This window comes from Nuphar pumila, chromosome 2, assembly GCF_984573655.1.
Source record: "Nuphar pumila chromosome 2, dmNupPumi1.hap1.1, whole genome shotgun sequence".
NCBI lineage: Eukaryota > Viridiplantae > Streptophyta > Magnoliopsida > Nymphaeales > Nymphaeaceae > Nuphar > Nuphar pumila.
In genome coordinates, this window is record NC_143250.1 from 43,615,569 (window position 1) to 43,687,657 (window position 72,089).

The 72,089-nt window shown below is 36.7% G+C and overlaps 2 protein-coding genes across 2 annotated transcripts; both read right to left on the minus strand.

Annotated features, from left to right (window-relative positions):
* Positions 1-16,706: 16,706 nt before the first annotated feature.
* Positions 16,707-17,591, minus strand: LOC149845361 (uncharacterized). The gene has a single exon (XM_089987698.1). The coding sequence runs from the start codon at positions 17,589-17,591 to the stop codon at positions 16,707-16,709; it is 885 nt and encodes a 294-aa protein (XP_089843824.1).
* An 8,055-nt stretch (positions 17,592-25,646) lies between these two features.
* Positions 25,647-29,724, minus strand: CSLD1 (cellulose synthase-like D1). The gene is made up of 3 exons (XM_089987706.1): positions 29,126-29,724; positions 27,956-28,748; positions 25,647-27,392 (listed from the first exon to the last, which is right to left on the minus strand). The coding sequence occupies exons 1-3, from the start codon at positions 29,722-29,724 to the stop codon at positions 25,647-25,649; spliced, it is 3,138 nt and encodes a 1,045-aa protein (XP_089843832.1).
* Positions 29,725-72,089: the final 42,365 nt, after the last annotated feature.

Genomic DNA, 72,089 nt, shown 5'->3' on the forward strand with positions numbered 1-72,089 from the left:
TATTTGATGTTTCTTGTTTCATTGATTAGTCTTCACACTTGATTTTAATGTTTTGAGTATTACTTGTTAAATGATTTTTACTAAGTATTTTGAGTGAATAATAGTATTAGATCTTAGTGTTATATCATTAGTTAGTATTAGTTAATCAATTAGTTAGTAGTTACACTTAATTAGCATCTTTGTAATTAGAGGACTGTAGTATTTTGGGACTAAATTCACTTAGTGTTTTGTAATTAGAATGCATAGTTGTATTGTAGTCAGAAATACTTAGTTAATTTGTAGTTAGTTTTACTTAGTTGCAAATTGCTATTAGTTGTTTTTGATATTCTATTTAGCTCTTAAAATTACTTAGTGAATTGTCATTAGGTTTATATAGTTCATAGTTAGTTGGCATATATTCACATTGTAGGTTTAGTATAGTTTTATTTGTCATTAGATTTCATTTGAATTTGTCATTTCATTTCGTTCATATTATCTTTCTGTGTTTTGATCTCTTTATATAGTTTACGTAGGTTTATAATTAGTCTGTATGTATGTTTGCTCAATAATTAATGTTTTAGGATTTATTTTTGCATAGCATGGGGGCAAAATAGTCATTTGCTATTTTACGTAGTTTTTCTAATTGTGTTTTTTAGTGTCTTTCTAGGTTCCTAATATTAGTCCAGAGTTAATTGTAGTGTTAAGATAATTAGTTAGGAAATTAGCTCTGGTAATTTCTTGTTTTACGTAAAATTAGGGTAGCAATTAATTTTTTTATTAATCTATAAATAGTTATTTTGGTTTCTCTAAATAGTTTTACTAACTGTGTTTTTGTGTTTTGCAGATGATACCAAGCTTCAGCTCTTCGCATACTCCATAAAGCTTTGGATTCATCTCGTTGTTTCTCTTTTTCATAACTTGTTCAAGTTGATTTCCTTGTAATATTCTCTGTAATTGAACAAGTTCTATATCAATAAAATGCAAAGTTTAGATTTAATTTGAGTGTATCTTGTTCCCTATGGATCGATCCGACGATTATAATGAACAACAATATGACATCATCTATTTAAAAAAATATTGGAAACCCATGCGTCGTAATCTAGAGATTGAGAATAAGCAACATGGAAATGTTGGGAACCCATGCATCCCTCCTGTCCCCCATCATGTCGTCTCCCAGCATAGAAAATACGTTCATCGTATCCCTCCAACTATAACAACAATTTTCTCAGTTGCAGTACATGATGAGGAGTGAACACAGCTCACAAAAAAGAAGGTAGTCTCTGCCACAAGGTTGAAGATGTTGGAGATGGAGAATAAGAAGTTACAGAAGCAAGTGAGGAATTTGGGAAGACAAATGCAGTCACAATATGATACACTGGTAGAGATAATGACCAGTGTTTATAATAAGATCAAGGGAACCAAGAGGCCACAGAGGAAAGAGAGTCCACAAAGAAAAAGAAAGAGACGATTTGTATGTCGTAGTCCATCTGAGTCGTCAAGTGCCACTGAATAAACATTATATATTTTTTTTATCCTGATATTTATTTATTATAATTCTATAATTCATTGTTGTAATTCTATAATTCTTTTTTGTAACATGACATTCTATAAATGTATAATTCTTTTTTAATAAGCATAACACACAAGTGCTATTGAACAAATCATTGTAATGTTCGACCTTCATAAACAAAATCGAAGAAGCATTTAGCGTTGCGTACTATGCAAATTATGAATTGTTTTTATGAGCTTTCTTCATACGCAATTTATATAAACATTGATAAAAGGCTGAAATGATTTGTACATATAAAAACTACGTACTATCACGATTTGCTTGATTCTGATTGCCTTGCAACCAGTTCTATAAGAGATCACGGTTTATTTTTTAAAAAGGTGTTCCATCACGATATGTACAGCCATCCTACCAAAACCCATCAAATAATCGAACCAAATCCGTTTGAATATCCTATTGCGATTTGCCTTTATGAGCTTTGTCTAAGCGAACAATATGTTCCATCACAATTTACACAATGACTGATTCATAAATGGTGAAAAGAAAAATAAACAAATTGACACGATGTTTAGACTTAGTAAAGAACAAATCGAGTTAACTTAACCGATACAGACGTCATTGCATAAATCGCTCTGGGACAATATCTGGTATAACAATTCAGATACAATATATGTACAATGATTTGTCTTATCATGATTTACACAATGACTGATAAAAGGCAAAAAGTAGAAAGAAAAAACAAATTGACACGATATTTATTGGTGAAGTATAAATCTATGTAACTTGATAAATATAAATCGACTTAGAACCACAATTCTTTAAGTTTCATAATATAATAATATTTTTTCTATCACGATTTGCTTTTACGAGCTATGTCTATGTGAACGCTATGTCCTATCACGATTTACACAATGACTGATTCATAAAAGGCAGAAAAGAAAAATAATAAACAAATCAACACGATGTTTAGACTTAGTAAACTACAAATCGAGACTTAGTTGCAAATCGATTTCACTACGATACATGCTATCGCGGTTTACTTGATACCGATTATCCTATCACGAATTACTTTTACGAGTTTTGTCTATGTAAACAATATGTCTTATTGCAATTTACATAATGACTGATTCATAAAAGGTGAAAAGGAAAAACAATAAAAAAATTGACACGATGTTTGAACTTAGTAAAATATAAATTGAGGTAACTTCAACAATACATCATGACCAATGGTTTGGCTTAGATATAATACATGACCATCATCATCAAAGAAAACAGACATCAGCATCACCCCCACGTCTAAATAGTGATGTGCTTCAAATACAATCCAGGTGTGAATGAAATTCAGCTTGCTAGTGCAGAAAACTTTGAGGCAGAGCTGACGAAGCTACGTATGGTATGAATTCCAACAAACAAAGAAGATGGAGCCCACACGATTATAGCATATTTTTCGTGAAGTATATCAAAGATTTGGCATATATTTTTCCAACTGCGAAGGATGGTTTGTGAACGATGGAGGGTCCGACAATAGGAATAGATCAAATAGATGGTCATCAACATCACCCCTTGTCTATCATGCAGAATATCTATGTTTGCTCTGGTATGACGACAATGATTGAGGATGATTATGGTTGTTATATTCTGCTTAAGCTTTGATATACTTTATGACAAATATACCACAGTCGTATGTGTCATGAATATATCGATGTATACATAGAAGATAACCATCATAATCATCATCAAAGATTATATAAATCTTTCCTCACAGTGTGAAACAACTATGGTATCAACATCAAACCCCATCTATCAAGCACAGGTAGAAGGAACACAGAAGAACAAAGAAGAAAGAAAAATACAAGGAAGAAGAAGAACAAAGAAAAGAATAAGAAGAAGGAGAAAAAAGAAGAAGAAGAAGTTGCGTTGTCATAGAAAACATGAAGATAGGTTAAATAGATTAGTGTTTTAGACCTGGACAACGGGTCGGATAGGGTTTTGCATACAATAGGGTTTTACACAGATCTATATTAGGATTTTATAAACATATCGATATCGTTCACAAAGACAAACAAAGTCATATCGTTATCACAATAACTTCATAAATACAAATCAATGTTCTGATAATTATTTTTTTAGATTCTATAATTCTTTGTTGTAATTCTATAATTCTTTTTTGTAATGTGACATTCTATAAGTGTATAAATCTATTTTAATAAGTGTAGCACACAAATGCCACTAAACAAATTGTTGTAATGATCGACCTTCGTAAATAAAAATTGAATAAGCGTTTAGCGTTGTGTACTGTGAAAATTATGATTTGTTTTTACGAGCCGTATTTCTATCGCGATTTACACATTGATTGATAAAAGGATGAAACAATTTGCACAAACATTGATAAGAGGCTGAAATGATTTGTACATATAAAGGCTACGTGCTATCACGATTTGCTTGATACAGTTTGACTTGCAACTAGTTCTATAAGAGATCTCGATTTATTTTTTATAGAAGGTATTCTATCACGATCTGGACACCTATTTTTTATAGAATTTAGGGTTTAGGGTTTTATGTCGTAGGGATTAGGGTTTTAGGGTTTAGGTTTTGGGGTTTGGGGTTTGGGGTTTAGGGTTTAGGGTTTAAGATTTAGGTTTTAGGGTTTTATGTTATAGGGATTAGGGTTTAGGGTTTTAGGGTTTTAGGGTTTTAGGGTTTAGGTTTTGGGGTTTGGGATTTAGGTTTTAGGGTTCTATGTTGTAGGGATTAGGGTTTTAGGGTTTGGGGTTTAGGTTTAAGGATTTTGGGTTTTACGAGATTATGGTTTAGGAATTTAGAATTTAGGGTTTAGGGTTTAGGTTTAAGGTTTTTGGGTTTTACGAGTTGGGTTTAGGAATTTAGAATTTAGGGTTTAGGTTTTAGGTTTTTTGGTTTTTACTGGTTTAGGGTTTAGAGATTTAGAATTTAGGGTTTTGGGTTTTGGGTTTAGGTTTTAGGGTTTAGGGTTTTAAATTTAGGATGTACATTGGGTTTGGATTTCATGAGAGCTAAATGGGTCTACAACCAACACAATCCAATCACCCCCCCCCACCTAAACCCATAACACAATTGGGATTTACGTTGACGAGCTTTGTCTATGTGAACGATATATCCTATCATGATTTATACAATGATTAATTCATAAAAGGTAGAAAAGAAAAACAATAAACAAATCAAGACGATGTTTAGACTAGATAAAGTAAAAACTAAGGTAACTTCATAAATATAAATCGATTTACAACTTGATACTGATTTAAGTAACAATTGCAAATCGATTTCACTGTAATGATTTATCCTATCACGATTTGTGTTGACGAGCTTTGTCTATGTTAACGATTTGTCCTATCGTGATTTACACAATGACTGCTAAAAAACAAAAAAGAGAAAGAAAAAATAAATCGACGCGATGTTTATTGGTAAACTACAAATCTATTTAACTTGATAAATACAAATCGACTTATAACCAAAAGACTTTAAGTTTCATAATATAACAATATTTGTCCTATCGCGATTTATTGTTATGAACTTTGTCAATGTGAATGATATGTCAAGAAAAATAATAAACAAATAGACACGATGTTTAGACTTAGTAAACTACAAATCGAGACTTAGTTGCACATCGCTTTCACTGTAACGATATGTGCTATTACGATTTGCTTGATACGTCCTATTGCGTTGACTAGTTTTGTATTAGGCAGACGAAACAATGTTTTTTAATTTACATAATGCGCAATGCAATTTATTTGTGCGCAGTTTTTGAAAAGTGGGTGGTATGTGAAACGATGTTTTCTTTATATATGAATAACACGCCGTACAAGTTCAGGAGGGTGTTGCTTCACTTTGCTTCATGATTAAGGAACAGATGAACCAATGTTTTCTTTATAAAAGACGTGTTCGTGAATCGAACATATAACCTGCTTCATCGCAAAGGGGCTATCGATGTCAAGGAAGGAGATGATGATAACTACACGGCCAACGATGTCGAGGAATGAGATGACGACAACTATACGACCAATGATGGTGAATCAGACGTATATTATCTAAAGCTCGTGATGAGTTTCTTCAAAATTTGTCTCTTTTATAGTGTATATTTGATTTGTGTTGTGTATTGTAGAAAGAAATTTTAATATCGTTTATTGAATATTTTGCTAATGTCAGTGAAACATCCATAAAAAAAGGTGCCTGAAAAGTTTGCAAAGGGCTCCAAGATAACATCAACCGGCTACAAAATGAATTTGCAGAAGAAAATACTATTAGTAATTTTGTACGTATGAAACCACTATTAGTTGTATATTTACTTATGCCATGGGTATGTATGTTATCACGTGCATATTTGTTTCAAACAGACTATATATGATTTTTTCATTTATATTCAAAGTGATGGTTATTTTTGTAAGCATTATTTTAAAATATTATTTTATCGTTAAATACGTTTTGGAAAATCACCGATCAAGTAATAAAACCAATTTCCCACGTAAGTGGTGAGTCAGATCGATCCACAGAGAACATGATACACTCAAATTAAATCTAAACTTTGCATTTTATTGATATAGAATTTGTTCAATTATAGAGAATATTACAAGGAAAACAACTTGAATAAGTTATGAAAAAGAGAAACAACGAGATGAATCCACAGCTTTACGGAGTATGCGAAGAGCTGCAGCTTGGTATCATCTGCGAAATACAAAAACACAGTTAGTAAAACTATTTAGAGAAACCAAAATAACTATTTCTAGAGTAATGCTAAATTTAATTGCTGCCCTAATTTTACGTAAAATAAGAAATTACCAGAGCTAATTTTCTAACTAATTATCCTAACACTACAATTAACTCTGGACTAATATTAAGAACCTAGAAAGACACTAAAAAACACAATTAGAAAAACTACGTAAAATGGAAAATGACTATTTTGCCCCCACGTTATGTGAAAATAAATCCTAAAACACTAATTATCGAGCAAACATACATACAGACTAATTATAAACCTACGTAAACTATATAAAGAGATCAAAACATAGAAAGATAATATGAACGAAATGAAATGACAAATTCAAATGAAATCTAATGACAAATAAAACTATACTAAACCTATAATGTGAATATATGCCAACTAACTATGAACTATATAAATCTAATGACAATTCACTAAGTAATTTTAAGAGCTAAATGGAATATCAAAAACAACTAATAGCAATTTGCAACTAAGTAAAACTAACTACAAATTAACTAAGTATTTATGACAACTCCGCCTGTGTATAACTGTTTAGTTATACACTGTCGGTCCTAAGCCCGGATAAAGGAGGAGGGTTGCGGTAGGCCTGTGACAGCCAACATAAAAACTTTGTCATATCCTATGAAAATGAACCAATATGAGAATTTCGTTGGGGCGTTCCCTACTAAGCGACGCGCTGTACTCTCGAGGCCCGGAGGCAGTGATAAATGGGCAAGGGTTGCTAGGTCGTCGCCCAGAAGCGACGCGTCACACCGGCGCCCAGGTGTGGTGTCAAATAGGCAAGGGTTCCCTCACTTTGTTGGACGGGTGGGGGTAAAGAAGTTAGTCCAAGACCATAAAATTAGGTTAGCCACTTGGAACATAGGGTATTTAACTGGTAAGTTGGTAGAGTTAGTAGATGTTATGTGTAGGAGAAAGATTGATATTTTATGTCTTCAAGAGACCAAATGGGTAGGTGAGAAAGCTAAAGTGATAGAACCTTGGGGATATAAGATTTGGTATACAGGAATAAATAGGAATAGGAATGGAGTAGGGATTGTTATGAGTCGTCAGTTTATAGATAATGTAGTTGAGGTCCGTAGGAAGGGTGATAGAATTTTACTTATTAAATTAGTATTAGGTACAGATATTATTAATATTATTAGTGTTTATGCACCTCAAGTAGGTTTAGATGATTCCATTAAGCATCAATTTTGGGAAGATTTAGATGGAGTAGTACAAGGGATATCTTATGGAGAAAAGCTTTTCATCGGCGGTGACCTTAATGGACATGTAGGCATTAGTAGGGATGGATTTGAGAGTATCCATGGAGGCTATGGTATAGGAGAAAGAAATGAAAGTGGAGAAAGGATTTTAGATTTTTGTCTGTCCTATGATATGATCTTAGCAAACACTTGGTTTAGGAAGAGGGAGTCTCACCTCGTAACATTTAAAAGTGGGGTTAATACGAGTCAGATAGATTTTTTCCTACTTAGAAAGAGAGATAGGGGTTATTGCATCGATTGTAAGGTTATACCGGGAGAAAGTGTAGCTACACAACATAGAGTCTTAATTTTAGATCTTTGAATTAGACAATGCCGCAAAAGGGATAGACATAGGATAGATCCTAGAATTAAGTGGTGGGCACTGAAAGGAGCTAAACTAGGAATGTTTGTAGAACAGGTAGTTAAGGAAGTTGATTGGTGTCTCGAGGAGGATTCAGAATCAATGTGGAATAAGATAGCGGGTGGCATGAGAAAAGTGGCTAAGGAGGTATTGGGTGAGTCTAAAGGCGGTGCACCACTAGGTAAGGATACATCATGGTGGAACGAGGATGTCAAATTAGCTATTAAGGTTAAAAGAGAGTGTTATAGAAATCTAAGTAAGAGTCGTGATAATGAGAATTTGGAGAAGTATATGATAGCAAGGAGGGAAGCTAAAAAAGTTGTTCGAAACGCGAGGGCTAAGGTATATAAGGAGGTTTATGACAAGTTGGATACCAAAGAAGGCGAGAAGGATATTTATAGGCTTGCAAAGATTAGAGATAAGAAATCGAAGGATTTGGGTATGGTTAGATGTATCAAAGATGAAACACAAAGGGTTTTAGTCAAAGATGAGGAGATTAAGGAGAGATGGAAAGATTATTTTGATAAGCTATTTAATGATAGTCATGCTCAAGATCTTGAAGACTTCTTCATTCCTTTTCATGAGATAAATCGTGACTTCATGCGCAAGATTCAAAAGAAAGAAATTGCAGAGGCTTTGAAGAAAATGAAATCAAGAAGGGCAGTTGGCCCAGATGGTATACCTATCGAGGCTTGGAAATGCTTGGGAGAGAAAGGTTTAGAATGGTTGACAAATCTTTTTAACTTGATTTGGCGAACAAATAAGATGCCTAATGAGTGGAGGAAGAGTACTTTGGTGCCTTTATATAAGAATAAGGGTGATATACAAGATTGCACAAACTATCGTGGTATAAAACTCATGAGTCATACTATGAAACTTTGGGAGAGGGTGATTGAGTCTAGGTTGAGGAAGGTTGTCATGATATTGGAGAATCAGTTTGGTTTTATGCCTGGAAGATCAACTATGGAAGCTATACATCTTCTTAGACAACTTATTGAAAGATATAGAGAGAGGAACAAAGATTTGCATATGGTTTTTATTGATTTAGAAAAGGCATACGATAGAGTACCTAGGGACGTTCTCTGGTGGACTATGATGAAGAAAGGTGTTTCTCTCAAGTACATTAGTATAATTAAAGATATGTATGAAGGAGTAGTAACCAATGTCCGCACTTGTGGAGGGGTGACAACCAATTTTCCGATAACGGTTGGGTTACATCAAGGATCTGCTTTAAGCCCTTTCCTATTTGCGATAGTGATGGATGAGCTTACGAGATCAATTCAAGAAAATGTACCGTGGTGTATGTTGTTTGCTGATGATATTGTTTTGATTGATGAGTCTAGAGCTGGGGTTAATGCTAAGTTAGAATTATGGAGGCAGACATTGGAAGCTAGAGGTTTTAAGTTGAGTAAGAGTAAGACTGAATATATGGAATGTCGGTTTAGTAAGCAACGAAGTAGTGATGGGAGTGTAGTGAAGCTTGGTGAGCAAGAAATACCGGTGAATGATTATTTCAAATATTTGGGATCCATCATTCAAAAGTATGGAGAAATTGATGGAGATGTAAATCATAGGATAAAGGTTGGGTGGATGAAATGGAAAAGTGCAACTGGAGTGTTGTGCGATCGTAGAATGCCATTGCGGTTGAAGGGAAAGTTTTATAGGACGACTATTAGACCCGCTTTACTATATGGTACGGAATGTTGGGCTGCCAAGAGACATCATATTCAAAAAATGAGTGTAGCTGAGATGCGGATGCTTAGATGGATGTGTGGAAATACAATAAAAGATAAGATTCGAAACGAGGAGATACGTAAGAAGGTAGGTGTTGCACCCATTGAAAATAAGATGCGAGAGAATCGTTTACGGTGGTTTGGACATATTCGGCGAAGGCCTAATGATGCTCCAGTTAGAAGGTTGGAGAAATGGGAAAATATATTAGTTAAAAGAGGTCGGGGTAGGCCTAGGAAGACTTGGATGGAGATGATAGGAAAGGATATGAATGCTTTGAACCTCACCGAGGCCATGGAATTGGATAGAAATGATTGGAGGAAAAGGATTCATGTGGAAGACCCAAAATGAATTTCTTTTTTGGTTCATATCGTTGACCCCAATTGTTTTGGGATGAAGGCGTAGTTGTTGTTGTTGTTGTTGTATTTCTGACTACAATACAACTATGCAATCTATTTGCAAAACACTAAGTGAATTTAGTCTCAAAATACTACATTCCTCTAATTACAAAGATGCTAATTAAGTGTAACTACTAACTAATCGATTAACTAATACTAACTAATGATATAACACTATGATCTAATACTATTATTCACTCAAAATACTTAGTAAAAATCATTTAACAAGTAATACTCAAAACATTAAAATCAAGTGTGAAGACTAATCAATGAAACATGAAACATCAAATAAAACTAAAGACATTGCAGTGAAACTCGGTTTCCTTCAAACAGTGGAACTTAGCAGTAAACATTTTTCAGTGAAGTTCAGCTAATTCCAACAGTGAAGTTCAGAAAAGAGCTTCAATAATACAGAAATCAGTAACATTGACACATTGAAAATCGCAGCAAAACATATACTAAAAATCTCAGCCACATTCATAAAAACAAACACTAAAACAGAAAAAAAACTAAAGCAGAGTAAAGCAAACACTAAAACATGAATCACTATGCTTAAACAACAGTAAAAAAAAGAAAAACAATGCATAACACGAAAACACTAAGTAACAAAGAAAAAAACAAACACACACACAACTACTACACTTACTCTCTGCTTAACACACTATTATCACACACAACACTCTGAACCATACGCACACACACAACTGCTATACTCTCACACGACTATTATACACCACACAACCCTAACAACACACAGCATACTCGGTTAACACCCAACACACTAAAACACTAAAACATAGTGAAACACAGTAAACACATACAGATCAAAACCGAAATAAAACAACATAAATGCAGAAACAAAAAACAAAACAAGCACTAACATTAAAATTAAAACAAAAATAGGAATGAAACATAAATCAAAGCTTCAATCGAAACAGAAATAGAGAAAGAAAACAGGGATTGAAATTCAAAATGAATCGAAACAAAAATCAAAACAAAAACAGAAATATGACTGAACTAAAATCCCTCTACGTTGTTGTTTTGACACACCCTCTAGGACACTAAGGTTAAAAATTCATTAAAAACGTAGTATACAAATAGAAAATAACCACAACAAACAGGTTTTACACTAAAAGAGAAGAAGAGAGGAAGACGTACCTCGTGAGGCTATTCGACGAGGGTTGGGGTAGACGGGAGCGAACTGAGCTAAGGGAGATACATCCAATCGGTTTTCAATGATGTTGCTACAATACTTTCGTTGCTGCCTCTTGCTACGGTGAGGAGTGAAATATGCCGAGCAGTGGGGTGTGAACCGGTTGAACTAGATGGAAAAGAGAACCAAAGGTGGTGGAAGTTGGTTTACCGTGGAGGGGCAGACAATACCCCAGCCATAGTGAACGCTTTCTACCTCTTCTTCACCTGAAAAACACAACCACAAAGCATTAATACACAACAATGAGGAAGAAAAGGGGAAGGAATGAAGGAGAAAGAAGGAAAATGGAGAGAAAGTGGGCGACTATAGGTGAATGCATGTAATCCTCATGCCAAAACCCAAAAGAGAAGGCATAGGAGCATGGTGGCTGGAAGAGGGAGTGGGGGAATGAGACTCAAACTCAGCTGGTGCAAATCCCAAAGCAAAGACACACATTAGGGTTTGAAAACTCGGTTTTAAGGCTAAGGGTCCTCTTTTTGGTATTTCCAAAAAGAGGATTAAAAGGTTTTTATTTGCTAGGCACCTAGTTTTTGAGGGGGTTTTAACAAAATATTTCAAAAATGGGTTTGGGTCTGATTTAGGTTGGATTTGATGAGTTTGGTACTGATCCAAGACCCATCTTGGACAGTTGGATCCAGATTTGACTCAATTTACCCTGAGATTCGAACCCGTGTACTGAAAATGTCATAACTTTCTTGTTTTAACTCTGATTCGAACGAGATTCGAACCATAGCTCATTCATGTTCAATTGCATCTAAATGTGGGTTCTAAACCTCAAAATGATGCTTTAATGCATGACTCTAATGTAATCTTTGATACACAATTCATGCTTCATCAATACCCCCATGTTAGAATGATTGCTAGTCCCTAGCAATTTGCACTACCCTGACAATGAAGATACATACTAACTCAATAAAATGTAAATTTTTATTAAACTATCTAACTCACTTTCGTAGAAATCACAATTGCATTTAGCTTATGCAACAAGCCCTTTTTGAACCCGTAGGTTACCCCAATGGACGAGCAAGGTCTCATGAGGGTTTGCAGAGATGCTACCCACAAACATCAGAAATCATACAGAATTTCAAAATTTCTTCTAAAATGCTAGGCAATTCCAGAAATCAAATTTGGCAGACATTTCATGTAATTTTCCAATTCTCAGAACATAATTAGAGATTTTATGCCTCCACGATAAATTTTTCCTTTCACTCTTCTAAAAATCGCATTTATACATGATTGTTTCTCAAAAAATTATTTATTATCATGCTATTGTTCCTTTTTCATCACTTGTATCTTTTTCTGCACTGTATTTCACTCTACTTCTAAGCAATCAATTTTTCTTTTCATTAAGCTCTCATTTTCTTTTTCATTGGGTTTTCAATTTTTCCAATCTTTCATATTCTTTTCTTTTCTTTTCATTCATTTACTTTTCATTTGATAGCTTGCGTGTGGTTTGCTTTTGTGCCCTGTGCAATGTTAATGCCTTCTTATACCACTATATGTATGTCGAGGGTGTTAACTAGGCACAAAAGTGACTTCCTTCATTTACCCCTTCATCATGAGGTTCAGACACTTCAACTTGTGTCTGATCTCAGCTTCTAAGGCTCACAAAGTTCTCACTTTCCTTTTCAGGCAGAATTCAAATGCTTTAACTAGCATCTGAACTCATCTTACTCGAGATTGTGAAATCATCCAAACAATCTAACGCAGGCTCTTTTCTTTTGAGCTCGAGCTTTTTTTTATATTTTTCATTTACTTAGTAGTTTATTTCAAACTGTGCTTACTTATACTTTGTGATTCAAAATTATCTTTTCACATTCAAATACAGTTTTTTCTTTGAACTTCACATAAACACTCACTCTTTTTAGATTTGTTTAGAAAAAATTTTCCTCATGGGGCTTTTAAAAATTTCTAACATGGTCGATTATGTCAATAACATTCATATATGCTAAAAAAAATTCTAAAATGCCTAATTTATGAGTTTTAGCTACTGATACATGATAAACATGACAAAATAATGTGTATCTACTGAACCACCCCCCCATGCTTGAATGACAGTCTCTAGTGGCATGCAGAGATGTAAAAATGCAATGTAGATGCACACTAAGAGACTTGAAATCAAGACATGAGAACAGATAGATACAACCTGATATGTGGGGCATCTTGAGTTGAAGCTTGACTGGATCATGCTCCACCACTAAGCATACGTTGATGCTTAGTTTTTAGCTGACCTTGCCAATTGTTCGCTTTAAAGGCCGCGTCCTAAATCTGGTAACCTATACTCATACATTGAATGTCAGATAAACCTGCATGAATTAAAGCAATTATAAGCTTATATGAAAGCAACAGTTGAACAAATATAAATGCTAAAACTGAAGAGCCTAATTCTGCTATCTACATATGATACATTTTTTCGCTTAGACCCTATTCTTTTGTGAGATCCCAGACCTCGCACTCACCGGCCTGTAAGGTATTTGAATGTAGGGCTTCAGTCTTTGCCCATTCACCTTGAATGTGCCTCTGGTACGTGAGTCAAATAGTGTCACTGCCCCGTGCGGAAATACTTCTCTAACAATGTAAGGTCCATCTCATCTTGAGATTAATTTACCTAGGAACAAATGCAAACGAGAATTAAACAACCGAACTTTTTGATCCGGCTCAAACACTTTTCTGATAATATGCTTATCATGAAAGGCCTTAGTACGAGCTTTATATAACTTGGCATTCTCGTATGCATTATTCCTGAGCTCTTCTAGCTCAACGAGCTGCAATGATCGCTCCTTGCCAACTTGGGTGATATCGAAGTTAAACTTTTTGATTGCCCAGTAAGCACTATGTTCCAATTCGACAGGGAGGTGGCATGCTTTCCTATAAACTAGATGGTACGAGGACATGCCAATAGGGGTTTTATACGCAGTCCTATATGCCCAAAGAGCATCATCTAAGCGTTGGGACCAATCCTTGCAGTTTGGGCAGACTGTCTTCTCTAAGATTCGCTTGATTTCCCTATTAGAAACCTCAACCTGTCCATTGGTCTGCGGATGATAAGGAGTGGTGAAATGATGATTGACAAAATATTTTCTTAGAAGAGAAGCTACATGTACATTCTTGAAATGCTTTCCACCATCACTTATCATCGCACGTGGCACACCAAAACGACTGAAAATATTATGCTTAATGAACTTAAGCACAACTCTATGATCATTGGTCTTGGTTGCCACAGGCTCGACCCACTTGGACACATAATCAACCGCCACTAAGATATACAAATTGCTGAATGATGGCGGGAATGGGATCATAAAATCTATGCCCCAAACATAAAAAATCTCAACAATTAAGATTGGGAGCAAGGGAATCATGTCCCTCTTGGACATATTCCCTGTCTGCTGACAATGAATGCACTTTCTGCAGAACTCATGCGCATCTATATAGAGTGTGGGCCAAAAAAATCCAGACTGCAAAACCTTTGCAGTTGTCTTCATACTATTAAAATGCCCTCCACAAGCTAGTGAATGACAAAAACTGAGGATGGACTCATACTCCTCCTTCAGAATGCACCTTCTAATGATCTGGTCTGCGCAATATCTGAACAACTCTAGTTCATCCCAATAGTATTGCATCACCTATGATAAGAATTGCTTTCGCTCATTCTTATTCCAATACACAGGAATCTACCATGAAACCAGATAGTTCACAATATCTGCGAACCAGGGTAACTACAATGTTCCAACGGCCATAATCTGCTCATCGAGGAAAGAATCACTGATCGACCTCTGATCCTGAGTGAAATCCATGATCAGTCTCGAGAGATGGTCTGCTACTATGTTCTCACTTCCCTTCTTATCTCGAATCTCGAGATCAAACTCCTGTAGTAGCAAGACCCATCTGATGAGCCTCGGTTTGGTGTCTTTCTTGCTGAGAAGGTACTTCAATGCAGCGTGATCAGAATAGACAACCACCTTCGAACCGAGAAGATAAAACTTAAACTTATCCAAAGCGAATACTACTGCGAGCAGTTCCTTCTTTGTCGTGGTGTAGTTCATCTGAGCATTGGCCAGAGTCATGCTTGCATAGTATATGACATAGGGCTTCTTGTCAACCCGTTGTCCTAAAATGGTCCCCATCACATAATCGGAAGCATCGCACATAATCTCAAATGGTAGCGTCCAATCAAGAGATCTCAGAATGGGTGCAGTGGTTAAGGCCTCTTTGAGTGTCTCAAAGGCCTTCATGCAATCATCATCAAATTCAAAGGGTTGATCCTTTGCTAATAAAGAGTAGAGCGGTCGAGAGATTTTGCTAAAATCTTTGATGAACCGCCTGTAGAATCTGGCATGCCCTAAGAATGAACGCACCTGCCTAACAATGGTGGGTGGAGTCAATCGTGAAATTGACTCAACCTTCACTCGATCAACCTCTATCCCTCTTTTGGACACAATGTGTTCGAGCACAATCCCCTCCTAGACTATAAAATGACTCTTTTCCCAACTCAATACTAGGTTTGTCTCCACACACCTACTCAGTACTCGAGTAAGTTTCTAGAAGCAATCCTCAAAGGAAGAGCTGTATACAAAAAAATCATCCATAAAGACTTCCATGACATCGTCTGCCATGTCAGAGAAGATAGCTATCATGCACCTCTGAGAAGTTGTTGGGGCATTGAAGAGCCCAATCGGCATACGTCTAAATGCAAAGGTTCCATATGGAAAGGTAAATGTGGTTTTCTCCTGGTCGTCAGGATGGACAACTACTTGATTATATCCTGAATATTCATCCAAGAAATAGTAGTAGCTCTGTCCGACGAGTCTTTCTAGAATCTGGTCAATGAATGGCAACGAAAAGTGATCCTTCTGTGTTGCGGCATTCATCTTCCTATAATCAATACAGACTCGTCACCCTGTGATGGTCCTCATCGAAATTCTCTCCCCCTTTTCGTTCTTCATAATAGTGAGTCTAATTTCTTCAGCACGACCTAAATCAGACTGACCCACTGACTATTAGAAATGGGGTATATGATCCTAGAATCCAACCACTTGACCACTTCATTTTTCACCACTTCCTTCATATTGGGGTTTAATATTCTCTGCATGTCACGCATTAGTTTGGATTCTTCATTACAATGAATCTAGTGCATGCAGAATAAAGGATCAATCCTTTTCAAATCCGCACCCCCCCAACCGATCGCTGCCTTGTGCTCTCGCAAGATGTCTATCAGTCTTTGTTTATGCTCCTCTGTGAGCAGTGACGAGATGATCACAGACAGAGTCTCACTAACGCCGAGGTATGCATACTTGAGTAAATCTGGTAAGGGCTTCAACTCAAGTTGTGGGGGAGACTCTATCAATAATTTGGTTGGGGTCTCAACAAGTGGTGGGAGAGGCTCAATGCTCCTTCTCCAATGATGGGATCCTGATGATGCTAACAACACATCTATATTATCTTTACAACTATCATCTATTGTATAATACATATCAAGGGACTCCTCTGCCATGTAAAACTTTGGATGTGCCTCAACTAAATCCTGAGTATATCTACTTGGAAGCACTCTGTATCTCCCACTGGACTCATCGCAGCATTGAAGATGTTCAACCTGACCTTTCGGTTGCTGAATGACAAGTCCATAGCTCCGGTTCTGCAGTTGATGCAGGCACTGGCAGTTGCCAAGAATGGTCTGCTCACAGTGATCAAAGTCTGGTGTTGGCTATCAATTCCCTCCATGTCAAGGATAATGAAATCGACCGAAAAGTATAACTCGTCTACTTTCACTAGCACATCTTCCAAGACACCTCTCGACACCTTGTCTGAGCGATCTGCTAGCTGGAGTGTAATTGGGGTCATTCTCATTTCTCCTAGCCCAAATGAATCATAGAAATATATGGGCAAAATGTTTACGCTTGCGCCAAGGTCGAGCAGTGCGCGTTCTATCTTGATATTTTCTATGGTGGGTGATATAATCGAGGCTCCTGGATCCTTGAGGTTTGGTGGAGTCTGGTGCTGAAGCACCGAACTCATATGATCAGTTAGAGGGACCTTGGTGGGAACTCTTCCTCTAGATTTCCTCTTCTGGGTATAGAGTTCCTTGAGAAATTTGGCATATGCCAGCACCTGCTGAATGACATCAAGCAAAGGCAGGTTGATCTGTATATGCTTGAAGATCTCAAGCATGTCTTGGACCTTCGTGCTTTGCTTTCCTCTGCCAATGGGAGATTCTAACACTTTGGGATAGGGTGGCTTGAGAATGTACATCTGGGGGTCCTCTTTTTTGTGAGAAGGCTCACCTCTATCCTGATTCTGAACTGGGGTTGAGGATTGAGTCAGAGAAGATGGTATGATCGGTTCTGGCTCATCTATCCTCGCTCTACTCTCGACATGGTACCCACATTCGCTCCTAAGGGCCATAACAGCTTTGACCTATTGTGAATCTGTGATGTACAAGTCTTCTGTCATTGGTTCCTTGTCCTTTGGGTTCATCACGGCCTAATTCAACAAGCTGCCCTCAGGTCTCTGACTTATCGCTTTTGCTAACCGCCCCATCTGTGATTCTAATTTCACAATGAATTGAGTATGAGAACTCAAGATCTGGTTGCACTTCTCGAAGGCATTCTGATTAGAGGTTTTCACCTCTTGAAATGTCTGGAGAAGTCTTTCCTCGAAAGAAGTCTGTTGAGCAGACTCTTGTGAGAGCTGAGAAGAATAAGGAGTGGTCTGAGGAAAGCTCGACCTCTAAAGTGCCTGAGTAAACGATGGCGGCCGAGCAGGCTGAGAGGGGAGAAGCTGGGTGAAAGTCTAGGGACTCTTCCATGAGAAGTTAGGATGGTTACGCCACCCCGAATTATATGTAGATGAATATGGGTTGTTCGGGGGGTCTAGCGTAACCCTGTGCAACCTGAACTTGTTCTTACACAAATTCAGGGTACTGAGCTACCGAAGGGCACTCAGTAACGTGTGCCAGACTGACACACAATGCACACACCGAATGAGGTTGGGATGGGCTCGAGAGAAGTTGGTCCAACTTCTGAGAAATCATATCCACTTTGCTTTGCAGCTCAATAGACTGACCAATCTCTAAAACACCACCCCGCTTTAGTCCGTTGGGTGTGGCTCTCTCAAAGCGACAGGTAGAGGCATGGTGCAAAGAGTTCTCAGCCAGAGTATCGAATAAATGCCAAGCCTCATCCTTGTTCTTCAACATAAAGGTCCCTCCACATGATGCATCGATCATCTGACGATTCCGGTCAGATAATCCATCGTAAAAACTCTGCACCAGCTGCCATCTCGACAGCTGGTGGTGAGGGCATTTCCTAAGGAGTTCTTCCATCCTTTTTCATGTCTCGTGAAATTGCTCGCCATCCATTTTAGAGAAACTGGTGATGGCTTGTCTGAATTGGTTCGTCCGACCGATGGGAAAGTACTTCTTCAGGAACTCCTGCTGAAGTTGATCCCATGACCGTATTACTATCGTATCCAAGGATTTCAGCCAATACTTGGCTTTATTATTCAGTGAAAATGGGAAGAGGGTCAATTTCAAAGTATCGTCCTCGAAATTCTGGATCTTCACAGTGGAACAAATTTTGAGGAATTCATCTAAGTGCCTGTAGGGATCCTCATGACTAAGGCCGTAGAACGATGGTAACATCTATATCACACTAGACTTAATCTCGTAATGTGGCGCCCCTATAGATGGTCTTCTAATACATGACGCCTGGGTGTACTCCGTAGGCAAGAAGTACTCCCTGAGAGGGTGCATTGGAGCTTCGTGTTCTAGGTCCCCCATTTTGGTTTGGCTCCGAGGAGAATGCAAAATTCTCTCTGGATCCTCAATGAAAGGATGAAGCGGAACACCCAAAGTTCTACGCCCGTGCATACACTGGCACTAAGTCCAGATGTGTGCAACAAAACCTAATCTATCTAATTTCCTAACTATGTAAGTATAAAAGCATAAAGCACAGAACACAAGCAGAATTAACTACATATAATCAACTACGCTATGTATACTCAAATAGAATGGAAATAACAGAAATAAATCTATGCCAAGTATGCTTAAGTACAGAAATAGAAATTCACACTACGTTAATCATATATTTACTAATTAATCCTATTAACTAGAACAATCAAAATACGACTAACTAAACAAATATCAATAAGTTGCACTATTCAAAGTAAAAGAGTATAATCGTCGTTCCCCGACAATGGTGCCAAAAACTTGATGGTTATTTTTGTAAGCGTTATTTTAAAATATTATTTTATCATTAAAAGCATTTTGGAAAATCACCTATCAAGTAATAAAACTAATTTCCCACATAAGTGGTGCTATCCAATTGTTCTCTAAAGCGTTCATGCCAATTCACGTTCCTGGACCCACCACTATTCATCTTCCTTCTCACTTCTACAGGCTGCTTTGAGATAAACTATCCAAAGCCAGCTTGTAGGAGAACTTGACTACCATGCTACAACTCGGCTTCATAATTGCTAAACAACCAAATATCATAGTCAGATAGTCTCGCAGCCTGAGCAACAACCTCTTGGTCCTCGTCCTCCCCATCTCCATACGATCTCTACACAACCTGTGCATTGGAGATTATGGTTTAGGTATAGACATAATTATTCATGCTAACGAATGCTAAATATTAAAATGATTTATACTAATGAATGTTACATATTACAACGATTTACAATAACAAGTGCTAAATATATTACAACAGTTGTTACTAATAAGAGCTTTGTATTAAAATGATTTACACTAATGAATGCTACATATTTCAACGATTTACAATAATGAATGCTAAATGCTAAAACGATAACGCTTTGTACTAACAAACAAAAAATCCTGCAACGATCATTACTTACGAATGCTAATGATTATAATAATTTACATGCAATAATGATTTGTACTAAGGAATACAAAATCCTGCAACGATCATTACTTAAAAATGCCAATGATTACAACAATTTACACAAATAAAAGTTAAATGCTAAAGCGATAATGATTTGTACTAAGGAATACAAAATCTTGCAGCGATCATTACTTAAGAATGCTAAACATTAGAACAATTTATACTAACGAAGACAAAATCCTGCAGTGATGATTACTTAAGAATCCTAAACATTTAAACAATTTATACTAATGAATGATAAATGTTGAAATGATTGTAAACAATTTTAAACCAGTTACCTCATTTAATTGCAGTCCATCTAAAATGAACTTAGCATTATCTTCCTTGACATTTGTTCTAGCCCATCGGTCGATCTTTGGAAAATCACAAATCGCAGGGCCACACTGAGGACACAAGGCGACAATATGCTCCCACAACCAGGCCTACAAATCTAATATATTAGTAAGACTATAACCTTCAATGATCTTAGTCTACAACTACAAAATATGTAATAAATAATTACCTAGACAAATGGCAAAAACCCTATGACGGTTTTTGTACCCATACTCGCATGGTAAAGTTGATTGTACAAGTCTGCGAGCATAGCAACACCCCATGCATAGTTGTCCACTTTATCTAAGTTGTTACGACAATGAAGCCATACATGATACTTCAAGTACAAGGTTTTGATGATGAGCAAGTAGAATCAACTGCATTTCAGCTAAGGCTATGAAGATATTGAAGAATTCGATGAAGAATCTTTGAAGACTAGTGTGCATATGTTTAATTCATTAAAAGTCTTAGATTCTTGTAAGAGCCTTACTTAGAGTGCATATTTAGGTTGCATTTCACCTTAAAAGTCTTTAGAAAAACTTTTCTAAAAGAAACTCTTTTGAAAATCTTTTTAGAAAACTCTTTTCTTAAATTTTCATGTTTATTAGTCGACCAATAGACTTATCAGTCGACTAATCCTTTCGCGCCATATTTTCTAAAAAGTCATTCGTGTCAAATTAGTCGACCGAAGGTTTTATCAGTCGACTGGACAGAATGTCTGTTTTCTGGAAAATTAGCAGCAGTCGACTAATGTTTTTTCAGTCGACTGAACAGAACATGTGTTTTCTGAAAAATTTAGCAGCAGTCAACTAATGCTTTTTATCAGTCGACCGAACAGAATGTTTGTTTTTCAGAAGTTTTTAGCAGCAGTCGACTAAAAGGTTTTTCAGTCTACTGATGATAATATCAGTCGACTAACTTTTCTCAAGTCGACTAAGTTTCAAAAGTTCAGATTTTCAAACGGCTCGATTAACAGATCAATCGACCGACGATAACTGTCAGTCTACTAATAACTAACTATTAGTCGACTAATTTTGCCATTTTCCTGAAACTTCACAAAGGCGTGTCTTTTCATTTTTCAAACATTTTAATCGTTCGAAATGGACAGTTTTGACACCCTTTCATACTCTCAACGTATGGAATATTTTAACTATAAATATGAGTGCATTCTACACTCAAAAACATCAAATTCAATAGAATTATATTGAAATACTTCTTGCTTTTCACTCCTATCCATTCAAGTATTTGTTTTCTCACTCACGTGATATTTTCACTTCAGTTTTTCACTCAAATCACTTTGAGAGATAGTGAATTCGTGAGTAGAGTGTTTCAACAACCTCAAAAGCCAATTGCATCTCATTTGCATTCAAAAGGAAGACTCATAGGTTGTATTGTAAGTTGTTATTTCTTTTGTGTAAAAAGAAGGACTCCTTGGTATAAAGGAGTTGTTTGTTTTCAGTAGGATTGTTACTGAAAGTGGGACCGGTTATGGTTTGTGTGATCTTGTAGTTTACAAGGTTGATAGTGGAAAATCTCAAGCGAGTTTTGCTTGGGGACTGGATGTAGGTCAGGTTTGACCGAACCAGGATAAAATCTTGTGTCCTTTGTGTGTTTGCTTTGAGATTTGCAAAATCCTTTAATATTCCGCAGAAAGTTTTAAAAGCACTATTCACCCCCCCTCTAGTGCTCGTTGCCTCGATCCTAGTGCACTTTCATAAGTCTTTCAAGAAATGCAGCCACAAATAACTTATCATCGAACAAGACAAATCAGAAAATAAAGTAAGCCCAAAAAAATAAAGAAGGACGTCGCGCAACTCTTGGTCAACTTTTTCAGATGCACATGTAGCAGACCGACCTTCCCATTTATTATGGAAAGAATAAACTTTCATCGATGTGGAATTGCTTCTACAAGAAAATACATTGACTTCAGTCATCCATCAACATTCTTAGAAGGGTTGTACACTTGTCCCTTGCGTTATAGTTTGAATCCCGTAATGGGACAATACTTTTATGGCACTTAAGGCTCGTAATCTGTGCCACATCTTTTAGGGTCATGATGATCTCAAAAGAATCAAATTGGAATGTGTTTCTCTTATGATTTCACTTATTTACCAGGTGGGTCATGGTATTCTAGCACGTTTTAAAATAATGCTGGTTCAAAAGGTTGTCGAAGTGCATATTTCATGATCAATCATTCTGATATTCACTCAGTTGTCTATACCACGACAAAATTACAGGCCACTAACACCGCCCTTTGAGCTTTTTACCTGGTGCTCTACTTCTCGTCTGACCTCTCTGTAACATAAAATAACATATTATTCATATCAAATAAAAATTAATCCTATTTGTACTTCTACACATCGTTGTACACAGTAATCACTATAAATAATAATCATTGCACACTCGCTATCACAGTAATCACTATCACAGTAATCTCTATCACAGTAATCGCTATACATAATCATACATATAACAGTAAATCGTTTACAGTAATCGCTATCATAGTAATTGCTATACATAGTAATTGCTATACATAGTAATCGCTATCACAGTAATCAATATACATAATAATACCTATCACAGTAAATTGTTCACAGTAATCGCTATCACAGTAATATTAATCACTATCACATTAATCGCTATACATAGTAACCGCTATCACAGTAAATCGTGACAGACAAAATTGATTTAATGACCTTGGTCACACTTTTCTTCTCTTCATCCCATCCCTCCATCCTCTGTTTTTCTTCTTCCTTCCTTCGCTTATTCGCCTCCCTCCTTTGCTTTTCAATTTTTTTCTTCCTTTTCATTTCCTTCTCTTCCTCCTTCTGCTTTTTCCTTTCCCTTTTATTCTCTTCCTCCTCCTGCTTCTTCTTTTTCCTTTCTTTCTCTAGCTTCTTCCTTTCTCTTTTCTTATCTTTGTCTTCCTTCTCCTTCCTTTGCATTTTCTTCTCTTCCTTATCCTCCTTCTCCTTCTCCTTCCTTCGCCTTTCCTTCTCTTCCTCATCCTAATGCTTCTCCCTTTGCTTTTCCTCTTCCATCTTCGTCATTTGCCTTTCCTTCTCTTCATTCTCCTTCTTTTTCTTTAATTGCCTTTCCTTCTCTTCCTCCTCCTCATTATTTTTCATTTGCCTTTCCCTCTCCTCCTCCTCCTTCATTTGCCTTTGCTTTTCATTTTTCTCCTCCTTCTTCTTTTGCCTTTCTCTCTCCTTTGCCTTCTCCCTTTGCCTTTCTCTCTTCTTATTCTTCATTTACCTTTTTTTCTTTCGCTTTTTATTCTCCCCCTCCTGCCTTTGCTTTTCCTTCTCTTCATCATCCTTTTTCTTCTTCTTCATCTTTAGTTCTTCCTCATGCTTCCTTTGCTCTCCAGCCTCAATATCTGATGGATAATGCTCCGCATTATACAATTTCAACGCTTTGTCCCTGTCTTTATCATTCTCAATCTTCATTATATTTTGGTATCTTTCATAACGCTCATATAGATAGAACTGACGGATAATTTCTCTAATAGTCATCATATCGAACGAGAGAGATTTCTTGTCTGACGAGCTTTAGACATTGTTAACCTGCACAACACATAAATTTAACCGCATCATTATATTTTACAACTGCCTCTCCAAATATACAATAATATAAATTATTCAATTCGTTAAACAATCACCAACATTACAAATCGTCGCAATATTTAGCTTTATAAGTAAATATCGTTGTAAGATTTAGCAAACTTAAGTACAAATTGAGGTAACTTCATAAATACACATCACTATTGTTTTAAATGTATAAATCGTTGTTGCTTCAAACTTACAAATCGTTGTATAAATCACAACCTTCATAAGTACATATCATTGTAATGTTTGGGCTTCATACGTAAACATTGTTGTACGATTTATCAAACTTTAATACAAATCATGGTAATTTTATTAAATCGTTAGTGCTTCAAACGTATAAATTGTTGTTGCTTCATAAAAATAAATTATGCTAATTGTTTTTCGATGCCCATAAGGTGGATAGGTATAAATTGATTTGTTTCAGTATGAAAATAAGTGTTATTTAGCATGAATAATACAACCGGTTGTAAGATTTAGCATTCAGATTTACAAATCAATTTATTTGGATAACGAAATCTTACACGAAACTCGCTGAAACAATACGAGTTTTGGTAATTCGACAGTGGTGGAGAAACACCCAAAAGGTAGACGCAGCTGATGGTGGCAACAATGCTGCCACTATGCAAACGACGGTAAAGGTTGTTCTGACTGCAACAGACGATGACAATGGGTGCTCCGATGACAGCAACCGATGACAAAGGGTGCTCCGACGGTAGCAGACGACGACAAAGGTTGCTCCAACGGCAACAGACGATAAAAAGGGTGCTCCGACGACAACAGACGATGAAAAATGGTGCTCCGGTGACAACAGATGATGGCAAAAGAGGGTCCGATGGAAGCAAACGATGACAAAGGGTGTGTCATCAAAGGGAGCTCCTGTTACAATAGATGGTGCAAAAGTTTAATGCTTAGGGTGAAAACGAAACGTTTGAACTTTGAAGATTTAACATCATCCTCGACTTTTTGAATAAAGGATATTTTTGTCCTTTTCTCAAATCATCGTTTCTCTTTTTCAGATAGAGGACATTTTTGTTCTTTTCTTGAATAGTAGTTTCATGATGAGAATGACGGAAAAAGGTACTTAAGTCTTTGCAATCACACGCACAGGAATACAACTTATATATGTGGCACTCATTCAGACCCGTCTTGGGGGGGGAATATATTACGTGCGTTGCCATCTTCGATGTAAGAGGATTGATGTTCATTTGACATGCATTCACATTGATGCTATTAGCGTTAAAAGAACAACATTACAATGCTAGAATTTCAAATTGTTTTTCTTTCCTTTTTTGACCATATAAGATACTTTCTCAATGTATAAAGAAAAAGAATAAATAAAAAACAAAAAGCAAAGAACAGAAAATAAAGAATTTCAACTTGACATGCATTAATCTTTGCATGAATACTTGAGTGATCATGCAGGCTACAACAAACACCTTCAGAATAAATTTTGCCAAATATTACAAAAAACCTAATTAATTAAATTCCCAAACCACTCCAAAAAACATCGAGTGATTAAAAAAGAACAGAATTAATTTCTCAAATCACCCTCCTTAAAAAAATCCTAATTGATTTCCCAAGTCGTCTGAAAACACAGATTTCTAGAGAGAGACGAAAAAAAGGAACTAATGCAGAAAATGTTACACATGTAGGCTGCCACCAGCAGCATCGGTGCTGTCTGTGGGAGGGCTGATAGTGATCCAAAGCAACGACACCACGATGCAGATCAATCCAGCCCACACGTAGACGATGGTGGGCGTCCTCCCCCTCCTCCCCATCAGCCCCTTGGCGAAGGGATACATGTGTGCCAGCACCCAGAAGCTGAAAAACACCCCGCCCAACAGCTTGCTCCACTGGGGTATGGGGCTGTACACTGTGCGGGAGAACCCCACGGCGACGGCGATCAGGTTCACCACGATGATGGTGAGCGGCGGTATCATCAGGCTCGTCCACTTCACCACGTACAGGTCCGCGTAGACGTCGTCCTCGTCCTCCGCCGCCGACTTCGAGGTAAGCTTGAAGGAGATCTCAATCCCAGCCACCACCTTGAGGAGTCCCTGAAGCACCGCCGCGAGGTGGGCGCTGGTGCCGCCGATGAGCCAGAACTGCTCGTTGCGCCACCACTCCTCCAGCCCGATCCCGGACCACTTCACCTCCAGGAGGGAGAGCATGGTGAGGGTGATGGTGATGATGAGGAGGTAGGTGAGGAAGGTGACGTTGAGTGTCTGGACGATGAAGTGGCCGGAGAAGAGGGAGAGCGCCGGGAGGAAGCAGTAGATGATGAGGAAAAGGGAGGTGAAGGGGTAGACGCAGACGTTGAGGTAGGCCATCCGCTGCAGGAACTTCATGCGGGAGCTGGCGAAGAGGGCGTTGTTCCGGGAGAAGAAGATCTCGATGGAGCCCGTCGCCCAGCGGAGCACCTGGTGGAGCCGGTCCGTCAGGTTGATCGGCGCGGTCCCCCGGAAGGCGTCGCGCTTGGTGATGCAGTAGACGGACCGCCACCCGCGGTTGTGCATGCGGTACCCTGTGACCACGTCCTCCGTCACCGACCCGTAGATCCACCCGACCCGCCCGCCCCACTCCGTCTTGTCCTCGTACCAGCACGAGATGACGGAGACCGCCTCGGCGACGGTGTTGGCATCGAGCGGCTCCCGGGGGAGAAGCAGCGCCCCCGGCGGCCGGCCGTTCCGGACGACGTGGTGGTCTGCGAGCGGCCTCGCCTGGTACTCGGCGACCGGGATCGAGTCGGCGAAGAGCTGCGAGTTGCCGAACCGCTTCGGGAGCTCGGCGCGGGCGGCAGCTAGCAGCTCGTCGTCGGCGCCGGTCTCGTCGGGGTTGAAGAGGACGGTGGAAAGGGACGCCGAGTGGAGGCGGTGCCGGTTCTGGCCGAAGACGCCGGAGTACTCGTAGGCGCGGGGAGGGTCGTAGCCGTAGAGGGCGAACCGTCGGAAGAAGCAGCCTGTGCCGACGTAGACGGGACCCTGGAGGCCATCGAGGGCGCGCATGTTGCCGTCGAAGAAAACGGTGTTGTGGTTGGCGTAGCGGTCGGAGGGGTCGATCCCTTCGAACCGCTGCGGGAACTGAATGTAGCAGATGCGGTCGCCGCCACGGTCCATCATGAAGCACATACCCTCCCGGAGGGCCTGCGAGTTGTAGATGTAGTGGTCGCAGTCGAGGTTGAGGATGAAGGGGCCATTGGACAAGATGGCTGAGGCCCGGACCATGGCGTTCATGGCACCAGCCTTCTTGTTGTGGTCGTAGCCGGGTCGCTTCTCTCGGGACACGTACACGAACATGGGGACACGCACGTCCACCCCCGACAGGTCGATGATCTTCTCATCAGGGGAACCCATCACAGGGTCGGGACTGGGAAGCTTTGACATGATCTGCAAGTATATATAACGTCAAGATCACCACCTTATTACTAATTAAGGGTCTGTTAGGTTAACACCAGCGCCACCACGTCGTCCAAGGAAGATCATGTGCAATGTGGTTACACATGACAGTGATTTTTAAGAGAGCAAATGGGGTGGTGGGTGGTTTGACAAAACATAAATTTTGTGTTTTGAAATACCACCGTCCATCACTTCAATCACCACCATCTACTCTGAAATGATGGCATCAGTACTTATGATGGGCCTCACTGCTTGCATAATTAATGGTGATGATTGAAGAGATGGACGGTACTAATTTCAAAACACAAAAAAATTGTATTTTGTCAAATCACCTCATCTGTCTTCTCAGGTTTTCAAGTTTTGCACCGAATGCCAAATCTTCCAAAAATCTTTTGAGTTCAGGATTTGACATTCAACCCTTCATCCACCAAGATAGGATCTTGGCAGTGGATATTGAAAATCACAGGCATGTGTTGCTGGATCTCGATTCTACCAGGTCTTCGATCCCAAACGCGTTTTCTTCGTCTAATAAATGAAAAAAAAAAGTTAATTACTTGAATGATGCCGGCATGATCGCCCTTAGCGTGGTCTGCACTGGCCACGGCCCAAGTACCCGGCCAATGCGAGCCATCAGCCATCCAAGTAGCTTTAAGAATCTTGCCGCCCACTGCATCATTCCCACCTTCCCTCGCGGCTTTCTTCTCTTCCCTTGAATTGTAGGCATCGGATCTCCTACGGATGGCGTCAGGCAACCCGTTGATCCTCACCTTGAACTCATCATACTCCCTCTTCAGCCTCCTCCTGTCCTTCACGAAGTCCTGGTCCTTCTTGAACTTGGTCGGGTCCCCCTTCTGGGAGAAGTAGCTGTCCGGGTTCCTGGGCTCTATCCCGTGCTTCCTGCAGAACGGAACCCACACCTCCGCGAACACCGCGGCCTCGGCCATGGCCTCGAAGGTGAGGAGGCTGCCGCCGTCGTCGGAGATGTAGCAGGCGAGCTTCTCGATCGGGTAGTTGACGGAGAGGATCGAGAGGATGGTGTTCGCGGTGACGAGCGGCGGCTCCTTCTCGGGGTCGGCCGTCGACACGAAGACGTCGACACCGGGGAGGTCGGACCGGCCGGTCGGGTTCGACGGGGACGGCATCTCGAACTTCTCGTGGAGGGCGGCGAGGTCAGTGGCGCGGTTGATGGGATTGAGCTTGGGCAGCTGGTCCAGTATCCAAGAGAAAGCGAACCAGATCTCGCAGACGATGGACATGCCCCAGAGCCACATCGCGTCTGGGTTTGGGTGGTTCACTCGCCAGGTGAGGAACAGGGCCAACACCACCAGCCGGATCATGATCAGGAGCCTGCTTGGTCCAGTATCCATGCACCGACATAACGTTAGAGGATATATAATATAATACATACGACGATTATATGATTAAAGTACATGGTGAATTTCTATGTCACAAAGATACGAATATGACCCGACGCGAGTTGAGACGGAAATTTCTTTTTCTTTTTTTTTTGAGAAATAGGATTCGGCGACATGGTTTTAAAAAAAGTTTTATCAAAACTATTTTTAGATATTTTATGTTGAAATATATTAAAACTATGTCTTCAAGAGACAGAGTCGTGTTGTCGTGTCGCGTCAAGACTGACTCGTGTCACTCGCGACACGCCCTTTAAACGGCGTGTGAATGTGACATAGATCTCCACTAAGAAGCAAGAAAAATTGGCCCACCTGTATGGGCTGAGGATGGAAGGTGGGATGGGGATCTTCCTGGTCAAAGGCTTCCAGGGCTTCTCCATGAAGTCAGCCATGCTCACACCTGTGCTGTCCTCATCAACCACCCCATAACCACCACCATCATCTGTCCAGAACACATTCCCAATTCCATAAGTCCCCTTGGTCTCGAACAGCCACCTGTTGTGGTCAAAGTCCCCTGTTTGGCTTCTTAGCAGAATTGACATGTTTGACTTCATCACGGACATGCGCCGGTCCATCTTCGGGTTGGGCCCGCCGCCCTCACCGTCCTCGTCCCTAGGTCCACTGTTGGCCTCACCACCTTGGTATGATGAACTCGGAACGTATGGAGCCTGGTCGTTCTCGGGTTTGACCGACAACTGGTTGGTGAACATCGGCTGGTTATCCGGCGTGGGGGGCATCATCACTGTGTAGTTGACATAATCCGACGACGAGTAATCGCCAGAGAGGTTGAGTTCATCATCGCGCGAGAGGCTTTCGACTCGACCGCTCGATGTCCGGCGGGCAAACTTTATGGTTGGGGGAGGCCTGGGCGGCATGGACTTCTTTGACTGGGTGCGCTCTAGTGGCTCCATGGCCAATACAGTGGCAGGTTGCTGTAAATCTTTTTGGGGGAGTAGGAAGAGGAGAAGAGCAGTTTAGGTATTATAAAAGTAGGTTTGAAGAGAAAGGGGTAGGGAGCTAATTGGAATTCTATGCTTGTCCTCTTCTTGGTGATGAAAGAGGCTCGAGAAATTGGATTCTAAATAAAAGCCCTGCGAACAAACAAAAACAGATATACTAATTTACAAAATGTAAGAAGATATACTAAATTACAAAATTCCGCTTTAGCTTATCATCTATTTCAGAAAGCCACCCCATATTTTGGCCAGTACGTTTAATCTCAATGCATTTAAAACACCCATCTGATATGTATAAAGAAAGTGCCGTCCTGCAATATAAATTTCAAAAACTTGAACCATTTGTTCTTCATTATCAATTGCCAATTTTATTATTCTAAAGATTAAGAAAAAAAGAGTGCAATCATTAAAGTTTTGGAATTGTCAATTTCCGCAATAGGAAGGACTAAAAAAGTAGTAAAATAGTTAGACGAAGGAATGCCTCAGTATCCTAATGGAGGGATCCCGGGTTCCAATCCAATTGGGGGCAACTCCAAGCTTGTTTTAAAAGAAAAGAAAATGGTGGAAAACAATTAATTAATCAACAGATAAAAACGTAGATGACACTCACATTTGGCACCATTTCGTGTTTTAGCCGAGACCAAAGAAATATGACAAACATGACCTATTCAAGACTCAAAATATGATGAATTTGGCCAATTAGTTTTTTCTTGATGGTTTTACCTTTTTTGTCGCCCGAAAAATTAGGCAGGCACCATGGTCAAACCGCTTGTCTAAGTTGTTACTTGAAAAAATCAGGCCTCATGTAAGTTGTCGCCTGAAAAAATCATGCACCATGATTTTGATCAAGCAATAGAACAAAACTGTTGTGAAAAAAGAAAATTGGCTATGCCTGTTATATTTTCTAGTTCGCTGTCAATTATGGTATGATGCTAAAAATTAGTGCAATCTACCTAATCAATTGGTTTATTATTAATTTTATACTTTTCCAAAGAGTTTTGAAGTTATTGTATAAGACATCAATTTCTTCCTCATTCATAATATGGTTGTTCGCTGGTTAAAACCAATTCTTAGGGCAGATCTAACTCTTTTTAATTCCCTTTTGGTCGACTTCTCATTGTCCTATACCGTGGTCATCTCTCAAACAATGTTAAAATTTTGGCAATGAATGTCCAACGTTTTATGAGCCTACTTTTTTCATGTAACGAAGAAATGACAACTAAATCAAGAGCTGGTTAAGACAACATTGCTTAATAAGAAATGCAGGACGATTTAATTGGCAATATTTCCTAGGAAAAGTTTAACTTTCTTCATTAAAGACCTCAAATACCAAAAAAAAAAAAATCAGACATTCCAACATGAAGATGAAAATCAAGATAAATTAGTGATAATTATTGAACTACATTTCTTGATTCCACAAAAAAAAATTAAATTGGTTCCAATGACAATTCCATTCATATCCAATAAAAGTAGACCAAAATTCCACAGAAAAAAACAAAAAAAAAAAACATAATTACCGGAAAATGCACGAGCGAAATCGGGAGGCTCATCTCTCGATCACACAATAATTCTCGAGATTTTCTAATTTCTCCATCTTCCAAACATGCAAGCATCAGAAGAAACTCTTATTCTAGGTCTCCAACGCATTTGAAACGAGCAATTTTATACCAAAAAAAGGAAAAATTGGTGAGAAGATGAAAACTAAACCAGGTTTACCAAAAGATTGTGACAATTGTGATTAATGTAGTTGATGGAATCTTGAACGTGGGATCTCAACTTTGAGAGAGAGAGATTGGTTGGTGAAGATCCGGGGCTGCAGAGAGAAATGGGGAGGTTAAGAGCCCCATCCCCCAACCCAATTTTATCACCAATTGACTCGGACTTTCCCGCCACATACAATGACCACACAAAACTGACCCTACATAGAGTTGGTATTTTTTTCGAAAAAAATAAGAAATGACAACAAGGATTTTTTTTTTAAATTTTAATCAATAACAACTATTGTTTTGTTTATCCAAAAAAAAATATTGCTTTGCTATTTCAATATATAAAAATGTATTCTTGAATAAAACAATATTTAAAAGTACTAAAGCAATTTAAAAATATCAAAATAATGTATGTACGTGTTAAGTTAGTGTCAGCAAGTCTGCCTGGTGTCACGAACAATAAATGGTGTGTCATTGTGACATACAGTGGTGGACATCGGGTTGAGACCTTACCCATGATAGAACCGGTTTGATCTACATTGTGAACCCGATCCTAACTAATAAAATGGATGGGTTTTGGTTCGTGGTAAAATGATAACTCCATGAAGCCCAGTCTAGCACGAGCTGTTTACTAGCTGGGTTTAAAGACTCTGTCTCAACCCACTTGAAATCCAACCTGATAAGACCCGGGCCTGGCCTGAACCGGACAAGAGTCAGGTGGGGCTTTCATGAGCTTGGCTTTGTGTTGGGTCGGACACTAACAGGCTCCGGCTCGAGCAGGCCCATTATCCAGACTTAGATGGCTGCACTCCGTCTTCGGCCTACTATTGATTATAAACCAATGTGGGATCCCGCCAGCTAAGTCTGACCCAGGCTTAACTTTTGTACCCTCGTGGGCACCATACTCTTTAGCAGCTCCGTCGAAATTTTTGACGTTCATCTCTGATGTTCTATGGGTCTAATCTAACCACACACGAGTGATTTTCGGCAGTTGTTTTGGTGGAAAACATGGATTAAACATTATTTTTTAACGAGGGAATTAAGCATGGATTAAGTTAAAATGTAGTCAGGTCTTTGAAGGATCTTAGGAAAAAAAAGTCCCACAATGCATTGAAATTTCACAAAGAGATTACAACAAATAATTAAATTGAAAACATTTTTTTAACTAAGCAAACCATGACAAAGGGTCTGATTGACTAAATAGTTTTTACAATCATACAACCTTTTACTATAGGGGATAGTACTAACGGATTTTTTGGATTTTTCAGAAGTGTTCTTAAGGGTACATCTTATTTTCAAAAGTGATATGGAATGGTTCCAAATTATAGAATGATGAAGGTGTTTGAATGTACTTGTTTTGTGTCTATTGCTTTCTTGGTTTTTCAAATGGTCAAAAAGGCTATAAGTATTATGATCCAGTTGGAAGAAAAGTTACGTATCTAGAGACGTCTTCCACGAGGATACACCTTCTTTTAGTTTGATTGGAGATAAGATGAGAGACAAATCTGATTTGTCCTTTTTAGTGCCATTTACTGAGAAAGAAAGAATGAATGAGCATGTGGAGGTTCAGGAGGTGTAAGTTCATTTAAGGGACAATAGGTTTAAACAATCCTATAATAAAAGACATGGAAATATTGTTGAGATTTCATTCTTGAATCAAGTGGAAGCTAAGAAAGTAAAAAAATATAGAAGCCAATCCTGATTTAATTTCTTCTTTAGTTGAACCTAATCGCTCAAGCTCGGAGGATGTCTTAGGAGTTTTTCTCTCCTAAACATCATGCATTTTTGACATTTTTTACATTGAGTGTGAGTCCTATTCAGAGGCAGCTTCAAAAGAGGATTGTCAACAAATAATAGTTGAGGAAATGAATGCACCGGAGAGGATGCATGGGAGTTGGTAAAGCTTCTGCCTTAGAAGAATACTGTTGGGAGCAAGTGGGTTTATAAGCTCAAAACAAATGCATATGGATCAATTGACAGATACAAGGCAATATTTGAGGCGAATGGCTACAATCAACAATTTGGACTTGATTTTGCATAAACCGTTGCACCAGCTGCTCATATGACCACTAATAGATAAGGGATTATTCTCTGTATTTTTATGAGAAATTCATCGACCATGAATAATTCAATGAACTTTTGGATGTTAAAAAGGTATATAGCTTGAACAAATCCATTATGACCCTTTTATGAAACACCGACTCCGGCTCGGTGAAAACTTTTCAAAATGAGCCCCCCAGCTTGGCTAGGCTCCTTTTTGAGCCATTAACATTGGGCTCAGCTTAAGCTGAACTGAGCCTGGCTCGGTTGAGCCCTAGCCAAGTCCCTTACCCGGTTTACCATCATTTCTTTTAAACCAAGCCAACTAAGTTCTTTCCAAAACCAAGCCAACTCTAGCTTTAGCCTTGACAAGCTGACTTGGTCAAGACCACACAGACTAGGTTCGGGTTCGACCCGACAATGCCATAGTCGCCTCTTTTCACCAGAGATAGCTTATAACCTCGTTCTTTATGCAGTTCGATAAAAAAAAGAAAACCTTTTGAGTGCACCACATCGGTGCAAATGATGAGACTTTGTACCTTTGACACTTTTACCAAGGCATGAGCAAAGCTTGTACTTACACTCAAAATCGTCAAATATTTGGACTATCTCGGAGGTAGAAAAAATTTGCATGCGATGACGATGGTTGAACATTTGGATATATGTATTTGTATTTACATCAAATATAAATATAGTATTATCTATTTATATACATATGCATTTATTTCAAGTACACAGTTTTGCGCACTTTGGCTTTCTTTGAATTACACATTTATTGAAAGTATACAGTTTTGTGTATTTTTGTGTTATTTATGATGGTCTTTTGGCGTACGATGCTTTGATATATGTGTAATTATATATGAATATAATTATTCAGAGTATAAGGTTTTGCATATTCTTGTCCTATTTAAATTATACATTTATTTCACGTACATGGTTTTGTGTACTTTTGCGTTATTTATGATGACTTTTTTAGTGTACGATGCTTTGATATATGTGTATATAATTATTTAGGGTACACAGTTTTGCATATTCTTCTCCTATTTGAATTACGCATGTATTTCAAGTATGCAATTTCATGTACTTATGCGTTATTTATAATGGCTTTTTTGGCGTACGATGCTTTGAAATATGTGTAATTATATATATGTGTATAATTATTCAGAGTATGTAGTTTTGCATATTTTTGTCCTATTTGAATTATGCATTTATTTTAAGTACGCAGTTTTATGTACTTTTGAGTTATTTATGATGGCATTTTGGCATATGATGCTTTGATATACGTGTAATTATATATATGCATATAATTATTTGAAGTACGTAAGTTTGCATACTCCTTCTCTATTTAAATTACACAAGCATTTATTTAGAGTACGCAATTTTGCATACTCGTGCTTACTTTAAATTACGTGAGCAGTTATTTAAAGTCACAATTTTGTACACTTTTGTTTTTAATTCAATTTCAAAAGGATCACATGCGAGATTTTAAGTTCACATACCTTTGACATCTCATAAAATAAAATAAGTGTTTTACATTCGCATGTTTAGGATATTCTCTATACACTTGTGGCGCTTATCCAACAAACAAAATAAGGCTCTCGTGCTCACATGCATCAAAGATTTTACATCCGTTTTGATTGGACAACCTCCAAGTGTTGGAATGTTCTTCAAAATACTATTCCAACCCAGTTCGAACTATAAATAAGTTGAGACTGTCATGACTCAGACGTTTGCAACTGAGTCTTCTCTTCGAATAAATAAAACACAAGACATTGACTACGTAGATTTCGTTTGTACTTACATCAAGTCCTTTTGTTTTGCATCCAGAGATGTCTCGGATATGCCCTTAACCCGAGGTTTGGGAAATCATAAAATTCCAGAGTTTTTGATTGGTCTTCTTTTTGAGAAACCAGTTATTCTCTCATCACAATAGTACTATCAGAGATGCACAACATGCTCATACGTCAACAAATGAATGGAGGTTTATGACAAACCTCTTTGTGTAACGCTCCAAAATTTTCAACTTAAAAATATAGAATTTTAACCCCATTTTTTTGTTTAAAATATTATAGCAGAAATAGTTTGAATTTTGAAAAGTCAGACAATTCTGGTGGGTTACAGAAATGAGTTCTGTAGTTGAAATAGAAATCCATCACATGTCTAAGAGAAGTAAATATCATTTCATGCATTGCAGATAGTTCAAAGTTTATACATCTTCAAAGGTTTAATAAAATATCCCATAAAAATGAGACATTTGATAGCTGATTCTAAGATTGAGAATGTAGTTAGGGAAGGTTAGATCAGAGCCTCACCGTGCACCGAGCTCTCGCATCGTATCATTGTTCATCATCTACGCTCTATGAAACAAGGTCAAAACTCTTGCGAGTCGGTAAGCGAACTTAAGCATTATGCATTATGATAAGTAATCAAAAGCATCTATCATGATTTCAGTTATGCAATATCAGCATGATCATAATTTCAAATATGTAACGGCATGTTCATAATCATGATAACAACATGAATAGCATGATCATAATAATGATATATCAATTAGAATTATAAAATCATAATCTCAGAAATAACAATAAGAATAACATGCTCATAATCTCAATTAAATCACAACTAACTATGTTAGTAAGTTAGTAGGGTTAGTATTAAGTTTCAATAGGTTTACTCCTTTAGTTATGTAGAGGTATTCATCATCGTGTCAGCTAGAATATACTATGATGTTCATTATATAAATTGTATCTTTGCCATAGTATCTACTGACCAGATCCCAACCCAAGTTGCGGCCTCCAAAGGACCGAGAGATGATTGGTGCATGGGTACATTCGGATTGCAATCTCTATCGATGCAACAACTAAGATCTACCCTCTATCTGGTAACCTAGACCTCCCTGACTCTGAGTGACGAAGGTCTGAGGATGTTGTGCTCCTCATTTTTTAAGTTGGTATGACATGTAGTTTAAATCTATATGCGACAATTGTCACTCAAGGTTGTACTATCCACCCTATCTTAGGTGAACCAATTTGTGAATGGGTGACGTGTGAGGCTCCATCTTCATTATGTGTAATTTTAGTAGTCATGCTCTCGTGTCATGCGAGGTGTTAATGCTCAATAGCCCCATACTCTCTGTAGGATAGTATGTCATGACAAGGTCTATGCTCATCCCAAATCATGTGCCTCTCAAACAAGCACCTTGCCAATGAAGGCGTATATCCATGATTTAATGTGTGGTAGTTAGTACATGTAGTGAGACTTCCTCTTACGGCATGGGGTCGCAGCCCACCCAAACTCTCATTAGAGCACTAATGCCTTCCACAGTTTGTTCATTCCACACATAAGTCAAGAGATGTTCATCATGCCTCATTGCATTAATTCATAGCATAACAGTTTAGATGCAAATAGATGTTCTATCATTTTATGTAGGCATTATAGTCATATAGAGACAATTTATAAGAAACATGAACATCGAATCACTGGCCTTTATGCAACATATGCTACTTATACATATATATGTCATGCATTTTCTTCTTCGCCTAATATTGTCACTATCACACAAGTGTTATATATATGACACTCGGCCTATGCATAGACATTCGTGCATCAAAATCAAGCATAAATGTGTTATTCTACGTCAATGTTCATTTGTTATATTCATGAGCACATGTATATGATTTTTGTGAGTGTTCGACAAATCTTATAAGCATTTTTTTATCGCATTGTTGCCTAGCTTTTGTCATAAGCTTTGTAGAGTTTTGGTCATGCTTCTTGCACACACATAGTCTTGTGCATTGACTAGAGTCTAAGTATAGACGTGTCTAGTCTCTCTAAGGCAACAACATTGTACACTTATAAGTGTTTGATCTTGAATCATGCTTTATCGATTTACTCGGGCCTAATCGAGTATTGAATACATATTCTCTTCTTTTTGTAGTTCAATCGCTCTTTGTTTGAAAGGTGCATGAGCATATATTAATGCTAACTCCAAAGTCTATATAAGACTCATGTTTTCACAAAGTAGACCCTCATATAAGACTTTTGATATTCTCTAAAAAAATGAATATTTGGTTTCTTTATTTTTCCTTTTCTTTCCTTTTTTTTTACTCAAAGTACAGCCAAGATGCTGCTGGTCTATCCAGTCTGATATGAGACAATCAACACATCCTTGAACCATGGCTGGATTGAGTTACTTGGTCCAGCCAGTTCTGGCTAGACTCAGTACAGACCACCCGAACCTTGTTATGTTGGTTGTGGTTGTGCCGACCTTTTAGTGACCCAGATCTGAACCAAGTTTGGTTCAGACCTATGTGGTCTGATTGGGGCAGACCTGGTCTGAACCATGCTAGTCCAGACTATGTCTGTCCAACTGTGTATGAGCGTTTTGGGGGTTTGTACAAACAGTTCTATGAAACTAAAATTCAATTGCAGTTTTTACAATGTCAAAGACAAGAACCTAAGTTTAGTTTTGTGAATCGTATATTGGATACCTACTTTATCCCTTGAAACTTTTTATTTTCGATTTTGCTTTTCATTAAAGAAATTAGGCATTTGAGTACCATTTTCTAAGAATCACTTTCTTCTTTGAGAAACCGTGTTTATCCAAAATTCTAAGTCTATCTTCTCTTGAGTGAATCCTAATCATATGGATTTTCAAGTTCATTTTATTTGAGTGAATCACAATCACTCGATTTTTTCCAAAATTCATTTTTATTGAGTGAATCATGATCATCCAAATTTTTCTAAATTTATTTTCATTGAGTGAATCATAATCATCCAAATTTTCCAAATTCATTTTCATTATGTGAATCATAATCATCTGAAATTTCCAAATTCATTTTCATTAAGTGAATCATAATCATCTGAATTTTCCAAATTCATTTTTTTCATTCGATGAGTCACATTCTAATCACACAAAATTTTCAAGAGATCATCAAAGTCTTCAAAAGCATTAACCTTTTTGTAAAGTCTTCAAGAATTAATTTCTCATATCACATTTATGTAGAGATTTTGGAGAAACCAAATGCTAATCTAATAAATTCTATTTCACTCGTACGAATTACCCAAAACATTAACTTCCAATATATAAATTCAATCACATTTATATGGATTTTCATTATTTCATTTCCTTTACATGAATTCCATCCATTTTATATTAATTTTGAGAAAAAATCCAATTTTTACATTCATATTAATTATTTTTAAGAAAGCATTTCTCATAAATAAGTCTCATCATCTAAGCATGAATTTTCATGAAATCAAGTTTTTAATTCTCATATTCACATGGATTTCTAAAAATCTTTCAAATTAGAGAGTAGTATGATTTTTTTAAGTAGGCTTAAGTGGAATTAAAAATGCATGAGATGCTTAAACTCTTAAAAATGAAAACTCTAAGAAACCAACTAATTTTCATGGTTAATCATGGTCCTTGAAATGAGAAAACACCATTGAAATTTGTGCTTCTCCATTTCAAACATGAACATTGCCAAAATTGTGTGGATTAAGAAAGAAGCATAAGAGAGAAAGAAATAATAATGTGCATATTCCTTTGCCATATCCACATGTATTATGAAAAGACATGTTTATATAATTTGAGGAAAAAGAGATAATAGAAGAGACGTGAGGGATTGAATAATTATCAAGATGCATAAATAATAAATTCACTTACCTTAACTTGTGAACTAGGCTTTGATCATATTCTTCACTTGGATCTTTTTGAACTCATTATGAGGGTAGAGAAGAGTTCCTAACTGGCACCCTTCACTACTCTTAAGTGAAGAAAGAGGAAATACCAAAAATTGTGAATGAGGGAGAGAAACAAGAAAGAGAGAAAGAGTTTGTGAACTCTTGAATGTCTCTCCTTCATAAATTGATGGATGAATTTATAGGGTTAAGGTAATTATTACATCTAAAATGTGTGGCTTGGATCAATTATAAGGAATCAAGGATTAAGATCTAATCATCTCAATTCTCAAAAATTTTCTCCCAAGCATAAACCTTGACCTCCATATAACATGTAGAATTTTTCTAATATGAAAACCTATTCCAAGCTAGAGATTCTAGCTTCTCTACTTTATTTGTTCTATGATATTTTGGATATTCACCTTAGGACTGAGTGTATCTCACTTGGATTCAAAAATCCAAATCTCATCATTATAAAAAATCATGCCCCTCTAGTTGTACTTTGATTTAATTAAATTGAAACTATCATAACTACTTAGTTGTCTTTTCTCTTTACTTTAACTAATTATTATTTTATTATTTCTTTGATATTTCATTTAAAGACCTCAATTAATGCTAATTCCATCTTAGATCTTATTTTTCTCAAAATTCCATATTGAGTCTTTAATTTTTCAAAATTCCACCTTGAGTTTTTATTTTTTTGAAATTCTATTGAGTCTTTATTTTTTTAAAATTTTATTTTAAGTCTTTATTTTTTAAAATTTTTATCTTAAGTCTTTGTTTTTCTAAAATTCCATTTTAAGTATTTATTTTTCTGAAATTTCATTTTAAGACTTTATTTTTCTAAAATTCCATTTTAAGTCTTTATTTTTCTAAAATTTCATTTTAAGTCATTGTTTTTTTGAAATTCATGGCTTAAGGCCTAATTCAGAAATAACTAGGTTTTCTAAACTAATTTAGACATTGCTTTTTCAATTAGGTTTAACAAATAACTATTGAATTAACATTTTTGGTTAATTAATATAAAAACTCTATATTCTAGAAATATAAGCAACATATAGAATTAATATTTCCATATTTAAAATTTCTCTGTATTGTATTAAAATACCTGAAAATTCATGGGTCTTACACTTTGTGTGATAATGCACCATATTATAGGAAAATTACGTACAAATACATGATCACCTTCACAGGCAAGATGCTCGATTCAGTTTAAAAGATGAGAGCATGGTAAATCAGTTGCTAGATAAAAGAAGACTCGACACACCCATTCATCCTTGAGTTCTATCAATTGAGAGGATAGGAGGTATAAACTCTGATGGATAAAGTTGTTAACAACTACACTCCTCGAGTGACAATGACTCGACATTCTCGATCATCAAAGTTAGGGGAGAGGGCTACCAATTATTATCCTAGGTGGTAGATCACACAAACTTCTACAAAAGTTATGATGCATCTCCCATTTATTCTTGCCTCTAAGAAATTCTCTCTCGATCTCTGAAATTGTTCCCTTTGGATCAAACTCAGCTAGTCATTCGGGTTATCAATTTACATAAAATAATAAACCTCTGAATGGTCTCAGTTGTTTTTATGATTTTATTCGGTGACTACCTACAGGTAGATAATTATCAAAACAAAATTATGATGTTCATATTGTTTCTTCAAACCAGAAATGATACACCGCTTATATCAACCCATGGTCAGTCCAATTAGATATGATCAAATGTTTAAAGTATGATAAATACTTTTATTAGTAGTGTTCTCTTGTCTAATATCGTTGCATCTAGCAGGCTTTCATGAGTCTAACTCATTTTATGAGATACAGGTGATGAGTAGGTTGATGCTGCAGGCGATAGCGCGATGACACGATGATACCAAGAATCAATTCTCTTTGTTGTTCATTTCTGAGCACATTTTGTATAAGGACTTTTGTATAATATTGTTTCTATATAAAAACCTTTTTTTTAATCTTCATGGTTTTTAATGGATGTGTGGAAATGCACACCCAAATCCAATACATTTGGTGACCTAATTCATTTGTTAAAATTTTTGCCTGTAATACTCCCAAGGTTCGCTGACTTGTTTTTTTCAAACTACTATTTTTGTTGAACTATCATTTTAACTCTAAAAAATGATTGACTATTAAAATTTTATTTTTTTTCTAAAAATTACAAGTTAAAATTTTTGGGGCATTACAACATTAGTTTCAGAGCGATAGAGAATACAATGATTCTAGATCATCCACATCGCACTGTAAGTATTTTTACTTAATCATTTTCATATCTATCTTGATTAAGAGAATCTCTTTTCAAATAGTTGGCGTACAATGAGATGGTTGGGGCTATGAACACCTTGACTGGAGCTGTTGAACAACTTCAAACATTTGTCTAGACAATTAGGTGAGTAGGTTGGTTCACGAAAACACCAATCTAGGATGATCTGGTGATGGGATGGAATGTTGTTGATGCCACGAAGCCCATCTGGGTCAGATGTGCCCATGGGAATCAGAAGATTATCTCTTCTGCGGAGAGGTAGACCATTTTGTGGAGGAATGTCATCTCAAACAAGGCCACGACAATAGGCAGTTGGTTGTGTAAAGCCTTGAGGGCAAAGCTTCCTCACTTAGAGGTTCTCTCAATATACCCAGACTTGTTAAGATTTCATTAGACTCATCGGGTACATGAGGTAGCAAGTCACCCAATTTTTTGCCAGACTGGTCAGTCTATACTTTGACTTCACCTCTTTATGCACCATACTCACCTTATTATATGCTAAATATGCCCCCCACATGCCTAAATTTTCTATGGTCACTCCAACCTTGTATTTCTCTCCTCTACGCAAAGTTAGGTGCATGGGTAATACGAGGAACTATGTTAAGCAGTACTCAAACCTTTTTTAGAAGAAACATGAAATGTTAGGGTTTTGGTTTTGTTTTCGAGGTCGGTGAACTCTTGTCTGGCGAGTTTTTCTTTCTGCAAGATCGATCAACGGTGTTGGGTTTTGTAACACATTGGGTTGTATATAATAATACTGCCTTCTTTATATGCCATAAATACTTTATTGATTTCTGACTTAATCATTCTTTGATGTAAATAAAGGATGACTCGATGTACCAATGGTGAATCACCTGACGAGTGGTCAGAACAACAAAGATTCGTCATGGATTCTCATAACACCTTGGCCATAACCATTAGGAGCCAAGTATGTGCCCATCAGGAACATGCTATAACCGCAATAACAAGCCAACATCTGAACATGGTCATGTACAAAAAACTTTTGAAGTTGGACCCCCAACCTTCGCAGACAAGGCCGACCGAGAGCTGGGTTGAGGAAACCGAATGAGCCTTTTGGGTAGTGTCAATGCCAAAAGAGAAAAAAACAAATTTTGGCACTTATCGGCTTAAGGATAATGCCAAAAAATGGTGGACATGACCTGAGGAGTCAGTTTCCCCAGAGCAAAAGTTGTTCCCTGGAAAGCATTTCGAGAAGCTTTCCTTGCAAAGTACTTTCCCCTCCATGCTCGGGACAAAAAGAAAATTGAATTCCTAGAGTTGTGCCAAGGAAACCTAAGTCTAGTGGACTACAACACCAAATTTTAAAACTTGGAGCAGTATTGCTCCAACCTGTTCATAGACGATCGTGAACGGGCGAGTAAATTCATTCGGAGGCTCAAGGAAGGACTCTGTTACAGGGTCTTGACCAGTATGCCCTCAACGTTTTCCACCACTGTTGCGGCAACCACCCTTTAAGCAAGGAATGCGAGCGCTTCTAGGGTGTTTTGAGCAAGAAGCTAGTTGTGGCTGGTGGAAATTCAAAGAAATCACCCATAAGTGGCCAAGTTCAGATGCCACCTTTTTAGAAGAAGAACCATAAAGGAAAGAAGTTTGTCCCTCTGACCAAAAGGCAGAGACCATAAGATGGTTCCCAACCCTGTTAGCAGTCCAACAATGTTTGCTCTAACTGCAACCAGTCACACGGCGGACAACCATACCCTCATGAGATGAGAGGTTGCTTTTACTACGGCAAGATGGGTCACTATATCTGCGAGTGCCATAAGAAGGTGGCAGATGAAATAAAAAGAAACACTGGAGGACCCCAGCCTCCTCGACCACCTCAACCCCCATAGCAGCAACTAGTTTCTCAGAAGACAATGACCAGACAAGTCTATGCCACTTTGGTTGAACAGCTAACCAAGGGAGACCTCCTTCAAGGTACCTTTTTGGTCACTAGCCAAGTGACTTTTGTACTTTTTGATTATGGTGCCACATATTCTTTCATTTCTATTAACTTTGTTAAATAATTGAGTGTACATAAAACCCTTGAAAAATGCTTTAGATGTGTACAACCCAATTGGAAAGAACATGGTTTGTGTGACCTACATACCAAATTTGGATGTGGTTTTAGCAGGCCATTATTTGCCTGCCAATACGATCCTTCTCGATATGACTAAGTCTGATGTCATATTGGGTATGGATTGGTTACATAAGTATCACACCAAAGTTTTATGCCATGGTGGGAACGTTGTTTTGTCTTAGCCTGGAGCCCCCAAATTGGAATTGAAACTCTCTAAGTTTATCCTTAAAGACCGAGTAATATCAACGTTAAAGATGTAGACGTACCTGTGGAACGGATGCACCAACAATTGTGTTGATCGAGGAATTGAAAGTAGTCCATGAATTTTCAGATGTATTTTTAGAGGAATTGCCAGGACTTCCCCAGCTTTGCATCGTGAAATTTAACATTGAGTTATTGCCAGAGACCACATCAATTTCTAAAGTACCATATCAGATGGCGCCTGCAGAACTCAAGGATTTCAAGAAGCAATTGCAGGAGCTGATAGATCAAGGATTCATTCAGCCTAGCGTATCACCATGGGGAGCGCTGGTTCTGTTCGTGAAAAAGAAGGATGAATCATTGAGGCTTTGCATAGACTACAAGATGCTTAACTAGGCTACCATAAAAAATAAATATCTGCTACCCCGTATCGAAGACTTATTCAATCAACTACAGAAAGCTAATGTAATACCTATGACTTTTCATGGATATTCTCACAAAAAATAAATTGACAATAATAATAAAAGATATAAAATAAATAAATTAGATTTAATCCCAACATTTTAATGGAAGAATTTTAGAAAAAAATTTAAAAGACCAAGTTGTTCTTCTGACCCTAGTGAAAATCTCACTGAAAACCAAATTCAGAAGAAATGATATTTTTGAGAAGAAAATTATGATAATTATGTCAAATTAAAATTTAAAAGAATTTTACATGAATTTAAAATAATTTTGCATACATGTAATATCATTTCACCAAAAATTGAATTTTAGTTTTAGGTATTTGAAATCCAAAATACCAAGGTTAATTAGTAAATTAATTGTTATGAAATGAAAATTGGGAATTAACCAAGCTTTATAATTTTGTAGCGATCCATAGGTGGGGCATCCCCTTATGGGCCCCAATCTATGTGGCACCTCATCCTATGTTGGCACACAAAGTTAAAAATGTCATTCTTAAATTTAAAAAAAAAATGATATTTTAAAAACTTCAAAAAAAAGTGGGGGAAACTAAGTCTAAAGTTTCCATAAATGGGATCCCTCCCAATGAGGGGGCGTCCCATCCTAGAAGGTTCTCTAGGATGGGCTGACAAAAAAAAATAATACAATATGGTAAGTATAGAAGAAAGAAAGAAAAAAAATATATAGCAAAGTCAATACCTTGCTATTCAAGCAAGGTAGACATGCCTATTTTTGAGATTTAGAAAGTAGGCTAAACAAGGGGGGACATCCAATGCTTGTGGACCCCGTTACTTACATAGTAATATGATATAATGTACATCATATAACTTAGACATGAGACCAAGGTATGGCCTTAATACAAAAAAAAATGGAAAGAAAAAATTAGGAAACATAATAAAGAGATACATATTAGCAAAAAGAAAAGAAATAAATTTTGAGAGCTGAAATTTTATTGCTGGATTTAGGAAGATATTTAGAAAGAGTAGAGAGGATATAAAATGGCCAAGGAGGGGTTCACGCCCCCCTTATTTGGCATTTTATTTTGGCTTCCTCTTTTATTTTCTCTCTCACTCCTCTCTCTCTCCCTTTTCCTCTTCTTTTCCTTTGCTTCCCTCCTCTATTCTTAGAGCTTAGGAGGTTTGTTCTTCCATTAGACCTAGGCTGAGCAAGGAGCTACAACCACACTTCGAAAGGTGGGAGCGGATCATGCTACCAAACTGATCTTTCTAGCGTTCATGCTCACCGATTCGTTGAAAGAGGTAGGGGTTCTATTCTTTACCCATAGATCAAAACTTATATGCACGAGTTTATTCCGATGCTGAATAGGTAAAACCCTGCATTGAACCTCTCATACGAGGATTTGATGTTGGTTCTATCATATTTAGCATAGAAACAATTTTTCGAAATAAAAAACCGCTTCTAGGACTCAAATCCAACTCGAATCAATTCTGAGAATAGTGTAGAATTCAGGTTGTGCATACATATGTTGTGTATACATATCATATATGATATGTATACACATATACATGTGAAAATAATTTTGGTTTAGAACAAAGGCCAAAAAAAAGTATAAGATGTAAATTTTTATGCATTTTAGCCGTATATGGGCAAATCGGTTATAGTCGATTGGCCCGAAACCGATGCATGAAGGGTTTCAAATGAAAACCCTTCATGTATTAGATTGGTTAGTAGAGAAAGGGGGACTGATCAGATTCCGAAGTAGGGGTCGGTTCAGTCCCTAGAAAAAAATGATAATAAAAAAAATGTGCAAAATCATGTGGGTGTTGGCGTAATTGAAAAAAAAATGGATTTCGGATTCAGTAGAGGGCTATATAATTATTTTCCATAAAATAAATTGATATTCTTGTTGTCATTTGTGGTATATGCTATCAATAAAAGAAAATTATAAATATAGAATAATTGTTGTGAAAAATAAATGCATATGAGTATGGCACAGCCAGTGTGATGTGCATTGGCTATGCGTAAGCTGCTTGTAGAGCCCAGCTAGTGCGACATGCACTGACTGTGCTTCAGGGTCTGATCAGCCCCCTACAACACCCAACCGGTGTGGCTTGTACTGGCTGTGTGTTGCAGGGATGAACAACACATTCATACTTGGAGGTGTGTGTTACTCATCATTGCAACACAGCGCAGGCTAGCCCCGTAGCATCCAGCCCAATGATGAGGTGCACTTACCACACCCCCTACAACTACCATAAGTTGGGGTCGAGTAGAGCCCAACACGCCATGTCCATTTTTTTTTTGTATTTTCCCCTTTCATATTCAATCTTATGTCAGCCACAACTCACATCTATGACTCATCATAGTTAGAATAATACACCTATTAGACATACCCACCTCGTGCAGGAGTGAGTAATTTGGAGCATGCATAGACAATAAAAAAAAGTTAAGTAGGGTTGTCAAAGAGTGATTTTTGGAGTAATCTTTTGGTTGCATATGTGTAACAGAATACCTACATTAGACCCATATACCATCACTATATAATGACAATGATAAGTCATGAATAAGGATCAAGTAAATAAAGTAGGTACATAAGTATTGCAAAGGTAATCTTTTTTTTTTCTTTTTTATAACAGAAAACCAATCACATGGCAGTCACTGTATTCTTTTCAAAATATAGCACAAAGATACGTTACCGAATCATGCATGGTTACGGGTAACAAAACAACCATAAGAAATGTGTAGATCTACTATCATACACAACTTTTTCAAAACAGCCAAACAAAAAAACCACTTCATATAACTGACTATATATATAAATTTAATGAATGAACATAGTGTCTTTGAATAGGATTTTTTTTCACAACAAACACACATTTAACATCATGTTATAATTTATACCAAAATTTAAACAAGAAATGAGTAGTATTGCAATGCATGTCTATATATTATGTATTTTTTTTTCTAACTCATCACCGGTATGGCATGGACTTTCATAATATAATACACATCTTATTTCTTTCACAAATCTATTAAAATAAACATGCACGATTCATGTAAGAACATAATCGTATGCATCAATGTATGTATGATACACTAATGTCTATACACATGTTTCTTTCATTTATTCATTCAGTATTACTGGCATACTTTGCGTGAACTAGCCACATGTATTATAAGGTTGATCTCACCATTTAAGGTGGATCGACACACATAATGGTATGCGTTCTAACATAGTCATACGTGCTGGCCATTTTTTACCAAGATCCACTTAAATCCTTCATCAACCATAGCTAAGACCATGGTTGTAGTTTCATACATATTTGCAGATGGTGTACAACATATGTGTACTCCATAGCACTATGTATATGCATAGATCTATTATGCCCTTACCTCTATTGATGAACTGATTTTTTGAACAAAACCCGGGTATGGCTGGATCGATTGACTGTCATCCTTCTCCTAGCTAGCTTGCTTGCCGTCCAACACCTCCAAAATGTGTAGATGAAAGGGAGGAATGAAGAGGAAGAGAAGAGAGTAAGAGGAGAGATGAGACGGATGAGAGAGGGGTGAGAGAGATGAGAGGGACAAGATATAGAAAGAGAGAGAGAGATGGATTGGGCACATAAGTTTCCTCCCATTTGAGCCTCTCACGAATTTGGGAAGGAGAGAGGGGTGCCACCCTCTTTCTTTTCTCGAGTTCCCTCACTTAATGGTAAGGTCTCCCAAATCCTTTCTTTTCTTTTTTTGTTTTTGTTTAACTTAGCTAGGTTTGATTTCCAAAGAGAGAGAACAAAAAAATTAGAAAGAAAGATTGTATGAGACTCCTTCCCTTGTGGTGCCCCAACAAAATTTTCTTACCTTCTATAATATTTCTTATTTTCTAGCTTACTTATTCTCTTTTTTTTTCAAACTTTCTTTATTCTCTTTCTTATTTTTTTAAACACATGTTGTAGAGAGAGGAGGGTTGACCCTCCCCTCTTAGGTAGTTGGGTCCCACTAGGGGCGTGTCACCCTTTCCTCTTTAATATATATAACAAATATTTTTTAAAAATCAAATTGTGTTTCCTATTTAATCTTGGATCCTGTTTGGATCCCATAATATTTGGATCAACTAAGAATCCATCTCCCATACCCAACTGAATTTTAGATCTATCTGAGATCCAAATCCTATTACCATATCCAAATCCATATACTAGATCCACATTACTTTAATTGGATTCAAAACCCAATTGGATTAAATTCTCATTTACCCTAAGAATCCAATTTCTCTTGGAATACAATACTTAAGTTAAATTCATTATAAACTTTAATTTCATTGGAATTTATCTTGTAAGTTTTTCCTTCGCTTCAATTTCCATTTAATAAAATTTCTGATATAGAGAAGAACTCACTTTTATTCATTTCAATAAATGTCAAAAATTTACAAGTCTTACAGAAACTAAGTGTGAAGTTTCTATAAATGAAATCCTTCCCGGGGGGGCATCCCATCATAGAAGGTTCTCTAGGATGAGCTGGCAAAAAAAAAAAGATAATACAATATGATAAGTATAGAAGAAGGAAAGAATATATATATATATATAGCAAAGTCAATACCTTGCTATTCAAGCAAGGCAGACTTGCTTGTTTTTGAGATTTAGAAAGTAGGCTAAATAAGGGGGGACGTCAAATGCTTGTGGACCCCCTTGCTTATATAGCAATATGATGTACATAGTAATGTATATCATATAACATAGACATGAAACTAAGGTATGACCTTAATATAAAAAAAATCTGGAAAGAAAAATTTAGGAAAAATAATAAGAAGATATGTATTAGCAAACAGAAAAGAAAGAAATTTTGAGGGTTGGGATTTTATTGCTAGATTTAGGGAGGTATCTAGAAAGAGTAGAGAGGATATAAAATGGCCAAGGAGGGGTTTACGTCCCCCTTATTTGGCATTTTATTTTGGCTTCCTCTTTTCTCTCTGTCTCTCTCTCCCTTTTTTTCTTCTTTTCCATTGCTTTCCTCCTCCATTCTCAGAGCTTAGGAGGTTTGTACCTCCATTAGACCTGCGCTTAGTAAGGAGCTGCAGCCACACTTTGAAGGGTGGAGTGAATCATGCTACTAAACCAATCTTTCTAGCATTCATGCTCATCGATTTGTCGAAAGAGGTAGGGATTCTATTATTTACCCATAGATCGAAACTCGTATGCACGAGTTTATTCTGATGCTGAATAGGTAAAACCTTGCATTGAACCTCTCATATGAGGATTTGATGTTGGTTCTATCATATCTAGCGTAGAAACAATTTTCAAAATCGAAAACCGCTTCTAGGACTCAAATACAACTCGAATCAGTTCTGAGAATACTGTAGAATTCAAGTTGTGCACACATATGTTGTGTATACATATCAGATCTTATATGTATACACATATACATGTGAAAATAATTCTGGTTTAAAACAAAGACCAAAAAAAAGCATAAGATGTAAATTTTTATGCATTTTAGTCGTATATGGGCATATCGGGTATAACCGATTAGCTCAAAACCGATGCACGAAAGGTTTCAAATGAAAATCCTTCATGGATCAGATTGGTTAGTAAAGAAAGAGGAACTAATCAGATTCCATAGTGGGGGTCGATTTAGTCCCTAGAACAAAAAATGATAATAAATAAAAATGTGCAAAATCATGTGGGTGTTGGTGTAATTGAAAAAAAAACAGATTTTGGATTTAGTAGGGGGTTGTTGTAAACACCCCAAATTTTCCACATCCATTCTCAAACAACCCTCCTCGTGCAGTGCCAACCCTGTTAGGTCAGTGTAGGAGTCAAACCCCGAGTTAGTTTCAGAAAATCATCATTTTACCAACTTTCATTTGGAAAATTACCATTTTACCCCTAGGTCATCCCAGACCCCAGTCAGTTAGAGTCAACAAAGCTCACTGGTCAGTTCAGAACAGTTAGAATACCAGTTATCTCAAGCTCATCTGAGCTCACAATGAACAAACCACTTTTATTTCTGACAATTCCTACCAAAATGGGATCATTTCTTCAGAAATGAGCTCATTTCTCACTCAAATCCATACCAATTGTCTCCGAGTCAGTCATTCCCAGTCAGTCATGTTCCCCAGAGTCTAACTTGAGCTCACCAGGAGTTCAAGCGCTCCAGTTTCAGTTTAAAACCATTTCCAAGTGTCTAGGAGCCCATTTTAGCTCTTTCAACTGAAATTGAGTTGAGTTCAGGCAATTGAGCTAGTGTTCAAACTTTGATTTTAGTTCATATCAGTATTACTGACCTTTGTTCTAGCTCAAACCCAGCTCAGGTTCGTAATTCACTTCGCTCCAGTGATCATTCCGTACCATTTCTCTAAAAATGACAACTTTTCTTGAAAATTCAGTCGGAAAGGTCAGTTGAGTCAGTGTCTGGTGAGTTCATTTGAGTTCTGAAACTCTAAAACCCAGCTCAATCTAGCTCATCTCAGTTCAATCCAGCTCGAACCCCAATTTTCAGTGTCACTCTGACCCAGTAGAGTCCCGAAAACCATTTCTTGAGCTATTTTGCAAATTTTATCAATTTTAATGCTTTTTAAACTGGTACAAGTGTCAATCGGGGTCTAACATCCAAAATTCTTTATTCAGGGTTAGCATTTCGCATAGCATTTCATGTCATTTCTCATCATTTCATATCATTTCTCAGCATTTCATAATTTTTCATCACATTTTATCACATTTCATTTCATTTTTGAAGTCCATAACTCCAGTTTTATAAATTTCAATCCAGATCGAGTTTTAAAAGCTTTCAACAATTAACTTCAAAACCTCGGGTTTCCAAAATTGACATTTTTACCCCCAGAAGTCTAAATTTGGAAATATTTTCTCAAGAAAAATAATTTGGATTTATTTCAAACTCAATTTTTTGAATTCTACACTGGATTTGCTTCGCAACGGGGTATTGAACTTCAAAATCCGAGCTTGTTTCAAAAACTGCCAAAAATAGCTCGTTTCGTCTGGAAATAAATTTGGAAGTATTTTCTCGAGAAAAACAATCTGGATTTCTTCCAAAATTAAATTTTTAAATTCTACATTGGATTTGCTTCGCAACGAGGTATTGAACTTCAAAATCCGAGCTCGTTTAAAAAACTGCCAAAAATAGCTCGTTTCGTCTAGAAATTTTCTAAAAAGACTATTTTACCCCTTTAATTGTCAAAATGAATTTCAAAAGTGGAATTCGGACCCGCTCTGAGATGGCCCATCCATTTGCATTTTTTGTTTTAATTTATAAAAAAAGAAAAAAAAATAGTTTTTTCTTTATTTTTTTGTTTGTTTTATTTTTTTATTTTATTTTATTATTTTATTTTCCTAAGGTGGGACCCACAAGGGGGTCGACCACCCTAGCCCTTAATCCAGCCCATTTCCTTTCTTTCTTCCTCCATTTTCTTTTTTTTTATTTATTTTCTTTTATTTTATTTTCTTTCCTTCTTTCTTTCTTTTCTTTCTTTCTTCTTCCCTTTTTCTTTCTTTCTTTCCTCCATTCTTTCCTCTCTCTCCACTCAAGTACAGTCTTTCCTCTTCTTCTTCTTCTCTTCCTTTCCCTCTCTTTTCCCTCCTTTTCTTTCCTTTTCCTTCTTCCCCTCTTCTTTCCTTTTCCTTCCCTTCCTTCTTTCCCCTTTCTTCCTTACCTCCTTTCCATCTTTTTCAAAGGAAGAAGGCTACAGCCATTTACGTGGGGCTACCCATGGCATATGAGAGGAAACTTAGGTTTTGATTTTATCAAAACCTAAGTTAGCATAAAAAAAAAAAGATGAACATACGTTGGCTATCTCTTCTCTCCATTCAACGCCTCCTTCTCTCTCTCTCTCTCTCTCTCTCTCTCCCTTGAACTCTCTCTTTCTCTCCCCTTGGATGCAACTCCCAGACATAGAAGCCACCTCCAGAGCTCCTCCATTCATCCATCAGCACAACCAGCTGGGCCTCCACGCACAACACCCTTACAACTCTCAGGAAGACTCCACTCCTTCCAGCCAAAAAGATCTCTCTCATTCAACCTTCAACAAGGCACTTCCACCTTCAGTTAGTTCCAGCCATAGTCACCCCATCTACAAGATGCAGCCATCCATACCTCCATGCCCAGCCGGCTCTCTCATTGCAGCACTTCTTTGAAGCCTCCATGCCCAGCCGGTTCAAGCCACCAGCGGCATCTCTTTGAAGACTCCAAGTAGCAGATCTCCAGCCTCTGTTACACTCCACCAAGGGTTCAGTCCACCACACGGCTACAGCCACTTCCTCCAAGGCAATAGCAAGAAGCGTCAACCCTCCAACAGGTTCCCTAGTCATCTTGCTCCAACACCCTAAAGAGGGCATCCAACAGTTCCAGCCCTCTTCGTGGGTGTCACAACCACCACAACCCCGTCACTCCAAGAGTCCAACCTTCACCCATTGGCAGCCCCATTAACCATAGCTACCACCTTCAGCTGATCCAAGGAGGAACCTGATCATGCATATAATTCAGGGTTAATTAAAATTTAAATATGCATGATTTTATGAAATAATATTTCAAAAACCCAATTTTATGTTAGTTTTCGAGTAAATGTGTTAAAATGATTTAAAAATAGAAAATGCATGAAAAATAGTTTTATTTTACATTTTTATGCATATTTTAGTTTTTGTTATATTCATAGTAGTTTGGTTTTAGTTTTTATTAAAAATAAAATAAAAAAATAAACAATAGAGAAAATAGTTTTTAAAATTATTTTAAATGTTTGTTTTTTAGAAAAGAAAAAAAAATTAAATATAAATATAAATAGTTAGAATAGTTTTTTTAGTTTCTTTATAAATAAGTTTTGATTTTTGAAAACTTTCTAATAAACTAGTTTACATAGTTTTTGTTTTTTTTTTTAAAAAAACTGAAAAAAATTTAATAAACCAAACTGGTTCAAACCGGTTTGCATTTTTAATAGAAAACTATATATATATATATATATATATATATATATATATATATATATATATATATATATATATATATATATATATATATATATATATATATATATATAATAAGTAACCGACTTGAACCGGTTTGAATTTTTTTAAACTGAAAACAATTTTTGTTTCAAACCGGTTCCAGCCGGTTTGAAAGGTTTGCTTCTTTAAAACCAAGAAAAAAACGAAAAAACAGGTCGTCTCCCCCTTCCTGCGCCAAAACCCCTTTTCCCTCTCTTACCTCTCTTCTTTCCCTTCTCCACCATCGGTTTTTCTTCCCTCTTCTGTCCCTTCTCACTATTCCTATGATTTCTTTCGCCGGTGGAGGCATCTCAGTCCGGTGGCGGCGTACGGAAGGAGGTCGGCCACTTCTTCCCCTAATCCTTCAGTTCACGGTAAGTTTTCCAAACTCTTCTTCTTCCTCCTCTTCTTTTTCATTTCTTCTTCTTCATCTGAATCTTCTTCTTCTTCTTCTTCTTCTTCCGATTCAGATCTTTCTTTTCTTCTTCTTCTGATCGGATTCTTCTTCTTCCTCTTCTTCTTCCGATTCAGATCTTCCTTTTCTTCTTCTTCTGATCGGATTCTTCTTCTTCCGATATTTCTATTTCTTCTTCAGGTCTTCAGCTGATTGTTGATATGTCTGTAAAACGAAAATGAAAAAAAAAAGAAAAAACTGAAAATGAAAATAAAAAAAATCACATTCTGTATTGTGTAATTTCTGCTTTGATTTTTTTGCAGTTTGAAATTCTAGGTTGATGATTTCTGGTAGTCATTTTATTTTTCTGTAAGTTTTGTTTTCTTTAGTGTCTTCATTCTTCACCTTTGTCGTTTTAATTTTCTGTAGTTAATTCTTCCATCGCACATTGATTTCCTATATTTGTTGTTTTGTTTCATTATGTGTTTTTTCTGTTTTTTTTTGTTTTTTTCTTTCTTTTTCTCAATTACGTATTTTTCATTCACTGATTCGATTTCCTTTCTGATCTGTTTTGTTCATCCATTGATTTTCCTATTATGCATCTATGTTCCTGTTTTGCTGTTTTTGCATTTTCTGTTCATAGTTTGATTTCCATTCATTACAGCATCATATTTCATTCAATCGGTTAATTTCCTGTGTGTTAATTTTTTTAGTTTATCTGTTTTTATTTCATTAACATCTTGTTTGTTTTCATTTCAAGAATCAATTCATGTTTGTTAATTTGTTGTGTTGTTTTTTTTAGTATTGCATTACTTGTTCTTTTTGTTTTTGTTTTTTTTTTATCTTCTGTGTTTCATTTTTTTTGTATGTTTTGATTCATCATAATTTTTTTTTCTTGCATTTACTACTGCATTTTCTGTTTTATGTCTCCCTGTATTTCCTGTGCATTGTTTCAATTCCTGTGTGTTCACCCTGTTTAGTGTTTTCTAGTTTGTTGTTGAATTTCACTATTTTGTTCTTGTTTTCAATTACTGTTTTGCTTTTCCTTACATAAATCTCTTATTTTGTCTCTTCCTTGTTTTTATTAGACATTAGTTAGTTGAATATTAGTTAATTGTTAGATGTTAGTAAGGAATGAGCTAGATTTAATTAGTTGTTGTTAATTACTTTGTTATTAGTTTAAGTAGTTACTTGTTTAGCATTGCTTAGTGAATTGTGATTTCATTAGATCATTTAGCAAATATATTTCTATATTTGGTACTGCTCGTGTTCATTTGAATTGTGCAGGATAGCACAGGAGTGGAGCGGAAGCGATTACATGACACGAAGTACGAAGAATAAAGCTTCTTTTTACTTTTTAGTTTAGAATTAGGAATTTAATTGGGTTTGTAAATATTGCACTTTACGCCCTCTGCGAAGGGTATTCATTTGTTGTAATAGTTAGTTGTTTTTACTTTTCTTGAACATTTTACATTTCAAATAATTTGGCAATAAAGATTAGTTTAGATTTGTGTACTTGAATACGAAATATTCCCGTTCCCTGAGTTCGACCCGGTCTCATCCACTAGTGAGAACCGATTTTTATTATTTGATGTCTGGTTTTCACATGTTTTACATTTAAAAATCTTTTAAAAATTACAACGATTATAAAGAAGACATCAGAACCCAAGGTGAGTCAATAGTTTCTATCATCTCACCGATTTCTCTTGTTATTATTTTTTTTTGTGTGTGTCATCTATTTATTAAAATGCCATGGATATTCTCTGTATAAGGATGATTCTAAATGTGAAAGCCAGTTTAAAACTGGATCCATTGTGCTATTTTGTTTTCTTTAATGAATCTCTCATGATTAAGGCTAAGCAAGAGAGGTGGTCCATCCGATGCATGGATCGGACCCCCTCCATCAATTGCCTACATCAAATCGGCTTCATATCTCCTTGTTTTTTTTTTCTTTTATTTTTTGATTTCAAGCATTACTTTCGTATAAATTGAGTATTTTAGGCATTTTATTTGATTAATTTCACTGTTTTATAGGTAGTTTTGTTAGCTTTATTAAGGTTTGCTTAGAAATCCATAGGCTTTAGTTTGTATATGAAGTCCAGTCATCATTTCATGGATATATTTTCGTTCAAAAATCCGAAAAAAAATTGTGATAACTTTAGTTATATGTCTTTGCTTTTATGCCAAAAATTGGATTCGATCCGGGTTTTGGAACCCACCTAAACCGATCAAACTCGACATCGGGTTTTCTGTCTTTTTGAACTTCCAGTTTGTGCTTTAGCAGACAAGAACTTCCGGTACTACCCTTGTGGAAGATTCGGATCATCCTCCAAAAATCACTATGGATTTATAATTGAATCTACTAGTGATCTGGAAAATTTTAAGTTTTTCCAAGTAGTTTTGACCTCTGAAAAAAATCAGATTTTCCAGACTCCTGGGAAAATCTCGATTTTCCTTCGTCAGGGTATAGATAGACCCTAATGCACCAAGTCCATCCAATCTGTAACCTTTCTGCTAAAACTTTAAACATGAAAGTTGTTCCTAAGTTAATTTCCTGTCATTTAACAAAATTTGGGAAATTTTGGATCTGTTTCATTATTTTGTACGGATTTTTTATTTCTGTCTGACAGATTTCAATATCCAGAAATCTCAGAGATTCAGGTCTCTGATAACAGCGTACCCTTTTCCAAACTGTAACCCGAATCCCAGTTTTGTAAAAAAATAAAATTTCCATCTGTTTGTCAGGGACATTTTCCCACAATTTGAGACTTTTTCCCATCTGTTTACTATTTTTCCCACATTTTCTACAGAAACCTGTCTGTTTCCTTCATTTACTGGAGTCGCCGAATTCTGATCCGACTTGCCGGAGTGGCACAGCTCTGACCATAGGTCAAAACCAGAAAGTTTAAAATGCAAAAATCCTTTCCTCACTGTCCTCGGTCACCCCATAAAATTTGGGAAATTTTTATGGAAGTTTGATATCCAAAATCCCCTTTAGAATCACCATTTTAGGCATAAATCACAAAATTTAGGGTTTTTATTTGAATTTCCATATTTACAAATACAAAAAAAATAGATTTTCGAGTTCCATTCTATTATTAGGGTTATTTTAGGTGTCCATGCCAAATTTGGATTAATTCCAAATTCATTTGCTCTATGTGTTAGTTTATCTTTAAAATCAGGCAAAAATCAGGTTAAATTTGATATTTTCGCCATTTTAGGGTTTTATTCATGTAAATTAGCATGTAGAATCATATTAGGGTTAATTTAAATCTCATTTGCATTTCATGTTTTTCAATTTTGCAAAATGTATTTCAGAAAACCCTGGTTTCAAGGTCATAGTCTTGTTATCGGGGGTATTTTGGTCATTTTGACCTAAATTTCGAAATTTCAATTTCTAATTCTCCAAAATTTCATGCATATCATCATATTTTATCATATTATGTTTGATTTATTTCATTTGATTTTCAAAATTCCAAAATTTACAAAAATTCTTTCAGAAAACCCTGATTTCAAGATCATCAGGTGTATTTTGGTCATTTTGACCCCAATTTCAAATTTTCAAGTTTATTTTCAAAATTTATTCATTATTTATCATATTTATATCAAAGGGGATATGATTTTGGGTTTATATCTGAATAATATCCGATAATTTCTCATATTTTCGGATAAATTCAGAAAAACCTACATTTTTGTGCTAACCTTGTTTTCTAGTTTTGCAGGAACATTCAAGAAGAAGATTTAACTTTTATTTATTTTATTTCAATTCAATGTAAAAATCAATGTAATATTTGGAATAAGAGTTACATTTCTTCTTAGAATAGGGTTGCATTGCATATAGTTTAATTTATGCAAATTTCAATATGTGATGTATGATTCATGCACATTATTTCAAATTCACTATGGTTTACACAAATGGCACGTGCACAAGCTCTTATGGAGTTTATAAACTCGGTGGGATTCATATTTATGGCCATAGTCAGAATACGAAAAAAACCAAGATTATGATCTTCATATTAGCCACATTCAGCCTACACACTTAGGCTAACTTAAAAAATGCACTGCATTTTTCAAAACTTCAAAAGGATTTCTCAATTCCCCAATGAAATTCCCTTTTCAAATTCATATTCATTCATTCATATTATTCAAATTTCATTGTTTTCAAATTCATTTTCCAATTTCAATTTAAAAAAAAAATCAATTTTCTCAAGAATTTCCAAGTTTCTCAGGATTAGATTTTCTCAGAATTCTAAATTTTCAAATGACATTTCAAAGTATTTTCCAAATTCAAATCAATATTTTCCAATGTTTTAAAATTCTCAAATTTCAAAATCCCAAGTTTTCAGAAATCGATTTTCTCAGAGTTCCCATTTTCTTAAGAATCCATTTTCCATTTTAAAAATCATTTTCCAATGAATTTTCTGATTTTCTCAAGATTCTCAAATCCATTTTCTCAGAAAAGCAATTCCAAATCTCAAAATCGATTTTCCAAAGTTCAAGTTTTCCTGAGAAATCACTTTCCAATGCAAATTTCTAATTTCTAATTTCTAATGAACTTCAATGATTTTCCCAGGAATCCCAATTTCAAGTACTTTTCCAATCATTTTTCCAGCATATTTCAATTTTCCAAAGCAAACATCATGTTTCTCAAACTTGCATTATTTTCAAAATTTCATAGCACAAGCCTGATTCCTTGTGCATTCTAGGAAAAATAGAGCATAATTTAGATATTTGCGTCGAGTTAAAGCATGTAATTGATCCTTGGTTCAATTACCCCTGGTAAAGGCGCTAAGAACGGTTGAACCTCATACCGACAGGCGGATCCCATTCTACGAAATTTTCCCACAAATTTTCAAAACGGAGGCGAGTAATTTTCAAAACAATTTTCAAAACTTTGGTCGAGTTTGACTCGCAAAATTCATTTCTCTCTCGCAAGGGAGGGGAAAAATTTTGCGATGATAACAGTTGTGTAATTATTTTCTATAAAACAAACTGATATTCTTGTTATTTCTCATTTGTGGTATATGCTATTAATAAAAGAAAATTGTAAATATAGAATAATTGTTGTGCAAAATAAATGCATGTGAGTATGGAAATACCAAAAACTTTTCTGAGAAAATGGTTTTTTGAGTCAACAGGCCATTTACCCAATTAAATGGCTGAGGTTATACGATTAATATGTAAAAAAGTTTATCCTCTTAGTGCATGAATGTGATTCTTTTCATGAAATATGTGTTGTGAATGAATAACTGTCTAAAAATCTAATTCGGTTTGCTCGTTTTCTGCTCACCTGAATGCACTTTACCCATTATTGTGCATAACTAGCCTCACATACATCTGGTAAATTTTTTATATCTCTCTCGTCTAAAAGAATTTTTATGAACCGTTTACTGTGTTGGAAAACTAACAAAATTTAACATAATCTATGAAATTTTGAGCTTTGTTCTCAGAGGGTGCACAAAACAGTGACAGTCAGAACAAAAAATTATACGCAAACACTAAACCGGTCGTATCTTCCTCATTTGAAGGAATTTTTATGAGTGGTTTGTGGCATCAAAAGACTGACAAAATTTTCTACATTCTTCCAAAAACTAAGCTTTGTTCACATAATATACATAGTATTATGATAGTCATAACTTCATGTCAGTTTAGGGCCCAGCGAGTATCAAACCAACTAAGGACTGGGACAATAGTGAATGCAATACATTACTGTTTTTTGAATTTGATTTGTTCTGAAATAATTGATACTATAAATACAATTCCAACATTGATTTTTATGCAGGTGTTGAGTGCCCAAATAGGGGCATGAATTGAATAAGGTGCTCGTTGCACAAATTGGTTTTATTATAAATTGCTATCAGATTGAATGAAATACGCATTAAATGAGAATGTATATGGATACATATAATTGTGTATGACCAATGCCTATTGATGAACGAATGTTAAAATATAAAATGTAAAAATATGCAATGGTGCATGACTATTGATTGGCATTTGAAATTATGCATCCATGAGCCTGAAAGGGGCCTGAATCTTTAATTAGATTTGTATTGTGAATTACATGGACTTAATGAATTAAAAAGGTTAACCATGTGACATTAAATTATTTATGCTTACAAGGAGAGGGTAAGTGGTATATATTGGCTTTATGTATATTATTTTTTAGCATAGAAAGTTGCTCCTCCCCAACCACGAAGATAAGAGAAGCCTCCACAACAAACTGCGGGGTGAATGGTTAGAAACTCATGAGTGAAAATTTGATGTATCAGGATGACGGTGTTGGGAGTGCTCTCTCGATACGGTCATCCCTCACCTGAGGACTGGTGAAAGATGCTTGACCAGGTCTAAAGCTACAAATTGTATGAATACACTACCTGCGCCATGACCCTGATCTAGGTTATTGCCTATGTTATGCCTACAGGGCTACAAAGTGAAAACTTAAATTGATTGAGCATTTAGTTAGTCATGACATGCATTATCTAAAAAAAATCTTAAAGATAATTATGCCACTCATGCATAAATGACCACCCATTCTGCAATGGTAAGTGCATGTATATTTAACTATTCATGTATATTTAATTGCTCATGTTTAGAAAAAGTGCAATTGTGTATTATTAAAAATCGTGTGAGGCATTATAATGAATTTATCTTTGAATTGATGATTGTTGTTTGCATATGTGAGTTATAGGAATATTCTTTTGGATACTTAGTTTAATTTACGAGTACTGAATAACACTTTCCTACTGAGGACTTGTTGAGTCTGACTCTATTATAAAAGTTTACAAGCAATGAATAGATGACTAAAGCAATGACAGGAGATTGCGGTGGGATCTATGCCAAATCTTTTTCATTTATGTGAGATCTTGGATTGTAGACATTCATATTTTTTATGGACTTTGAAAGGAACTCTGATATTATTATTTAAAATTTGGAATGGACTTTTATTAATATGTGAATGTTGAAATTTAAGTTGACATGTTGAATGATGTGATAGATCTGTAACTAGCCCAAACTCTATCCAATTTTTGAATTTTTGCTATGATTTTTAAAACCATTTAAAAAAAATCATGATGTTTGGGATAAAACTTTAGGACATTACAGCTAAGGTTCTCACAAAGATCGACCTTAGATCTAGATATCATCAACTCAGAATAAAGGATGATGGTATTTCAAAAATGGCATTTTGAACAAGGTATGCGCATTATGAGTTCGTAGTAATGCCTTTTGGACTCACCAACATGCTCGCAACCTTTATGGATCTAATGAACAGGGTGTTCAAACCATTCTTGGACACCTTCATTATAGTATTCATCGACGACATCTTGGTGTACTACTAGAATATGAAAAAACATCTAGAGCACTTAAGAGTTGTTCTAAAGATCTTGAGAAAGCAGTAGCTGATTGCTAAATTCTCTAAGTGAGAGTTTTGGCTGGAGGAAGTTATGCTACTTAGACACATGATTTCAAAAGATGGAGTGTCCGTAGATCCTGCCAAAGTGGATGTCGTGCTAAGTTGAGAGCAACCAAAGAATGATAGTGATATCTTGAGTTTCCTTGGTCTCGCTGGATATTATCGAATATTTATCCAAGATTTTTTAAGGATCGCTTTGCCTATGAATAAGCTCCTCAAAAAAAGAGTTAAGTTTGAATAGAACGATAAGTGTATTTTTTTTTTAATTTTGAAGAAAAGACTCACAACCACCCTTATTTTGGCCTTACCATCTGGTCAAGGCAGTTATGTGATATACATTGATGCCTTGGGAAGTGGCTTAGGTTGTGTACTAATGAAAAATGGGAAGGTCATCACTTATGCCTCACGATAACTAAAGATCCATGTGAAGAATTATGCAACTCATGACTTGGAATTGACAACGGCAATGCTCGCCCTAAAGATTTGGTGACACTACTTGTATGAAGAACAATTCAAAACATTTATCGATTACAAGAGCATCAAGTATCTGTTTTCATAAAAAGAAGTGAATATGAGGTAACAATGTTGGTTGGAGTTCCTTAAAGACTATAACTTCACCCTCTCCTATCATATGGGGAAGGCGAATCTTATAGCTGATGCCCTCAGCCACAAGACTCCAGACACTTTGTCCAGTATTATATGCACGAGATGGAAGCTAGTTGAAGACTTCGTCATATGAAAACATTTTTCTAGTAAGCAGGGTACTATCAGATTATCAAATATGACCATCCAATCTGAGATACTTGCCAGGATTATTGCGGGTTAAAAAGATGATACGCAATATGAGAGACTGAAAGCACGAGCCCAGCAAGAGGATACCTCCTTCTGTCTTAAGGAGAATGGAAGATTATAGTTTAAAAATTGACTATGGGTGCCAAATGACCCTAAGTTGAAGGATTTTTTTTTGAAGAAGCTCATAAGTCCAAATACAACATATATCCTAGAAGCACGAAGATGTTCAAGGACCTTCAATGAAAATACTGGTGGAACGGTATGAATTGAGATGTAACAACTTTTTTCTTAAAATGCTTAACCTATCAGCAAATCAAGATAGAACATCAAAAGTTGAGTGAAGTGATGCAAAACATGAAAATTCCATAATAGAAATGGAAAGACATCACCATGGACTTCATTATGGGTTTGCCAAAAACTCAGAAACAACATGATGCGATTTGGGTAATCATAGATAGACTCACCAAATCTGCTCATTTCCTACCGATTCAAATCAATCAATCACTGGAAAGTCTGACAGACCTATATGTCAGAGAAATTGTTAGGTTACATGGGGTACCAGTCTCAATCATCTTCAATCGTAACCCTCGTTTCACCTCTCGGTTATGGGGGCAATTACAACAAGCCCTGGATACAAAGTTAAAATTTAGTATGGCTTTTTATCCCCAAACCGATAGATAATCTGAACGAACGATATATACTCTCAAGGACATGCTTCAAGCATGTATGATAGATTGGAAGGGCGATTGAGATTCTCATGCGATACTTCTCGAATTCGCATACAACATCTACCACACTAGCATCAGGATGGCTCCATATAAAGTATTGTATGAAAGACCCTGTCGATCGCTTGTCTATTGGGACAAAGTTGAAGATCAAACAATAGACTTGCCAATTGTACTACTGCACTATACTCAACAAATCCAGATGATTCGAGAAAGGTTGTGTACTGCCTAGAGTTGACAAAAGAGCTATGTTGATTAATGACATAGAGAACTCACTTTTTTGGTCAGGGATAGAGTGTTTGTCAAGGTATTCATAACCAAAAGTATTTTTTGATTCAAAAAGAAAGGAAAACTAAGTCCCAATTTCGTTGGACCTTTTGAGATCCTGGATCAGATTAGTGAGACAACCTACCATGTAGCGTTACTTTCATAGTACGCGTAAATTCACAACGTATTTCATATATCCATGTTAAGAAAATACATTCATGACTCATCACACGTCATTCAATATGAAGACATGAATGTTTGAGATGACCTAACTATTAAAGAAAGGCCGATGGAGATCATGGACCAACGAAAACAAGTGTTGAGGATAAAAACCATTCCTAGAGTCAAAGTTCAATGGCAACACTATGGGATCAAAGAATGCACTTGGGAACCAGAATCAAGTATCAAGGAAAAATACCTTGACTTGTTCAAATAGTCCTAGCCAATATATGTTTGAGGATGAAAACCTTTTAAGAGGGTTAGGATGTAAAATATGTGGATTTTTTAGATTTTTCAGAAATAATATGGGATTATTCCTGGTATTTTTATGAGAAATTCATCGATCGTGAATAAATTGATGAACTTTTGGATGTTAAAAAGGTATATAGCTTGAACAAACTCAATACGGATTTGGATCTCGATAGGGGATCCACAAGGATCAACATCCATGAAACCTAATTCTAATGATATATTTGACATATATGGAATTCAATGGATCTCTTTATTATATGTGTTCAGATCCAGGTGTTATAACAAGGACTTGAATCCATTTAGTGGATCCGGTCTGGGTTCAAAATAATTCAGAGTTGGATCTCTAAAAGAGATCCAGATCACTAAAAACCTGTAAGACATAAAACTGGATCTGTTAGGTGGATCCAATCTCAAAACAAAATAGATCTAAATAAGATCCATATGGATAAACATTACAAATCTGAAAATAGATCTAGAAAGTTGGGTTGTTCCTCAAACGTATGAAAGCTTAGTTACATCTATATATATAACTTTGGGGATACTCGCATCTGGATCCAAGATCCAAACAAGACCCAAAATAAGTCTTGCATAAGTTAAGGTAAGGTTTGGGTCTACTTAGACCCGAACCAATGAAGAACAAAACCCTAGAGTTTGAAATTGGAATTTGGATCGAATCCAACCTCAATTTAATACTGAAAACTAAAATATAAGTTTTCGGGGATGAATTTGGATTTTTAAATCCAAATCCAAACTACCTACTTATGTGTGTGTGTATATATATATATATATATATATATATATATATATATATATATATATATATGTTATATCATTGAGTTGGGTCCAATCGGATCCAACCCAATCGAAAACAAACGTATATGTATATATAATATAATATTTATTTATATGTAATGGATTGAGTTAGGTCCAATTGGACCTAATCCAATCCAACGCTCCCTAACCGAGTGCCCTTAGACTGGTTTGGACTTGGGTTGGATCCAACCCAAGCACAAAACACCTTTTATTTTGGGTTGGATCCAACACACGAATTTGGCTATAAAAAGCCCCCTTACAAGGAAGCAGATCAGGTCATGCTGAAAATGAGCGTTTTTGCTCATGCGGACATCGTGGCCATTTTGGATGAATGCCACGTTGTTTTGTTGACTTTTGAGCTTTTTAAAATGCATATCGGATGGCCACGATGTCCGCATGAGCAAAAACGCTCATTTTCAGCATGACCTGATCTGCTTCCCCCTTACAGGGTCTCCCTTACCCTCAGATCTCTCTCCCTCACTCTCAAATCTCTCTCCCTCTCTGCTCTCCCTTCGTGCGCCACCTCTGCCAGGAACGCCGACGCCATGATAAGCTTAGGTGAGCCTAACTGCCCTCACCTTCTCCCTCTTTCTTCTCTCTACTAAGGCCACCAGAACACCAGAGCCACTAGCAGGGGTGGCTCTAGCTTGCCGGAACGAGAGGGTGCTTGGCATCTCTCTACCTTATTTCTGCCTTGGTTGCCCATGACAACTGTGGCTGGGTAGTAACCCTCCTGCTTACTCTTTCCACCTCATGCATGGATCGAGCAGGGAACCAGAGCCACCAGTGTGGGGGCTTTATTCCGCCCCCTCCCCCCTCTCCTTTTGCTGCAGCTACCCATGGCAGTTGTGGCTGGCTGGCCACTACCTCAGCAGTGGCCCAATCATGGCCCTCCTTGTCCCCCTGCCATGCCCCTTGTGGTAGGCAGGGGGAGGGAGGACTTGGCTTCTGTCGCAAGAGGACCACGACAGTGCCACCTGTGGCGACGTCACCCTTGAATGCCCAGACAATAGCAACATGAGCTATTGTTGTTGCCTTCTCTTTGCACAACCGAGCTGGGCTTGGCCAAGGCTGAGCCCAACTTGGATTTTGTTTTTTATTCAGGACTAGGCCTGGTTCGGTCTGACCACCTTGCCACCCTGCCTGACCTCAGTCGGACAGGGTTGGCTGAGGGCCACGTGAATCCGAGAAGCCCTGCCACCCTTGACCACCCCTTCTAGCCCTCAGTCCAGCTTGAGCAGCAGTAGCAGCAACTGCTGATGCTGCCTCAAGCTCGACTGGAAACTAGCTAAGCTCAACCAGTGCTAAACTCAGCTTGGTCATGTTTTGACGCCCCCTTCCTTTGGCCTGCCTTGACTGGCACAACTGAGCTGAGCTCGGCTGACATCGAACCCAGCTCGGTTCTCCCATAGTCTGAGCCCAGCTCGATTTACTCAAATTGAGCCTGGCTTGGTCAAGGGCAGCCTTGGGCTGCCTCTTGCTTGGCGCAGCCTCAGCTCAGCCCCTTTATGAAACACCAAGCCCAGCTCAGTAAAAACTTTTCAAAATGAGGCCATTAGCATTTGGCTCGGCTCAAGCTCAACCAAGCCTGGCTCGGTTGAGCCCTAGCCAAGTCCCTTACCCGGTTTGCCTTTATTTATTTTAAACCGAGCCAACTCGGTTCCTTCCAAAACCAAGATGACTTGAGTTTTAGCCTCGACAAGCCGGCTTGGTCCATACTGCACAAATTGGGTTCGGGTTCGACCCCGAAATGCCATAGTCGCCTCTTTTCACTAGAGATAGTTTATAACCTCGTTCTTTACCCAGTTCAATAAAAAAATAGAAAACCTTTTGAGCGCACCACATCGACGCAATTGATCAGACTTTGTACCTTTGATACTTTTGCCGAGGCAAGAGCAAAGCTTGCACCTAGGCTTGTAATCGTCAAATATTCAGACTATCTCATACGATGACGACGGTTCAACATTTTGTATATATGTATTTATATTTATGTTAAATATATATATGCATTTATTTCAAGTATGCACTTTTGCATGCTTTGGCTTTCTTTGAATTACACATTTATTTCAAGTACATAGGTTTGCATACTTTTGCATTATTTAGGATGGCCTTTTGGCATACGAAGCTTTGATATACGTATAATTTTATATATATATATATATATATATATATATAATTATATATATAATTATTCAGAGTATGCAGTTTCACATATTCTTGTCCTAATTGAATTATGCATTTATTTCAAGTACATGGTTTCATGTATTTTTGAGTTATTTACGATGGCCTTTTGGTGTACAATGCTTTGATGTATGTGTAATTATATATACGCATATAATTATTTAGAGTACGTAGGTCTAAGTACTCCTATTCTATTTAAATTATGCACACATTTATTTAGAGTATGTAGTTTTGTGTACTCTTGCTTACTTTAAATTACACAAACATTTATTTAAAGTCACAGTTTTGCACACTTTTATTTTTAATTCAATTTCAAATCATATGTGAGATTTTAAGTTTGCATACCTCTGACGTCTCGTAAAATAAACCAAGTGTTTTACATTCACATCTACGACATGGAAGTCCATAATTAATAGTTTGGTAATTATAAAACATGGAGGTTTATCAATGCATAATTTCAAATAAAAGTCCATAACTAATAGTTTGGTAAACTATATTCAACATACGATATCTCATGCATTGATGCCAGTGCTCCATCGTAGCCTTTTCATCCACATACATTGACTTGACACCATTTGTGGTGCTACCCTTCAAGCTCATAGAGCCCCTCATAACATGTTCTTTGTATTAGAATAGTACTTATGCGAAGATCCTTCACAAATCAAGAGTCAGGACGAAACTCAAAAGCCATATTATTATCTTTAGACAATTTTTAATTGAAAGCAACTTTCTAGAAATATTAGGCACATGGAGAATATCCTTCAAAATGAACTTTTGATCAAAAAACTATTTTTCTGGAGCAACTCTTTTCTACGCTAGTAATAAGGGTTTTACAATGGCGTTACTCCCCGGGTGCATTAGTAAAACCCCTATTTCTTGTAGTGACATTACCAACGACATCAATAACATGTCCATAGCTTCAAAGTACCAAGGTCATGATGCCTTACATGTTGGTGATGACTCAAGTTTGATAATTGAGAATATTTGGTCTTCAAGATTGATCAAAAGTTCATTTTAAAGGATATTTTGCATGTGCCTAATATTTCTAGAAAGTTGCTTTGAGTTAAAAATTGTCTAAAGATAATAATATGGCTTTGAGTTTTGTCTTGACTCTTGATTTGTGAAGGATCTCCGCACAAGTACTATTCTAATACAAGGAACAAGCTATGAGAGGCTCTATCAACTGAAGGGTAGCACAAAAAACGTATATGGGTGAAAAGGCTACAATGGAGCACTATCATCAATGCATGAGACATCATGCATTGAACATAGTTTACCACACTATTAATTATGGACTTCCAGTTGAACATGAGACATTCTGCATATGCATTTATTTGTTTACCAAACTATTAATTATAAAACATACACGACATGCTCGTATATTGATGAATGAATGAAGGTTTATGAGAAACCTCATTGTGCAATAATGCATCATATTATAGAAAAATCATGTACAGATACATACATGATTGCCTTCATAAGCAAGATGCTTGATTCAGTTTAAAAGACTAGAGTATGGTGAATGGGTTGCTGGATAAAAAAAGACCTGACACGACCATTCATCTTTTACTTCTATCAAAAAAGAGGATAGGAGGTACAAACTTTGATAGACAAAGTTATTAACAACTATGCTCCTCAAGTGGCAATGACTCAAGGTGCCCAGTTATCAGAGTTATTGTTATTCTAGGTGGTAGATCTCACAAACTTCTACAAAAGTTAGGATGCATGCCCCGTTTATTCCTGCCTCTGGAGAATTCTCTCTCGTTCTCTGAAATCATACCCTTTGGATCAGTCTGAACTAGTTATTCAGGTTATCAATTACATAAAATAATAAACCCCCAAATGGTCTCAGTTGTTTCTATGATTTTATCCTTTGAGTACCCACAATTATCGAAACAAAGTTCTGATGTTCACATTGTTTCTTCAAACTAGAAACAATACACCATTTATATCAACCTGTGGTCCATCCAATTGGGTACGATTGAATATTTGAAGTACGATAAATGTTGTTATTAGTCTTGTCCGCTTGTCTGATATCGTTGCACCTACTAGGCTTTTATGAGTTTGACCCATTTTATGGGATATAAGTGATGAGTAGGCTGATGTTGTAGGCGATGACATGATGATACCAAGAATCAATTCTCTCTGTTGTTCTCTCTTAAGCACATTTTGTCATTTTGTATAAAGACTTTTGTATAACACCATTTCTATATAAAAACCATGTTTTTAATGGATATATGAAAATACACACCCAAATCCAAGACATTTGGGGACCCAATTCGTTTGTTGGAAATTTCGCCTGTAATCCGCCCATGGTTTGCCGACTTGTTCTTTTCAAACTACTATTTTTTTTGAATTATCGTTTTAACTCTGAAAAAGGATTGACTATAAAATTTCAAAATTTTCATAAAAATTATAAGTTAAAAATTCTTGGAAGTTACATAAATAAACTTTTCTAAACACATCTTTATATTAGATCTATCATTTGGTGACTAAATCCATACAAACAAGTGTCGACCACTGTCTGGTATCATGGTATATAACCACTATATATATATATATGTGTGTGTGTGTGTGTGTGTGTGTGTGAGTATGTAAGTTCTAGATAATTTAGCTCTTAAACGTCTCAAACCCTTTTAGAAAACATACTTGTGTTTTTTACGTCATCAAAATGCATAGATGTGATCTCTATACTTTATTTACCAGAAAACAAATATTCGTCTAAACATTTTTTATGTTTAGATCTCTTTTTAGCTGAACAAAAAAAATCAACAATTTTATCTTATATCAAATACTTGATTACCACATTACTCACACACACAAATATATATATCTATGAATGGTAGTTGCTTAATCCATGGGTGCCTAAATGAAATGCACTCACGCTGAGAGTCCATCCTGCACACGTGATTGATATAAAAAACTCATGCACACACACATAATATAGAAACCAAACATAAGCACTCATAGTCACACACAGTCCGAGAGTGATCTATGTCCACAAAAACTCTCTCTCTCTCTCTAAATTGACGCAGAGAGGAGAGGTTCTCTTCCTTTATATAGAGACTACATGAGGGAGGTTCAGAGTCCAAATGGGACCTCTTGTGATTACAATCATGAGCAAAAATGACTTTATAATTTCCTAACAACTTAGAGTCGATATTGAGGTGAGAAGAGACTCATCAAGAAGATTCTTATTATCCTTGGAGCTTTTAACGTTGAAACACGAGCTGATGTGGGACTCTGAGTTCACGTTGGATCTTGAATTCACGTGAAACTTGGTTCTATTTACGTTGGATCCTGATTCTTGATCCATTATCTTAACATGACCCCTCAAGCCAATCTCCATAAGATTGGGCTTGTTTATGAAATAATTGAACTTAGGCACTGCCAATGGCTTAGTGAGGATGTCAACCGGTTGATTAAGAGGAAGCAAACTACACATCAATTTTACCTTTAGAATTTTTTTCACGAACAAAATGATAATCAATTTCAATGTGTTTAATCCAAGCATGAAACACAAGATTAGCATGAGGTATGTGGTTCCTAGATTGTCACACCATAGACTAGGAGTTTCTTCAGAAATGATGTTTAATTTTGTCAGTAATTGTTTGAGCCACACTAGCTCATAAACAACACCTATGACTGCCTTATATTCAACTTCTGTATTGGACTGGGCAACTGTGCGTGTCTTGGTTGAGCTCCAAGATATTAAATTTATTCGCATAAACGTTAAGTAGCCACTCGTAGACTTACAATTATTTGGACACTTTGCTCAGTCAACATTAGAGTATGCAGACAAACAAAGAGATCTAAATTTCTTGACTTGTAACTCCAAATTTATGGTTCCTCTGGGATATCTCAGAATTCGTTTTGCTTGAGCCCAATGATCTTGTGTTGGTTCATGCATGAAATGACAATCTTTATTAATTGAGTAAGTGATATCTAACCTGGTAAAGGTGATGTACTGCTAGGCTCCAACTAGGGGTGGGCAACGAGTTGGGTTTGGGCCAAGATTTTAGCCTTGGGCCTGTTAGGTACTAGGCCAAAACCTAACCCATTATATATATGGGTCGGGCCCGAGCCAGCATGATGGGAATGAGTTCTTTATTAATTTTTTAATAATATAAAAATATAAAAATTAACTATTGCATAGTAACTTGGTAACTATTACTATTTACCTAATTAGTTGCATTAATCTTATGAAAACTAGAAATATAATTAGTTGGGTTCATGGGAAGCTGGGAACTTGTTAATCATTACTATTTACATTTGGATTTGGGTCAGGCCAGGCTGGAACTAGCCTGGATTTACATCGGCCCGTTGGGCCAATGGGCCGAGCCATGGGTTGCTCTTCAAACCCGAGCTTGTTAAGAATCTGGCTAAAACTTGTCCCATTAGTAAATAGGTCAGTCCGCACTTAAAGCCTAGTGGGCCAAGTTCTAAATGGGCCTAGGCTGGCTCGATTCCCACCCCTAGCTCCAACGATGCTCCTGTACAGAGTGACATTTTCTAACAGTGTTCCCTCATGTCTAGAAAGAATAGCATTTGATGCAGCGGACATGTTGACACTGTCAAATCTGTTCTAAGCAACAGATCCAAAATATATTTTCTTTGACATAGCACCAATCTAGAGGACTCATGAACTACTTCAATTCTAAGAAAGTAATGCAGAGGACCCAGGTTCTTGATCGATAATTCATAACCAAAATTTTGAATAATATGCTTAATATTGTCATGTGAATTACCAATAATAATGATGTCATCAACATATTTGAACACAAACATATGAAAATCATTATCATGACAGATGAACATAGATAGATCAACTTTGGATTCAATAAACCCCAAATTTTCTAAAATAAACATGAAGTCTAAGAGATAAGAAATTTGAAAAAATAACAAAAATCCACTATCATGTTTCATTTAGGAGGTTTTTATTTTGTAGGATTATATTTTCCTATATATATAAGGAAATGGAAACCTATAAAATGAGCATCGTGCTAAATGAAACATGCTAATGGATTTTTGGTGCAAAATGGGCACGATGCTAAATGAAACATGTTAATGGATTTTTGCTATCGTTTTTCAAAATTCTGACCCCATAGATGTATTTAACATGATTGATTTACTAGAAATTGACACTTGTATCATGCATTTTGGATAGAAAAAATGATATTTGGAGCTTTGAAAAATTATGAAAATTATGGGTCTTTGATTTTTGAAACCATATAAAAACCTATCCGTGTATCGAAATCAAATGCTTTAAGAAGTAATCCAATAAAAACAAGCATATAGATCACATCTGTACGGTCAGAATTTTGATAAAGCAAAAAAAAAATCTATTAGCATGTTTCATTTAGCATCATGCCCATTTTATAGATTTTTATAGAGGAATAAAAACCTACCCACTAAAAAACATGCCAAACCTATCCAATAAAAAAATGGTGTTTTTTTTCATAATTATGACTGTACAGACGTGTTCAACATGATTGCTTTACTAGAAATTGACACTTGGATCATGAATTTTGGATAAAAAAATGGTATTTGGAGCCTCAAAAATTTATGAAAATTGTACGTCGTTGAATTTTGAAACTTATAAAACCTATCCATGCATCGGAATCAAGCATAATGAAAATCTCCCCAATGAAAATGGCTTCAAACCTACCCAATGAAAAAAATTGTGTTTTGTTTTTCAAAATTTTGACAGATGTATTCAACATGATTGATTTACTAGAAATCGACACTTCGATCATGAATTTTGGATAGAAAAAATGGTATTTGGAGCCTCCAAAATTTATGAAAATAGTAAGCCGTTGATTTTTTAAACTTATAAAAACCTATTCTTGCATCAGAATCAAATGCTCCAAGAACTTA

Excerpts from the sequence above, each read along its gene's own strand:
- LOC149845361 (XM_089987698.1), bottom strand. The coding sequence starts at position 17,591 with ATGGCCCTTAGGAGCGAATGTGGGTACCATGTCGAGAGTAGAGCGAGG.
- CSLD1 (XM_089987706.1), bottom strand. The coding sequence starts at position 29,724 with ATGGAGCCACTAGAGCGCACCCAGTCAAAGAAGTCCATGCCGCCCAGG. Across the intron at positions 28,749-29,125 it reads TCCATCCTCAGCCCATACAG|GCTCCTGATCATGATCCGGC; the intron begins GTGGGCCAATTT and ends TGGACCAAGCAG. Across the intron at positions 27,393-27,955 it reads ATCATGCCGGCATCATTCAA|ATCATGTCAAAGCTTCCCAG; the intron begins GTAATTAACTTT and ends ATATACTTGCAG.